Source organism: Dermacentor andersoni, chromosome 3 (genome assembly GCF_023375885.2).
Source record: "Dermacentor andersoni chromosome 3, qqDerAnde1_hic_scaffold, whole genome shotgun sequence".
Classification (NCBI taxonomy): Eukaryota; Metazoa; Arthropoda; class Arachnida; order Ixodida; family Ixodidae; genus Dermacentor; species Dermacentor andersoni.
Genome location: NC_092816.1, coordinates 133,190,805 through 133,256,784, shown reverse-complemented (window position 1 = coordinate 133,256,784; position 65,980 = coordinate 133,190,805). Strand labels below are relative to the sequence as shown.

At 45.9% G+C, this 65,980-nt stretch overlaps 1 long non-coding RNA gene across 1 annotated transcript; it reads left to right on the top strand.

Moving 5' to 3' along the window:
• Positions 1-19,381: 19,381 nt before the first annotated feature.
• Positions 19,382-63,532, top strand: LOC140216767 (uncharacterized). Its single transcript, XR_011893454.1, has 4 exons — positions 19,382-19,450; positions 32,576-32,612; positions 52,686-52,749; positions 62,947-63,532. It is a non-coding gene; the product is annotated as an uncharacterized lncRNA (long non-coding RNA).
• The last annotated feature ends 2,448 nt before the right edge of the window (positions 63,533-65,980 follow it).

Below are 65,980 nucleotides of genomic sequence, written 5' to 3'. Positions count from 1 at the left end.
TGCCAGGCATAGGTGAACTAAATCGCACGAATGTGACCAAGGAGAGTGCTCTACTTCCTCGATCGGTCGGTCAGGCCCACAAATAATTATACTCGCTTGCTGATGCTAAATACTCGAATGAGATGTCGACCAACTGTGACAGTGCCGTTCGGTCACTCAGGACATCAACCCAATTGGCGGGATTGATTATCCTGCATGTTGCAAAGCATGTAGAACTGTACTTAATCGTGTTGAAGATTGACGTAACTGTATAGCTTTAAGCAATCAATTATCAGGACACCGCGCACCAACATCCTTTGAATGCCATCGCGGCTGAGGAACAGTTTCATAATTAGCGATTTAGTCCTCGTAGTCGGCATAAAGTGGCGGTTTCGCTGTTCGGATTTGACGCCATACGCATGTTGTGTCCGAGGATGGTTAACAAAATGGAAATGCCATGATCGCAATACTCCAGACCAGCTCAAACGACAAATTGCACACCTTTATCAAGAACGTGCCGCGGCCGAATCCACGTATTTTTGCGGATGCGGGTTCGGCCACGCATTAAGCTTAACTTTCCCCTTATTCTTGCGATAGCAAAGATATGGACACTCCAACCCAATCTGCGCCGTCGTTCTCGGGGTCGTCGTGGTTTCGTATCAAGTCCAAGTGCGACCCGATCGCAGCCGCACAGCGCACGGTACGCGCAGGAAAGAAAATGTGTGATCGTCAGCCGGCAAGGACGGTGGCTTCACGCAGAGGCGTCTTGTCGCGCGCGCGAGGGGTGCGCGGAGCGGAGAGACGTGTACGCGGGAGGGGGTGGAAAGGAAGAAGATTACGTTAGTGCGCATGTCCCCTTCTACTGTGGCTGTGGCTGCACATGGCACGGTTGAGCGCGTCCGCGTGTTCGTTGTCTTGGAGGTAACCAAGCTCGAAGGCTGGGTGACCAGGGGTATCTGTCACTTTGCGTTTGCTGGCTTCTCGCGCGCCTAGTTCGCGTTTCCGCCAGAGGCAGCACGAAGGCAAGTTCTCTCGCCGCTGCTGCCACCCTTAATCACGCCCGCGCTCTGGCAGGGAGAGTCTGCGGTCATAGAGTGAGACACAGTGTTTGTTTGGCATACTTAATGTAGTTAGTAAGGCGAATGCTCAAAACAGCTTAGAAAGCTGATAAAACTACTAACCTTGTTTCGTGTAACTAATAGCTTGCTATCGCAATAAATGCTCCGCCTTTCGAGAGAAACTGCGACTTTTGTTTTACCTCATTTGATGTTTGTGTCTTAAACACATTGTATCAAACTCTCAGTATCATTGCACCAGGATGACACCTTCAAACTCTTGAAATAGAACATTTTTTTATTTTTGGAAAGGTATCATTGGATTCGCAGCCACCGTATCTTGTCTGAGAGGCATCGATAGCCACAACGTCGACGTTTGCCAATTTCAGCTGCTTCATTGTTGCCAAAATCTACTATGGCCGTATCTATTACAATGACGAGCCCGTCTTTAATTCGAGCTTGGTAATTCGACAACCATTTCGCACTGCTCGAGTTGCACAGCTGCTCGAGCAGTGTGAACTCTCGTCAGTTCAAATGACTCGACACGCAAACCACTAAGTCCGTACTCAGAAGTGTCCAGTCTTCAGGCACTGACTGCATTTAATCGGATTTTGAATCAATCGGCCTACTGCTTGTCGAATGTGGTCGAGCTCAATATCAGCGGGGATTAACTCTCCCTTAAAACAGATTTTCTCAATGCGCGGGTTCCCGAGGTGGCAAGTGTGCCCTAATACTTTCGAGCGTATAGTGAACAGCCCTGCGCTTACAAACACCGCTGAAACAGCATCGTAACGACCTGGTCACCACTGAGCATTATGCAAATATAAATCACAGCATGGCCTTGAAATCCGCAACTATCTACGCAGAAGTAATATCACCATCAATGAGCCCTATGCTCAAACCATTGCACCTTGCCCCGAAAGCCCACACGTTGAAACGGATGCGTGGCAACATGGTAGATGCACGCAGGTGAGCGCCAATTGTGGACTTCATCGTTTTCACTAGTACGTAATCATTATTGTCACATTTAATCTTCATCTTCTTTGGTTGTTCACGCGTTTCGAAATAATGCATTCGGTAGGCCTCAGGATCTCACGTGCTACTCTCAATACAGTCTTTATCTAAGCGCCATCGGTTGCAAGCTTGAAAGTTTGGCTTTCAGCCGTTGTTATTATTGGAAACAAGGGACAGATACAAATACTGAAATGGCTTTTTGAGAGCGGTTGCTGTTTATGCTTTATAAAGATTCACGGTAGCTCCAGACAATTTCTTTCCGCATGTGCGGTAACAAATACGAAACGTGTTCATTTTGTACACGCGTCATCGCGGAGAAACCGTGTTGGTCCCCAAGACTAGCTTGACCACATAAGTGACGTGTGCACGTACACACACAACAGAGCAAAGGGGGAAAATGGGAGATTTCCAAATCACTACAGGCTTTTAGGGCTTCTGTCGCAGCTCGCGCTCTTCATGATGTACGCCTACTAATATTTTGCCTAGAGGCCAAAGTGTTTGAACGTGCTCTAAAGTTTATATATTTTCACGGTCATATAAGGCAAGTTACGTTGCATAGCTTTAAGAACACAACCAGCCATTACAGACGCTCATACACAAGGTGTTGCGTATAGTTTAGTTTCCGCTACAGATTGTTTGTGTAGCCTTATCTTATTGATGTTTTATTAGAGTAACTTTTCTCGCATTGTGCTCTTTCTTCGCGAGCGACAGGCGCCTCGGTGGGCATTGGCGAAGGCACGGCGAAGCATTTTGCTTCGCTTGGCTGCTGGCTCTCCCTGACTGGGCGTAACACCGCGAATCTGGAGAGAGTGGCTGAAGCTTGCTGCGCACGGGGGCTTCCACGGGACAAGGCAAGTGGCAGGTTGTGGCGAACTGAAAATTTATTTACGCAGCTCACGAAACCGGCACTTGAAAAGCTGTCCAGATCGTATCCACATCAACCTCAACATTGGCTGATATTACCGCAACTGTGATTCTAGGCTTAAAATCAACAAAACAGAACCTCTGTAAATTTAAAGAGTAATGATGAGAGTTCCTTGTTTAAGCGTATCACAATTCTTCTATAGATCCACTATACCTACAAAAGTGCTAAAACAAGGAAACCGAGGAAATAGCAGGTAACAAGGACGTCAAGAAATTTTCTTCGTTGTTTTTTGCTTCGTGATTGCAAAGGATACTGAAGGTGCTAGTTTAGAAAAGATGCGGTGTAATATTTCGCGTGACGTCACAAAATATGGAGTTTGATGGTGATAGTGGTTTGTTGAGCAATACCGGATGTACCTTGTAAAACATGACTGAGTGCCTATAGAGGGAAAATCGGTATAAATTTACTAATCGTTAGAAACCTACGTAACCTCCAATAGCACGAGAAAAATACATTTTCGTAATGAAAAGTTAGTCTCTTGAAGAATCACAAGAGTATAATACTTATCCTAGACTAATCGCCACAGGGGCATTGGAGCGGGAGAAATATGTCTAAGTACGGCTAAATATAGGCCATATCATGAACCAGGGAAATTTCCAGGCATGGAATTCTGTCGCATATCCCGAGACAGGGATGACTGTAGGTCGTTGGGCAAGACCGTTGCTCTGTAATGTACAGTCCACGCCATTCTTGTGTAGAGCGCGGGAATGGCGGCCACCGGGCCGCCCCGTAGCCAGCCGGCGACGCCTAAACGTAGCTGCTGGGCTCGAGATAAGAAGTGTCTGGGCATGCACGGCCGGTGCATCTAATCTTGGGCCCGGCCACTACCGTTAGACGTCGCTGGCTGGCTGCGAAGAAGCCCGGCGGCAGCCATTCCCGCTGTCTACACAAGGGTGACGCGCACTGTACATAGCATAGGCTGATGGCAAAGTATCATGTCACTTACTTCGCATTACGGACATTCACTCGAAACAAATAGAATGGCGTTTGATTAACTTTTACGGCGCGTTTTGCATTCATAAATGTATCATCGCCTACTGTGAAGTCAGCCGGCGTGTTCTTCAATCTTTCACTTGCGATTAGCTCTCCCACACGGTCATATTTTTAAAATTCTTCTAGAAAGGAACCAAAGCCTGGAAAATGCCTTTTGCTTTTCGTCAGAATGACGAAACGGCGCATGAAGTAGCGCAATTTTTAGGAGGAATCTTTACTTCTTCTTAGCAGCACATTGCGCAGACATGAAAAAGAATGTGAAAGGCAGTTGGAGAAATATGAAGTTAGCATGACGGATAAAGTAATTTCCTATTCAAAATAAGAAGCGCACGACCTGCAGCTCTACTTGTAATCATGACTTGACTTTCTCGCTGAATGACCAGGTCTTCCTGCATGAGGTCGCAGGTCCTCTATCGGCCCAAGACGCCACGTTCCTATGGGGGCAACTAAATGACCCCTGTGTGCTCGGCGTTACATTACCATTAAAGAATCTCACTCGGTCAAAACTTGTTCGGCGCGCTTCATTATGGTGTTCATCACAGAGTTCCTTGTTTTTGGTGTTTTCTTTTTGACCGAAGACAGTGAATGTATTTCGGCGTTGATTATATTGCTGAAGAATTAGGTGCTTATCTGCGTTATTTCGTTATTTCCAAGTAGCCTAAATTGGGAGTTAGTTTTGTCTTTTGAATTGCCGCACGTGATAAATAGATACACCAACTACAGAAAGACGTATCCAGGGTGCCGAAAGTAACTTTATTAAGATGAAATATTCACAGTGATGGTAGATCAATACAAGCACGATGGTACCACGCGCGTTAGAACTAGTTGTAGTATTTAAAGGTACACTCAACAAGGTTCGTGTTAGTGATGCTAGCACGCTCCTTTCGAGTAATAACTCTTAGCATCAATGCGCCTTCCACATTGGCGCTGGGAACTGATAAAGCGAGCAGTGTGAGTGCGCAGCGGGATTTGATAGGTTTGATAGTGTGCACCATGCAGATTTCATTTTTTATGCAATCATCCATGAGGTACGGCCTGTAGTCCCTGCCAAGGCACCAGCTTCAATATGTACTCATGGTGCGCTAAGCAACTTCGAGGCTCTGCCTAGAGCTTACGATTATTGTACCTAGTCTGTACCGAGTATTCTTCAGAGTATCTGAACACTGAACCAAAAATATTCGATCGCACACTTCATTTGCTCAACAAGATCGCTTCCAACAGTCTGCGACTCTATTTAGTAATAGTGGCAGAGCACGTGTGCTGGCATCCCACCCCACCGTATTGGTGCAGTAATGATCGTCTGGCAAGTCTTTAAGACCCGAAACATCAGCAGTGAAGCTCATCACTGATTGATCGTGCCAATGACTGAGTAAAGCACAAAAACGAAATCCTACTTCATACACCACTGTACTGAAATATTGACAGCACAATGGATCAATTGGCCTTAAAGGGACTGACAACTGTCTAGGATGCGTCATGACATGTTGGTGCAAATGAAAAGACCAGAATTTATAGTGATATGATAGAGAATGCAGTTCACGGTATAAGCATGGATTTTGATTGTATATTAGCGCAGAAAATGGCGAAAATTAGCCATAAAACCTTGGTTCTGGAGGTGTAGTATATGAGATTACTGCCCCTAAATCAGCTGTTGTAGACTGCCGCACACTTATTGTTAAACATCGTCGTCTTAGTATCACGTGTCCGTTTGTGCTTTATGCAAAGCGTGTTACGAACTTAAAACAAAGTTCACGCTAATTAGCGGTGCTGCCTCACGCGGCATCCAATTACGCGGCAGGGCCGTAATATCCCTCAATTCATGGCGGCGCATATGCGTGGTTTTGTACAAGCAAGAATTTGCGAGTGAGTATCTCGAGTTCTGTGGTCTCCCATTAAGAAACGAAATGCCATGGATTAATTCTGTCGCAGAGGTGCAGCGCCCCGCAAATAGGTGTAGAACGTGCAAATACATTTCTATGAATCGAACAGACCTTAATAATAACACTACTTGCATAGCTTATGCCTTATCACGACGTGGCCAAAAATGAATGCTTCCCCTTTATATGAGCAGACTCGTTGCGTAAGAAACCACAAAAGCACGCAGCCAGTACTGTAGAAATCGATCAACAATTCGGAAAAGATGTGCCGCTTTAACATTGGTTTGATAAACGAAAAATATCGACAAAACCCATCTCATGTTTACTGTGGATGGCTATGCGTTTGGCAGTGCATCAATATATAGCCATACGATGAGTCGCCACCGTCTAAACGAGTTATGCGTGATGCCTATGCTGCAGCGGGACACCTCTTTCCCACTTTCCAAAGAACCCTCGGTGCCATCTAGCGTTGCTACACCGGAGCCTGCTTCTAGGCTCTGAAATGCATGGTGCGCGGGTGCGCAGAGAGAGAAACGCGTCATGCGGCAACCAGGCTCCTCTTTAGTGCTTTTTTTCTGAACACTCTGCACTATCTAGTGCTTCTGTTGAGAATTCCGCGTTCAGCGTCGCATTCGAGAAGCGCTGCTTTCGGGTGCCCGCAAAATCTGACAATACTTCCCTTCTTTGCTGCCCACTCTCTCACATGTGCACAGTGATCCATGTTGGCGAGAGGTTCATTGACTAGCGCCACATACGCAGTGCGTTCGTGGCTAAGTTCGATAAAGTGTTGGCGTGCCTGACGTTCATTGAAACGCGGCCTATACCCAGTGCGTTTGTGGCGCATCTTGCTAAAGGATTGGGTAGCTGTCCTTGAGGAGCTCTTGAGACGTGGTTTCGATTACGTTCGGCATCCCAGACATTTGAGGGTTCTTTGTCGTTATTGCAGAGACGCGCGTTCGCCGTGGCACATACTTAGTTGTCCAAGTTGGCGTCAAATACCTTCATTGAAGATGGGTACACGTCTACTGGCACATACCCAGTAACCTCCAAAAAATTACATCAGTGATGTTGTTGAACACCAGGAGAAACTGAGTTCCATATTCCCATTGCTTCGAGTCAGCGTCAAAGAGTTTCTTCCGACAGCGGGCGGAAGAACTGTAAGAGGAGTATGTAGGAGGCAGAATCGAAGGAAAGCACTGATACGATGGCTAAAGCCTTTCCAATTTATTGTAGAACTTCCCGTAGCAGCATGCCCATGGATATAACGTTATACTGATGAACTTCTTGCAATAAGTGCCATTCGGCCTGCAAGATCATCGTCGTGGAACTCAGCCAGTATTCCGACTGCTGGACAACCGTGGAGCTGAAACGTTTCGCCAACAATGATGACGACTGTGTGATCTTTGACAACTGCTTTGATAGCGTCAATGCCCTTTTCGTAGATCTTGTGCAATTATTTTTGGCACAGATGATCCCTGTTCGGCATTGTGCGTGTAGCGGACAGGTAATTCGAAATAGACTACCAACAGATCCGTCGGCTTGGTGCAGGTGATTGCTAACATGGCTGAGGGCACGGCAGAACGTGCGTAGAATATCTTCTGTTTCCTTCCACGAAATCATGCATAAGTGATGGATTCCTCAAATGAACTTTGCTACTGCGAATTACAAAAAATACAAAGCCGAAGTTAGAAATGTAGATGTAACACTGGATGCAGCTGTGTATAGGCGGGGTGAAAAAGCTTCACGCAAGAGACCGTACGAAAAATGGACTCCTGACATAGTTTCGAATTACCTCAATAAACGTGCGTGCACCTTGCAAGGACACAACCTGGGACCTTTGAGTCGCATATATCGCTGCAGTCATACGCAAAAAATATTTCTCTGAAAAATATTAGTCCTAAGGGGCTACGACAACGTAGTCCCTTAGGACTAATTAAAGTTTTTTGTCTGTCTGTCTGTCTGAAAATGGAAACATCACTAACCTCTTTTCAGGCGAGGTTTTTTTCTCTTGTAGGTGCTGTTGACATTGCAGATGATCTTCCATTCAAATAGCGCCTTTGCTATTCCTAAATTCCGGAACATTCGGCAAAACTTTCCAATGAGGGTTCCTTCGTTCGACGATTCATAAAGATCTGTAAACATCTTGATTTAACCACTAGGAAAATTTCGTTTCCTTCACATTTTCCAGGTTTTTTTGCGCTTGCAAATTTTTCCGACAAGTGCCCTAATTTCACGGCGCATTGGTTTATTATAAGGCTCCTTAAGAACTTCGTATTTCAACTTTTTTTGGGCCGGTGCTGCTTTCCCCCCGAAAACATAGGAGTCGGATTTTCTTTCTTTTTTTCCGTCTGTCATGGTGGACAAACAGGTGTTTTTCTCAGATCAAATCGAATCGTCAAGAAAATAACTTGTGGATGTTTTTGTTTTTGTTTCGCTTTAAAGAGGAAACGCATAACTCTAGTCATGACACCTGTGTTGCATTAGAATGTGAAAGCCCACAAATAAAACAGGAAAAGCCGACTCCTTCCCTGCGATAAACTCAGCTGTAAATGCTGCGTCATAAGTAACTTTATTATAGACATACCGGCTCGTCTGTCACCAGTGCGTAAAAAGTGTTCTTTTGGTAATAATTAGGAAATGTTTTATTGACCAGAATACGTGCAGACGCCTGTTGCCTATGGCGATTGACTAGAGGGAAAAAACATACAGTATTCTTTTGTGGCGCAATTGGCTATACCCGTTATGAACCCTTCGCTAACATTTGTAGAACAAGTTTTTCATGACAAATGTGCGACATCAGAACGTTTCATTTACTTGAGTGACCTCTCCGTACTAACGTATCACTCTTCTAAAATTTGGCACCAAATAAGAGGCTACAACGCTAAATTTCTGCCGCAGTGAAAGTTCATTTATTTAGTTCACTTGCGAAATTTACAGACTAAAGGATAATAAACTGTGCACCTTTTATATAACTGATTTTTCCACGACAACTCAGACAGCGAAAAAGTTTTAGTCCTCTTAATTATCAACAGTGGTTGAACAAAGGCTATCTCGAGAGCGAACTCTTCGACAAGGGAAATGCTTTCACAAGACCAACCACTGCTTTCCTTTTGAAGAAAGCAATTTCAACTGAAGCAACTGTTGCCAACCCGAAGACAAGGTTTCTTGTCGAAATAACAACTTTAGTTACACTCTTTGATCTACCAGTGCTGAAATACTTCAATTCTCTTATCTTCCTGTGAGCCGCTCTTTTCTTTCAATTACTCCTGGCCATGAATATTGCGAAGTCTAAAAAGGCAGCATTGAGCCGTGAAGAATATAAAATTGAGAGCATAATTCACATTTGGATCTAAGCACATGGCCGCATGTTGACTAAAAATCCCAACGCTCTATAAAATTTCCTGGTGTTGCATCGTCAAAGTGCTCCTTATTCTTAGCACGAAACTTTGTGTAGTGCGGAGGAGGAGTTCCGTGAGTTACTTTAGCTAAATAAATGTGTAATCATCTGTCTTTTTGAGCAAGTTACTAAAATCTATACCACCATATTACACAGAAATTACCATTAAATATGGACAGGGTACAAGCGATTAACGGTGGTTGCAAAATGCATGTCTAATGACTCGAGTCAACGTTTCGACAAGTCGGGTTATGATACGGGTCGCCTCGCGAATACATTGGCTCCAGCCTGAGGCACGTCGCTTTTTCGACTTCTCCTGATCAGATTAGACATGTACATGTTACTAAAGATTTTGTGCATAAGCTTCCGGAATTGTTCTTTCTATAATCCGCCACGTCATTTATATTGTGGTACTTGTCGGAGTAACACTATAACGCCAGAGCTCAGCTATTTAGCTCACTTCGTGTTACACCATGTGTACTTCCTTAGTACATTGCTGCCTAATTCTTTCCAGGTTCTTGTCGTGCCTGGTGACGTAGCGGTGCAAAAGGATGTCGAAGATGTGGTGCAGAAGACAGCGAAGCACTTCGGCAAAATTGATATTCTCGTAAGTTCAAAGCTCCGCAAACGGCTAATAAAGGCTTTAAAGCATGACGCCTTTAAGTAGCTAGTATCACCTCGGAAGAACAAGAAATACAAAAAAAGGTTGAACTGCTACGCTAAAGGCAAAGTTCTTTTGTATGAAGAATCTTCGGATGAACGTTTGATCAACTTTCGGAACAGAAGCAAGGGCCTACACAACATAAACCACGCAATCGGGGGTTAAAATACAGCGTTCAATTAGGATTTGACATTAAGGCTAAGCGGCAAAAACAGGACTGAAATTAAGCAGTCATCAATAATACTGAAAATCAAATGCCGATATTTTATTTAGCTTTAGTGCAACTTCTATCTAATAATGTCAACAGCGACCCCCAAGTCAGCAGTAAATTTTGCTACGAGAGCGAAGTTGACAAATGATTCGTTGCTACTACTAATTCCTTGATAATAGGAATGTGCGTATGTGATTTAGAAGTTCATGCGTACGTTGTTACATAATGTGACGCCTATTCTTTAACCGGCATACGTGAGTTCAGCCCTCGGCTATGTCTGCAACATCACACTCCGAAAAAAAGATTCCTCTGGCTTTATCAAGGATGTATTCGCAGTGTCGTACGTAAAGCGTCCTGTGCATCCTGCAGAATGTGTGAGAGCCCACTAGAGTACAAAAACGACGTAAGCAAGTACGTAAAAATGTGAACTAAATCGCGCATTAGTAAAACGTGCATGCCTAACTCATGTTACAGCTACTGAATATCTTACGGTGCCATTTAGCAGCGGTGTTCGCTTCCTATTAGTAGTGAACCCGTTGGTTTTGCAGAGGGTGAACGACCTCTAGAGCAAATAAAGGACCTTCCTACTAGAGGTTCCCGTGTCTAGCCTGCGTCGTTCCAGCCCGCTGCACGCGTAGATGGTTTGGGTTCCTGTGCTTCCCTGAATCTTCAACGCTTGCGCATAACCCTTTGGAAAAGACACGCTCCAGCTTAATTAAAGGGATTTCGTATCCCTCTCTCTTGCTTCCTGGGGAGTATGGCTGCGTATATATAAGCGATAATAGTATACTTTTCTTACAAGCGGTTTTAGCAAGCAATCCCCTCTTAGCGACTTGCAATACATTTCACGTCAAGAAGTAATTACGTTCGTTAACTATATCCATTGTAACACGGAACCCCACAGTTCTATCATGGGCGCTTTATCATTGCTTGACAGCGTAAAGTAGTATTGTGTGCGAGAAAACAAAACAAAAAGAAGAATCTTCCATTGTGACCGTACATTCCTAGATCATAGAATGGCTTTAATGCGTCACACTAACGTCAGCCTCAGCAGACTCTAAAATCCACTGTTTGTTATAGAAATAAAGTTGAACCAAACTTCGTCCGGCTGCCCTTGGGTACTTACTGCACTTAATGGTAATTTTAGTGCACTAAGCGGAGATTAGATAGAACAGCGAGTATCTCGGTAACACCGTGTACCATCATACTCGACCGCATCGCTAACGTAAATATAGTAAGAACAAAATCATCTCATTACTGGGGCGCAAGCCTAAGATTTTTGCTATCGTGATTAAAATAATGCCTTGAAGGTACTGTTGCAAGTACATAATCTGCTGATCCTTTAATATACGAGCTGCATGAATCGGAGCGTCCTGAACAGTTTTAGCATATTTCATAGCCAGCCACTCAGCACTAAACAGTGTTGTTCAAGCGAAGACCAGTCTTGAGCTTTTATTCGGCAAACAGTAATTTGTTCGTCTGTGGCTGGCAGTCATGCGAAGGATGCTCGCATAGGAGCTGATTCGCGGAGTCATTGACTTTCAACTGTGGTGTCCTTGTGAGGTTTTATAAAGTCCGCTTAGCGGTGAAACCAATTAGGAAACTATTATATACCAAACTAATTACGATAGCATATACGAGGTAATATATAGACCTTACAGAGGTTCTGTAGCTTGCGTGTGAGTGACAGAATAATTCTAATCCTTCAGATGGACGGTATGTAAGGAAGGACATTGTTTGCGCGAAAACTAGAGATGCATATTCGGCTAATAAACAAAATGACGCTAAATAAAATTTTATGCTGAGAAGAAACGGCACCTATTGCTATTTTCGAACTGTATCTAGTGAGTATGCAAGCATATCCACTTGGGACGACTAATAAGTGTTGCATCGGTTTTTATGTGTGCGCCGTCAAACTTACTGTAAATAACCACTTCTGCTCGAATTGCACTTAAACAAAGCGCTGCTTTATGCATTGAAGCGGGAAAAAAAAAAGAATGAAACGCCAGTGTATGTTTGCAGAATTTAAATTAAGTTCTAGAAACTAGTTTACCCTGAGAATCTCTTCCATGTGGATACGCATTGCAAGAACAAAGGCTACAATTAATAAATTACAATAGGGGCGGCAAGTAACTAATTAAAAACTTATTCAATGTCATCTTGTAAATAGCTGACTATGCTTTTTTTATTTATCGCTGAAGTATTGCACACCTCATTCAGCAATTCAGCAAAATGACCAAAATAGCGGTGTCTCCGACGGGCAATGCTACAAAAATGCGTATAGGCTAAAAATCACCCTAATAATCGATTGAGTAGGCGGCGAAAAACGGGCGAAGCAAAAAAAAACTTTCAGGTAACAGATTTGCCATATGGTCGTTCACAATTGGCGAGGACGTGTACGCAATCAAAGATAAGCATCCCAATGTCATTAGTTGCTTCTATTAGGTATCTGATAACCAGTCGTCTCTCGTGTGGACAACTGAATGTCCAACGCGACCAGAGGAATTAGGCTGTTTGCTTGCTGCAGCCGGACCTTGCCTTTCAACAACTGCCGGCTATTCATCTGCCGACACAGATGAGCAAAAATATCAGGTTTACAGTGTGCACTGTCCTGAGCATGGTGTCTAGCATCAGACGTTCTAACCGTGTATTTGTTTAGGTAATGAGATAAGTCCCAGGACTATTACGGCTTCACACAGTGGATGGAGAGCAAATCATACTCAAAGTGGCAGTCCTGAGTGAAGTAAAACTCGCGTTCCTGGCGATGGAGGCGGGGAGTTCATTCAATTGAGGTGACATCTTTGGCACGAACGAATGGGTACATGTTGGTCGGGTAGAATGACACGTGAACTTTTAAGCGATGGTCGACACGAGATGAAACCTAAAAAGGTTTAGTTAATAGTTGACGAATCACTCCGCGCTCGAACTTATTTACTTTTATTCCTTTCGGTTTCCATAGCAGTGAAGTCATTATAGCTCATTCCCCGGACTACCTTATTACCTTAATATGCTGCGTGCTTCATCTGGAATGGTTGTTTTGCCCATGACGAATAATCGGTATGCATGACCCGGAGAAATCGCTACCAGCCCGAAGTACAAGATACACAGGCTTTCACAGGACGATTTCAAGACAGGCTTCAAATGATCGACGGTGGTCCAAGAAATTACGTCTCTGGAGGGGAAGTTTCGACAAGTGCCTTACTCCTGGCATAAACAAGCCGTCTTATCAAACCAGTACCTCAAGTAAAATTTCTTATTCAACCCCTGTTTATCATACGGCTCACACGTGCTCGAAACTGCAATGAAAACTATGTGTTTTTTTCGGAGCTTTGTGCTACTTACTGTCGACTGATAGAAAATTTTCCCTTGCACTCGGTTTCATGTGCATTGCTGATTTCTGAAGTGATTTGTTTGGCAGCGTTCATGGCTATTCCTTGGAAGTGGCCGTTCACCTGCATGGTAAGGGCGTCAAATACCAAAAGCGTGCGTTTTGGATGGTCCCTTCATTTTTGGTTCCCAGTAACATCTGAGCGCCGGCTAGCTGAGTAATGTCCGAGTTGTGTGAACTTGTGACACTAACGTCACACGTTCACACAACTCACCCAACTAAAGGTAAATAACCGGCTCTATTACGCCTCTCGCCGCACAGGTTGTGAGACGTGCCCCGCCACCAGACGTGGATGGCGTCCAGAGCCTATACGTATGGGTAAAGAAAAGAGGAAGGTGTTAGTTTTGAAAAGAAAGGCAACAAAGCCTACATTACCTCTTTATTAACCTCAATGTCTAGCAACAAAATACGATAAACTGGCAAGGATGATGCAGTAGAAAGCTGCACAGCCAGATTACAGAATAAAGTTATTTGTTTCGGTACCGTGTCACCGACATTGTCGCTATAAACATTTTATTTTAGTGACCGTGTGGAAGGTATTTCCGAAGTACGTGTTACAATAATGGGTCGTTACGCCAATATTTTAAAGAATCAGGCGGGAGTATGATCACTTTGAAGTGAGATCTTATTCTCGCATGGGTGTATTTTAAAAGGGACAATAATACATAGCGACTGTGACGTTATATTGTTTCCATTTTGCTGCGTTCTTTCTGTTACAGGTTAACAATGCTGGAATCGCTGTGCCAGGATCCATTCAAAGTACCTCAGTGGAAGACTTCAACAGAGCATGGCAGACGAACTTCCTTGGTCCACTCTGCATGATTAAAAACGCTGTGCCCTACTTGCGTCAAACTAAAGGTGTCATTAGAATTATATTCCACCGGGCGCTATCGCTCTGCGACTTTGTTTGTTCGCTGTGCACAAGGCCATGTCCTAGGCACAAGAGTTTGCATTATAGTGGTAGCTTTTTGTTTCGTCAGCCTATTTTATTTATATAGTGCTTGATACCTACTACTGCAATACATGCTTTCTACGACTGCGAATACAATGCTTTGATTCGCACCACCAAAGCTGGTGCGAATGTGGCGCGGTAATTTCTCATTTGGCCCCAATCGTGTTTCTTGTTGTGAGCGGACCATGATGAACAGTAAAAGCAATGATGCACCCCAACAAAGACTCGCATTGTCTTTTAAGTTGTCAGTATTTGATGTATTTTTTATTTCTTTAAATATATTTCAGGTAGCATCGTCAACATTTCCAGCGTTATATCGTTGATAGCGGTGAGTGAAATATCAAATATTATTACACCATTGTGTTCATCGGCCTTTATAGGCCTTGTACCCTTCGTATCACGCTACTACAGCTTTAAGCAACATTGCCAGCCATGGCAGAGTCTATCAACCGTCTTTGAAGCGGACGGTGGTCGTGGGCTGTAGTGGAGGGTGTTCAGCGTGATAAGCGCGCTTCGCGAGTTTCTAGAGCGTTTAGGATTCTCAATCGAGCATTTATAACGTCAAGTGATAACAGGGCTACCACCCACATAACGCATTACGCATTGATGACAAAGAAGACGCCTTCAGATGCTTATTCGTTGTGACATTCGGAGCGCAACCACTCATTTCTCGTGTAATGTATTTTGCAGCTGACCAAGCGATGATACCGAACAATACAATATCTAAATAAACACATGCAATCATCTCATTCATTCTGAGCAGTTGCTGGGTGCCACGCCTCTGTTAAGTAAATAAATACGTATATCCGCGAGCGAATTAATCAGTTATTTAATGGATGATACCAGTTTTAACAGCGCAAAAGAGGACGTACAGAATATTTGGATCGATAGCCTAGGGTGACTAGTTTCCTCTCAAATACGATACGCAACCAAGACGCGCCAGTCAGCTACGAAAACGATATTGCCATCTGGTATCGTGAGGCAGCGCGTAACATACGAAAAAGAAACAGTGGTACGTTTTGTTTTCCGTGGGCCCAAGCGTCATCGCCAGGTGAGAACACCATTAAAAATGCATCATTTTTTCCATCTAATATATGGCACAAGATTGCCGGAGGTAAGGACGTAGTCCGCGCATCAAGCTCCGCCGAGCGGCCGGAACACCAACGCTGTGCCTCTGGATAGGCCAGTTCATCGGGCAAGTCGACGGCTACGACGCTTACCCTCGTGTCAATCCTTAATGCTGCGAAGTCATGTTGCAACACTGAGATGTTAACCAGTCTTAGCCGTAGGTTGTCGACCTCAGTAAAAGGGGATGGTATTACAAGTTAGGCAACAGTAAATTACAGGCAAACAAAAATAAACTATAGCGAGACCTTCAGCATACGTGACGTGAAGCATACGCGCAGTATGTGCCCTCGCTTCTAACATTGCTACTGCGTGTTCAAGTGCATTTCCGGCTCTTTCGTGGCTTCATATTTACAACACCTGTTAGCATCAAGACTGTCGTGTTCAGTCGTTGCTTTTTAGCAGAAGGCAAAGCAATATTTCGCTCGGTTCGCCAAAACAAAGTAACCGTACAATGACATTATGATTGATGATTTTATGTGTTGAAATATTCTTTGAAAGGATATGGCGCGCGCGACGTCAACATCTGATTCTTTCACGTAAAAGTTTGACACAGTGGCACTCTGTTTCATTGGCAAAATCAGGTTCTAACCTGTTCAGAAGCCTAACTGAAGGGCTAGTTCTTGTAGTGCCATTTTTCTTAGGTGGTAGGAGGAATTCTCTTTTTTCTAAATTATTCTTTGTATAATATTGTTTTGGAGCAGTAAGCTCCTGTTTATTTCCTCAGTTTTTTTAGTAAGAGGACTGTTGTGGCTTTAAACTTACTAATTTCCGCACTCACAGTGGCAAGTTTTTTTTTTCACTAATTTCCCAAGTGAATTTTTAAAGCTTTCATTAGCGAAGCTAACTGACTGCCTGAAAGTTGACACTTTACTTTCGACAACTCTGGTAATGTCGCTCTTTAATTCATCTTGTTTAGCAGCCATGCCACCTGTAAAATACGACAAAGTCTTTGCCAGTTCTTTTACAGTAGTGGGCGGTTTATCACATATCCATGTAGTCATTCACATATCGGTCGAGGAGGTGGGTTTTAAGTTTTGAGTAAATCGTACGCACACCTTCATGAAGCAGGGTCAATCACGAGCCATTGCTCATCCTCTTAGCTACTTGGGGTGCCTGCGAATGAACCCTATTGGGTTCCAAGAAAATTTTAGTTTTGGGATAGTTGATTGATTCCGTAAGTATAGGCACAGCAGTGTGCAATAACATGGACCAAACAATGTAAACCCAACGTACACGTTCAAATCTATGTGAAGTGAAACTTCACTGAAGCAGGTAATGAAATGCTGTGAATTTGCCCTGTTTATTTGTGCGTCTCTGGCACAAAAGAAACTGTCGAGTGCACGTACTATCGCACACCTATGCGACGGAATGTTAGAAATTTTATATGGGCTTGTAGTTATTCATGTATTCTTGCTTTTCATACACGTATGTCGCCCCCTTCTTGGCCGATTGCCCGTTATCGACATGTGCCATTGTTGAAAATTTCAATCATAATCAACACGCAGACGCGCTTCTTGGCCCATGACCCACGGTGAGATTTACCATAGTATGCAATTCACAATCATCAACACGCGGCAATAATCTCAAACAGCTAATTTGGCGTTGTTACGATATGCACCATCTGCTTCTTAAAAAGATTCCCGTCTCGAGTGTGTGCCATAGTATAAAACTCGTCACAATCAAATAGATTGTGGTGTCGAACCGAAAAAAAAAAAACACCTTTTTCGTTCGGCTTAAACGTGGCCCGGTTTCCTTGCGGTTCAGGCTACCAATTTACAAAGCTTCTCGTTCGTAAGTGATCTACACCATTGGCCAGCTATCTTCGCTAATATTATGTTCAGCATTGGGATTCGTTTCAATGTTTCGTTACAATCAATTTTAGGGTAAGATACTTTTGTGAATGAAGGCCCAGTTCCGGCTCGGATAAATAAAAGTTTATAACGGTTCGCCAAGCTGTTCGCAACCCTGAACCTGTTCACGAACTGATTCAGCACAGTAAACTTTATCCTGTGGTATATGGTGATATGCTGTACAGATTTATGGACTTGTACACAAGGCGCATGCGCACGTTTCGTCACAGTGGGAAGAAACGCACTCCTTGGCAAATGGAAGAGAGAAACCAATTCATTTTAGATGAATACGAATCAAGTTTAGGCGAGCACAGCTACAGCGCCTGCACACATAAAGGCGCTCATCTTAAGTAGTGCTAACGCTAGAGTGCGCTACGGGTGGCGGCGATTCGATGCACCTATTCCTGCAATCGCTCGCTTCCGCGTTTTATTTCGGCGATCCATACTCAGTAAGGACTGAACTCTAGAATAAATAAAACTTTCCGAAAGCAAGATTTCCGAATTGAGTTGCATACGAGCACTCAAGAAGAATGACCGTTGAATATGGAATGTTTGAAATATCTAAGAAAGAAACACGAAAAGTACCGTGGAGTTAGGCAACAAAAGGCTTGTTTACATAATTTGATACATGTACACAGTGAGGCATGATCCCGTCTGGTGCACACTGACTATGAAAGTAATGCGAAAAAAAAACATAACAGGCCAAATGCGTGTAGTAGAGTGCAGTGCTTGTTGAAAGTGCTGTGGCCCCTAGCGATATCTGACCTTCGTCACAAGGGTAAAATGTTAAACTTGCACCGTATATGCACTGCAGGCGTGTGCTGAATTGGGCTGGCTGGTTCATGACGAACGCGGTAAAAACAGCGCGAGAGACAGGAAGAATCCAGAGGCGGCGTGTGCAGCGCTGTGAAGTGCGTCTATGTTTTCTTCCTCTCATTCGCGCTGCCTTTAAGCTCCATGGCATGCACTACTCATCTAGCACCAATTATTCGCGCTCTCAAGCCAAGCTTCCCTCTCTCCCCTTCTCCTCTTTTTCCCCCAAATACCCACCATTGTTCGGCAGAAGCGCGAAAAGTGCACGCGGTGGAAACGTTGTTACTAATAGGTGTTCTCGACCGTAGCGCCATACATATATGCTGAGCGGTGTCTACTTGCGTTTTTGCCACTGCGATATGGGATCGGGTATTCGGGTTGGCGCTACAGGGTTGTATGTAAAGCTGGAATGTGTATAGCTGTGTAGGTGGGATATGGGCGTTAGGGAGGGGGATCGCATTGCCCCTAAGAATGCTGCATAGATTCGGAAGTTGAGATGCCGGGTAGGAGGCCACGCTAGTTGGTATTCCATGAACGTTGCACTTGTCGTTGTCGCCCTTTCGTGCCCCATGTCCACTCCTGTGCTAGTCACCTCAGAAGCTGTGAGGCTGACAATCTGAGCAGCGGTTGTGCGGTTCTGTGCCCTGTCGTTCCTTTAGCACACGCGTTCAAAGCGCCATGCACGTCGTTTAGATAGACATTTACTGCGGGCGCCACCGCCGCGATTTTAGTGATGATGTATTAAAGAAGGATCTATCAGAAAGGCGGCGACATATCTTCATGAATGTAAGTAAAGAATTTTTTTTCTCCATAGCGTGCAGTCTACCATTGCAATGCGTAGATACGGAGAAACATGTGTACCTGCCACTGACTTCAAGCAGCATACAAGTCCTCCATTTCATAAGTCAGCGCTGACCTCGGTTTGATGACTACCTTTGACAAAAAGGTGGTCAGCGTCTGAAAAAGATGAGTGGACGTAGCTGCGACTTTCTTTGCAGTCTTTTTTAATGGTAAAGGTAACAGCACACCTGTTGTTTCTAGTATTCCGCCAAGTAAAAATTATTAATACGGCGGCTGCAGCTAACAATCATCATCGTGACTTTGAGCAAACGACATATCTCTCACTTCTGCTGGCAGGTCTCCAACGCCGTTCCTTACGCTGTCTCCAAAGTAGCCCTGGACCACCTGACGCGATGTGCTGCACTAGGTGAGTGCGCTGTAGCTGCTGTGACAAGCACACCAAATCACGTGTAGTGAGCGAGAGGGCAAAAATTCTGCGAACTAGTGGTGAAAACGTTGAGTATCCGCGAGGGACTATTTCTATACTCCGTCTCACATACTGCATACTGCCCAGCGAAGGCTGCGGGCCGCGTCAGCCTGTCAGAGGTGAAAAACATTCAGATGGTGCGAGTCCACGCCGTGACGTGCGTCATCAATGTGCGTCTCTGTATATTATGTTCTACATGCTGTAGAATTCAAAATAAATGCACACAATTTAGGGCTCTTGAACTCGCCATATCTTAGCGTGCTCAATTTGTTTACTGTACATTTATAGAACGATTATTTAGGGGGGCTGGGTAGCACGTGTCCCCGTTTGTGCTCCGGCCGCGGGGCGCATGACGCGGTTGTGCCCGGCCACGCCTGTCCTATGTTGTAGGTAATCTGTGGAGGAGTCGATTGCCTGGCCTTGCGTGCCTAGTTCGGGTTGAAACGAGAGGCCGTGCAAAGGTGAAATCACTCAAAGCTGCTGCAGTTCTTGACCATGCCAGCATTCTGACAGCGACTGTCAGCGGTCAGGGGCACAGATGGGGGGGGGGGGGGAGGGGCGGTGCCTATGGGGCGTAAGGCCCCCCTCGCCGAAATTTTTTCGCGCTGTCATGCACCGTCGGCAAAAACAGCCCCCATCGCCGGAAAGCATTCCGGATTTCGTGTAGAATCTCTCTTCTACGCTCGAAAGGACATACTTGCGCGATCATTGCGAACTCTGGCTGGATTTCGTGGCAATAACCATGCACCAGGAATCACATAACCCAAGGCGCCCCATCCAAGCACAAAGTTTCAAGAGCGTTTCGATGGCGAGCGGAATCGTCGTGGGATTTCGCGTGTCCCACGGAATCTGAGGAGCGCATGGTTTTCGATTCCGAAAATTTAAGGGTATACACTTCCCATAAACTTCTGATACGGAAGGTGAATTGTCATTTCGAAAGTCGTGCTTTACATTTTTAATTCGAGAACTGTGGTTTTAATGCTCTTATAAACATATGACTCCAAAGGTGCCTTTACATTTGTAAAGTCGTACATCAGACCATATAACGAGATAAGCCAGTTCAACATACTATCAGACAAGTTGACAAAGCACACAGCGAGGTCGGGTGAGACGAAGCGTTGTGGTGGTTCATTTGTGCACAGAAAAGAATATCAACCTTTTTGTTTTTCACCTGCGCCAAAGCATCTATGCGAAGACATTAAAGCCAGCAAAGGTAGCTACGTTCTTATTTATTTTTCGACTTTTACTTTTATTCACGACGACACATTGAACCTGTTCAATTCTCTTGTCGTTACCTGCGGGCTGCGAGAGCCAGCCAGTGGGCATGCAATTTTCTCGTGTTGCCCGGACCACCGCGCGGCGCACTTCGGTGCGCGTTCGTTTTAATCTGGCCGAGTGGATTTTCGCATGGCAGAGTTTTGGACACTGTCTGGCTACCAGATGAGTAAAAGAAACAATGGTCGCTCATCGCCATTACAGTGGGCACTCGACGGATCGAAACGCGTTCGCTTGAGCTCAACCTCTCTGGCAAGTCTAGTCTCGCCGGTGTAGGATACCGAGCAGTATGCGTACGGTTCTCTGTGAACCAAGCGTACCACGTTTTCTTTGATATTCCAGTGTTAGGTGCCCAAAGTAGGCATTTGGCTGAGGTCAACATGCTTTCCCTCACATTTTTTCGTTTCGGTGCTACCGCTTAAGAAAACAAAAAGTGAAGACATTGTTGCGGCGCAGCGAATTGTGGCATGGTGAAAGTTCTATTTTCTTACTCCTTCTTCTTTTGCGGTAAGTAATGGGCCACGCAACGCTCGCTTCAGTTGCCGAATGCTCTTATTATATTACTGCGATAGGATCTATGGGGACACTCCAAGCACATTGCTGCCGTCTCCGTCGCCGTCTCCGTCATCTTCCGTGTAAAGTCCAAGGGCGATAACATCGTGAACGCACGCGGCATGCTCCATGTGCGAGTGAAAGCGTAGGGGGGTGGGGAGGTGGAACGGCTGAGCCGATGGTGGTGGCTCAGTCTTCTGTGCGCAGGGGAGAAAAGCGGGGAGGAAGCGCGCCGCTTTCGGTCGCGCGTGATTATCAGGGGGAGTTGAGGGAGTAGGGGGAGCTGGCCTTAGGATTCTGTGATCTGTGTATCTCTGATTCCACAACATGATTACTTGCCTTTTTGACTCAGTATATATTGTGACTTTTTCTTAGAGACCTAGATCTATTTTTTGTTGCGAGGTTTTGTGTATACGTGCAATGAACTTTGTTTCCAGTGACACTCTTTTGCCCTTTATCAAGCTTCACCTTTGCCTTTGTACATTTCATTCTAACTTCGCATTTCTAATGTACGAAGGCGAGTCAAAAGAATGTGAGCCACCTCACCCGCGCAATAATGGTTCGGTTGATTATCTACAAGGCATGCGCGTAGCACACAGGCATCTCTCATTTACAAAAGTGACACGCAGATGGGAAGTTAGATGTTTTTCAATCCTCTCATACACTGCGTTTACCATGGTTGCGTGACATAATGGACGCTCAAAAAGTTTTACAGAACGGTGTCGTGAGGTTTTTGACAGCTGAAGGTGTTTCCCGAAAAGAAATTAGTAGCCATATGGCTTCCTTTTACACTGAACATTGCATTTCATTGGCCACTAGGAATCCTTTCATCAAACGGCTCAAAAAACGACGCGAAAGTTGCAAAGACGACGCAAGACTGGGCCAAAGCCACCGTGCAATCACCCCCAACACGATTGCAAAGGTTGATGAGCTGATTAGACAAGAACGGAGGATAAGCATCGAAAAACTGGCAGAGCGTGTGAACATCAGTCATGGTTCGGTTCACACCATCAATCATGAATATCTCGGTTATCGGCTCTTGTGTGCGCAATATATGCCCAACGTTTTCAACCACCACCAGAAGACGAAGCGATTCGGCGCTGCCTTGGGTCATCTCATCCGGTATCACCATCAATGTGACGACTGCTTTTCTGAAATTGTGACCGGGGACGAATCATGGTAACACTATTACCAGCATGAAACAGCTTACAGTGGAAACGTTTGAATTCACTAACCCCAAAGAAAGCAAAGGTCGTCATTTCCGCCGGAAAAGTGTTGACTTTTTTTCCGATCGTCAGGCGCCATTACTGATCGAATTGATAAACCTACAGTGACTTTCAACCGTTTCCGATATCGTGAAATGCCGGATCGGCTGCGTGTCAGAATGAAGAACAACTGACGTGGAAGATTGACGAAACGGTTCATCTTGCTCCACGAAAATGCCCGTCCCCACGTCGCTGAAGTGCTTAACGAAAAACTGGCAAAGTTCAAGTGGGAAATGCGGCAACATCCGCCATACAGCCCAGACTTGTCGCCTTGGGACTTCTACATCTTGGGGCATTTGAAAAAGAACAGCTCACAGGAACCTGAATTTGTGTCGGACGATTACGTCAGAGATTCAGTTACAGACTTTTTGAAGCAGCAAACCAAGGAGTTTTATAAGACGGAAATCACGCGACTCGGTAGTCTGTGGGGCAGATGTCTAAGTGCTCACGGAGGCTACTTTTAAATAAAGTACCCCGCTTGTCATATATTCGCATTCGCTCACTTTCATTTGCCTCGCCCTCTTATAAGTTGCAGAACTTTTGCGTTTTATATATTCTCTCTGTTGAGACTATAAGCTCGGTGCAATAACTCAGAATGCACGACCGGTGACAGCTTCTCTTGCGCAATACTTTGGAACAAAGGAAGGCATCATTGAAATTTTTTCCTGGCCATTTGATATGTACAAAAATGTAAACCAAATTCTTGAATGACAATGTTTCATCAAAATATTCGTCCGCAATTTGTACATTTCATGGCCTTTACATTTTTCATACCAGCAAGATGCACTGCTTTGCCTACATCATGCACTGCCTACATCAGACGTTTTCTGCTTATCTATCTATCTATCTATCTATCTATCTATCTATCTATCTATCTATCTATCTATCTATCTATCTATCTATCTATCTATCTATCTATCTATCTATCTATCTATCTATCTATCTATCTATCTATCTATCTATCTATCTATCTATCTATCTATCTATCTAGATCTATCTATCTATCTAGCTATCTACCTCTATCTATCTATCTATCTATATTGTAGTGGACAGTACTGACAGAACCCCCTCGGTGGAAGAAGAGACTGGACTACCGCCATCAGGCACATAGGCTCGACAATGGTATCCGCGACATCAATGCAGCCACGTAATAAATAAATGGCAATTCTTTGTGGGCCTTCTGTTCCTACAAGTTGTGTCACGTGGCGAATCAGCTCAGTCGGTTTTCTTTCACCAAGTTCCTCCGATGAGAGGAGCTGGTGAATCCGTCGCGACTGAGGTGGTGCGCGGCAGTAATTGCCGCTTAAGGTTATCGTACTGATCATAGGCGTAGAATCTAGCAAAATGTAGCGGACCAAAGCTGCAGTGGTTGGCTTGAGCGCACTCATCACATGGTCGTACTTGGCCGCCTGAAATCTCACTCGGTGATGGTGAAACTGAGCCTCAATGAGGCCTAGCCATAGTTCACAGTCTGAGGGCCAGAAATTGGGAGGTTTTAGTGTGGCGACGGAAGACGTTTCGTTTTCTTTGAGACGTCGTTGTTGGGCGGCCGGTTTCATGGCGTAGAGAAGAAACTTAGTAGACGTATACAGCTGTGATGTGGTGTCACGTCCGGGTCACCAACTTATACGAACAGAATGCCCACAGAAAATTTCCGCTTGTTTATCAGGTGACTGTCTTGATGCCGCGGCTACCATTGTCGAACCTATATGCCTGATGGTACTAGTCCAGTCTCTTCTTCTTCCACCGAGGGGGCTGTATGAGTACTGTTCACTACAATATATATCCTCTCAAGCCGGCACAGTGGCCAAAGTTGCCTACCCGCTTGGATCAATAGGTTAGTGCTCATGGTTGGGATGCCTTCGCCGTGGTTCCATCATAGTCATTGCAGTTTTGCCATCTGATTCTGGTCATGCCGTCGTTATCACGCCTTCGTCGTCGTGCATTCGTTGTCACACCGCCGTCGCGATGCCTTCCTAGCCATTCAGTTGTCGTCATTCCATCTTTGTGGTCTCGCCCTTTTAATGCCGTGGTCTTCATTCTTTCTACTTCGACCCGGTGGTGCAAGTTGTGCAATAGCTTGGGCTCCTCAGTACATTCTCGTGGTCGTAATTCCATCGTGGTCGTTGTATCGTCATCATTCCAGCTTTATCAACCGACTCTCTCCGTGCCATCATCGGAACGTCATCGTCGTGATAGAGTAGTCATACATTCTTTCTCACGCCACCGTCGTAGTGCCATTATCGCCGTGCCATTGTCGTAATTGTAAGTTTGCTATCCGACTCTCATCCTGCCGCCACCGTCACGGCATCGCCATCACACAGTCATCGCTGCACCATACCGCTGTCATGTTATTGTCGTCAGACAGTCGTCGTCATTCAGTCATGGTACATCGTCGGATGCCATCGCGGTCCCGCCATCCTCGTTATTTGCATTTCGGCACCTTACTCTCACCACGCAGTCATCAGCCATCGTCGTCGCACAGTCGTTGCCATATCATTGTCGTCATGCCGTCATGACATCTCTTTTGTACCTCATTCTTTCGAAATCATGATGCCGTCATTGAATCCTGTCGTGCCGTCGTTTTCATGCCATCGTGAACCTACAGTCGCTATCACCATCGCGTTGCCTTACCCTTGTCATCATGCTGTCGTGGTTGTGCTATCCTCTTTTTTCCAGCTTCAACATGCAGTTCCCTTTATATTATTACCGTCACACCATCATCGGCATGCACTAGTCGTCATCTCCTGCACCTCAAGTCATCACCCCGCTGTCATTGTTATACCACAGCCATCATTTAGGAATTGACATACCATTGATGGCATGCCGTCGCTGTTACACTCCATTTCTTCGTCCATCGATGTTATTACTTATTTTTCATTCGATCGTAGTCACTGCGCTGGCGTAATACAGTCGTTGTGATGCCGCCATGCTCATGGGCGACCTTGGCCAGCAAGTGCAAAAGCAAAGCTGGGCGATGTCGGAGAATGACGCGTATAGCCGAAGCAACGAATGTTTTATAATGACCACTATACATGTTAAACAGACGTGACTTCAGGAATACGGTGCCTCACTGCATTGAGCGAATGCTAGGTGCATTATCGTCAACTGTAATCTAGGTTGCCTGTGAAAACATGCTTGCTTTCATTGCTTTATAATGTGTAATTATCAACCTCTTCAAATAACTGTTATAGCTGATGTGTTTCCCTAGGCACTTTTTAACCAGTCGTACGATTTTGTGACCTCAGTTCATATCTGTGATAATGCAAGATTCCCTTTATCGAATTCTGATAATAGGCCCTCCCGCAGTTTTAACTTCCGGAGCTCCTCCTGAAAATGCAGAACCTTTGATTTAGGTGTTGTGAGTGCGAGTGTGTTAATACAGTTGAGACTCGATTTTACGAAGTCATGAACATGCTAGAATTATATCGTTAAATGGGGAAGGTTGGAAAATCGAGTAAGGGATTTTTCGGTCCTTTGAAATCTAAAATTAGTAATGAAGGAAAAATGAGTCATCCACCCATTCGTAGCAATTGCTACAAAGGAAGCCCATACGGGTTCCACGAAAAGAAAGCCCCACAGTTCAAGAAAAATTCGTCCTGGTCCCGGACCAGGACGAATGTTTCTTGAACTCCAAGGCTTTTGCTTCGTCGAAACCGTGTGGGCTTCCTTTGTAGCAATTGCTACGAAAGGGTGGATGTCTGATTTCCCCATTATTACTTACTTCTCTCCACCTTGCGGGTTTCCGCAGATCTATTACGTCAAACACAAATCTATGATTGTCACGTAGCGACATCCAAAAGGTACCGCACCATTGCAATTGACGCTACACCACGCCTGCACGTGTAAAAGACAGCGAGGGTCTAGTAAATATCGACCTCTTCAAATAACTGTTATAGTTGATGTGTTTGCCTACGTACTTTTTAACCGTTCGTACAATTTTGTGACCTCAGTTCATACCTGTGGTAATTAAAAATTCCCTTCATCAAATTCTGATAAGAGGCCCTGCCGCAGTTTAAAATTTCTTAGGTCCTCCTGAAAATGCATCGCTTTTCATATAGGGGACACAGAGCTGTTCTTCCTTGCTCCAGTTTATTTCTGTGAAAATCTAAGTTCATCCGCTGGTCCTCGCTCCCTGCTCGGTCGTGATGGAAGTGGACGACCCCGCACGTCTGCCGGCGACGGCGGCGTCAGCGGCGGCCGCCTCCAGGAAGCGGAACGGTCAGCAGAGCGACAGCGACAGCGAGGACACCCATGTCTACTCTCTCAGCAGTGAGGACACTTCCGATGACGACTTCCAGCTGGTGCAGAGCCGCAGAGCGAAGAGAAGAAACACCAGGACGTCCTCATCGTCAAGCACGCAAACAGTAAGACACACGCAGAGGCCGGACGCCAATACCATCATATTTGTGCCCTTGCTTCCCACCGTCAACATGAAGCTACTCAACAGGCAATCTGTGTCGATGTCACTGCAAGCCCTGGTGCCAAATGAAATATCGGACATTCGAGTCAACACTCGGAAAAATCTACTGGCGGTTGATGTCCAACATGCGGCTGGTCTGAACACTCTACGCAGCGTAACGGACATCGATGGCATTCAGGTGCGCTCGTACATCCCTCTGGGATCTGATGTAGTCAGTGGCGTTATCTACGACGTAGACGTCGCCATCCTTAATAACGACTTGCCGATTCTTATCAAGCCAGCCAATGATGAGGTCATTGTTGATGTTAAGCGGCTAGGCAGTTCACGCTGCGTGAAGATTGCATTCAAGGGTAAATATATACCCTCGCATGTTAAGGTGGGACACTTCAGACATGCAGTGCGGCCTTTCATTGCGAAACCTCTTCAATGCCGCAAATGCATGAGACTGGGACACGTGAGCAGCGTCTGCGAAAATCAGGCAGCATGCCCCCGTTGGGCCGAGCCCCACGCTGCAGATAAATGTGGCGCGACTGTAATGAAATGTTCAAACTGCAGAGGGTCACACGAAGCTTCCTCGAGGAAATGCCCGCATATTAAGAAGGAAATGGCTATCTTGAAAGAGATGGCGAGAGATCATTCATCTCATCGCGAAGCCGCCGAAAAAGTCAGGAAGCGACGTTCCCGTCGCCGGCGCCCCTCAAGGAAGGCTGTTGTCTCTGCGACGCGCATGACACTTCCTACAACACCTCCTCCTCCTCTGCCGCCCGGGCCAGTCACTGTTGAAAGGACCGCGAAGAACAAGGCAACTGAGAAGACCACACCTGCAGAATCTTGGCCGGCTCTACCGAAACGACAGCATCCACCGATAGAATCACAGCAAAATTTTGCTGGACAACCCCCGAAGTCTACTGTCAGTGAATTGTGCGAACAAGACAAGCAGGTGGCTCATATGCTGCAATCGCTAATTAATACAATGCGCATCATATTGAACAAGCTGCAAACCCCAGCAGCTCGAAGTGCTCTGCAAATACTGGATGCACTAAATCCAGTGCTTGCTAGCATCGTTTAAGCATCATGGCTCGACCAATAATCCCCTTCCGCACTGAAGTTAAAAGTGCGTCGATCTTTCAGTGGAATGCTAGGGGTCTAAGGAGCCGCATAGCAGACTTTCGCCAATTCATTTTTACAAATCGCTTTCCCATACTGGTCATTTGCGAGCCAAATACATCAACTCCACTCAGACTGTCCGGTTACGAATCTTTCGTCTCGTCCACATGCGGAGCGAGCGCGAAAGTAATCATCTACATCCGCACGGACTTTACATATGTCGCTAAGGCGGTAGAGCCTCACGACGACAACCAATATGTCTGCCTGAATATTCAAAAGAAAGATGTGTCATTCACACTAATTGGAGCCTACATATCCCCAGCGGGTCACTTTGACGGCGAACGACTCAAGAAAATATTACTGATGAACAATGGCCCCTGGGTTATCACAGGTGACTTCAACGCGCATCACCAGCTATGGGGAAGCACGAAAATTGATTCCAAAGGCAGGAGTCTCGCCTCCTATGCTGCCGACCATGATTTGTGCTGTGTGAATGATGGCAGCCCTACGTTTTTGCGAGGCACCACCTATAGTAGCTGCTTGGACTTAACTTTGGTGTCACGCCGTTTTGCCTCGAGCATCCACTGGTTTACGGACATTGAAACACATGGAAGTGACCATATTCCAACATACATAAAGATCAGAGGAGTTGAGCAACGCTCCTCTACTGTCTTGCGTACAGTTGATTGGAGAAAATTTAAGAAGGATATGGATGACGCATGTCGAGAAGGCCTTTCACACACTATCGAAGATACAATCGCAGATACATTGAAAACATCCATCTGCTCGCTCACAAGGTCAGCAAGGCGAACAGACTTGGATATGGAACTGGAGAGGCTTCGTGCGGAACGCCGACGGGCGGAGAGGAGGTATCGGCGCACGAAGTCCGTCTTGGATCTGAGGGCTTCACGACGCATACAGAAGAAAGTACAGCGTCGTATAGATAAACTGGATGACAAGCGATGGAAAACTTTCTGTCAGCCGCTTGATCCCCGAAAACCGCTCTCACACATATGGAGAACTGTTAGGGGACTTCGCTCATCTCCGCATCAAAGGAAGCCCTTTGCTGCTCTGGCCCTATACCAACTCCGCTCGGAACTTCAAGTGGCTGAAGAGTTCTGTGCACGGGTTGCTGGGTCCGCGGCCACCATTACTGACGCACCATTGAATGACATCCCTGAGGCACGTGTACCAGAAATGAACGTGCTCTTTTCACTCGAAGAGCTCCATGCTGCGTTGGCGACCTGCAGGCGTTCGTCGTCACCAGGACCTGATGGCATCACGTATGCTGCCCTATGCCACCTTGGACATGACGCACGTGATGCGCTGCTAAGCTACTACAATGAGTCTTGGCCGAACGGCGCCGTTCCTAGACAATAGAAATCAAGCCGCTTGATCCCCATTCTGAAACCTGGAAAGTCTCCGCTTGAGCTCTCATCATACCGTCCGATTGCGCTTTCGAGCTGCGTCGGTAAAGTGATGGAAAGAATGATTCTTGCTCGCTTGGAATGGTACCTAGAGCGATTTAACATCTATCCGGACGCCATGACGGGCTTTCGTCGAGGTCGCTCGTCCATCGACAACGTCATTGACATCGTAACGTGGGTGCAAAATCAAAAAAGCCTCAAGCGCCTATCAGTGGCACTTTTTCTAGATATTAAAGGAGCATACGACAACGTCGCCCATGAGGCCATACTGAACTCGCTTGAGGCCGTTGGAGTTGGTGGCCGGATGTATCAATGGATTCGGGACTATTTAACTGAGAGGTGCTTTTTCTTACAGACTGAAGACGGCCCAACTTCGGAACATTACATCAGGCGTGGTGTGCCGCAAGGTGGAGTTTTGAGCCCCATTCTGTTCAACCTTAGTCTTGGTAGGACTAGCGGAGTACCTACCGCGGTCAGTTCACGTCTCAATATACGTCGACGACATTTGCATCTGGGCTTCTGCGGTGACAAGACCTCAGGTACGAGCCAGGCTTCAACGGGCGGCAACCATGACGGCGTCTTATCTACGAGAACAAGGCCTCAGCGTGTCTACTGAAAAGTGTGCATTGGTTGGCTTTACGCGCAAACAAATGTCATCGTATCCTGTTTCAATCAATGGTCAAGCGGTATCCTATTCTAAGACTCATCGCTTTCTGGGTGTAATCATTGACCGCAACCTCTCGTGGAGTCCTCACTGCGTCTATCTAAAGAAGAAATTGGTTGCCATTGCTCAGGTCTTTAAATTTCTCTGCGGCAAAAACTGGGGTACACCAGTCCGTTCTATGATGCAGCTCTACAGGGTACTGTTTCTCGGACTCCTACGTTACAGTCTACCAGTGTTGTCAAATGCATGCAAGACGAACTTTCGCGCCTTGGAGAGCATACAAGGTCAAGCCCTACGCACGTGTTTAGGGCTGCCTCAGTGCACGTCAACAGCAGCAACAATTGCCATCGCTGGGGACCATATGATCCAGACACACGTAGTGTTCGACTCTCTCAGGGCGCACATTCGCCATCTGTCAAGGATCCCCGACCATCATTTGACCTCCCTACCAGCCGAAAGACCTCAAGCGACCTTTTCACGAGCGATTAGCGCTCATCAAGAGTGCATACCGTCATCTTTTACACCGGCGACAGAGCCTTCATCTCCCCTGTGGTGCCTACGACAGCCTCAAGTGAATTTTAATATTCCTGGAATTACAAAAAAGTCCAATCATCCATCGCCGGCTCTGAAGCAACTTACGCTCCTATTACTACACCAGACGTATCATGACCGCATACATATATATACCGATGGTTCGACCTCACGTGCCAGCTCAACTGCCGCATTCGTCGCTCCAGCCAAGAAGGTTACAGTTAAATACAAATTGTCGCACACGACTACATCGACATCGGCAGAACTTGCAGCTCTCCATGCCGCTATGATGTACGTCACCGAAGAGCCAACAGAGAAATGGGTCGTATTTTGTGACTCTAAGGCAGCCCTTCACAGCATCAAGTCTGCATTACGTCACAGAATATACGAGCAGATGATATCTGAGATCAGGGAAGTGCACCACCATGCTCTGGAAAGAGGGCACACCATTACATTTCAATGGATTCCTGCTCACTGTGGCATTGTCGGCAACAACCTAGCAGACAAGGCTGCCCGGTCTGCCGACGAAGATACCCAGACGCGTTCAATACCTTTGGCGAGGTCGGACGCTGCCAGGGAACTTCGCCTACACGCATGCAAAAAGTCGTAAGATCTATGGAGTTCAGGTGCCTTCAACTGCCGATTATATAAACTGGACCCCACGCTACGGCTACAAGTGCCATCTAGCCTTTCCCGCGGTGAAGCAACCTTGCTGTACCGCTTGTGGCTGGGAGTAGCGTTCACAAATTCATATTCCTTTCGTTTGGGAATGGCCGAGAGCCCGATGTGCGATTCCTGTGGGTGCGAGGAGACCATCGAGCACCTATTGTGTACCTGCCCCCGCTACGATGTACAACGCCTCCCTCTACAGGAAACTTTGCACCGACTAGACTTACGACCTTTCACCGAGTCAAAGATACTCGGACCGTGGCCCCACCCGTCACTGGCGCGAAAAGCGAATGGTGCATTACTGCAATACTTGAGATACACCGGTTTAAGAGACCGTTTATAGTGTCCCGCCCACACGTACTCAGTGCTCACTCTCTCCCTTTCTCCTTTTTCTATTCCCCTTTCCCCCACCCCCAGTGTAGGGTAGCAAACCGGATACCCTTCTGGTTGACCTCCCTGCCTTTCCTGTCCTCGCTTTCTCTCTCTCGCTTTTCATATAGGTGTGCGTGCGATTGTATTTACACAGTTGAAACTCGATTGAACGAAGTAATGTACGCGCTCCAATTATTTTATTAAATCGGGAAGTTCGGAAAATCAAGTAAGGGATTTTTTGGTCATTCGAAATCTAAAACTGTAACTTAGCGGCATCAAAAGGGTACCGCAACATTGTATTTGCCTCTAACCTGCGCGTGTAAAAAGACCGCGAGGGCGGCCCAACTGCCACCACCCCTAGCGCCATCCGGTACGTTAGAGTGCTAGTGACTGCTGAGTCCGTTGTTTCGTGCGTAGGTGCGGCGTGTAGCTTCGTCAAAATAAAGCTAGGGCCGTGACTAGGGTGTCCAGATGTTTAAACGCGATAGCGTTAGAGAGCATGCGCAATGAAAAGCTCGTATGCGTCAGAGTGAGAAAGAAAGAAGTTTTTATTACTGATTATTTCAAAAAATGTTTGTTAAGTTGGGTTTAATGCAAGCTAGTTTCGTCATTCCGGTTGGTGACAACATTGAACTTTATGGGTACTTACCGGGTAATGGAAATTTCTTTGTTAGATCGGGAACTTCGTGAAATCAGGTTTCGTTAAATGGAGTTTTGATTGTATAAAAATAATTCATTGTGATTTGAGTTCTGTCACCATTCCCCCTTATTTCATTTCAGAGAATGCTCCGTATGGTGTACGTGTCAACGCGATCAAGTAAGAGCACTATACAGTTTGTCGCAGCTTTAGCGTATTCAACTGTTTCCTGTTTCAACGTTTTCCTAGAGACAATGACTAACACAGTTACTATAGAAGCTTTGCTGATCGTGCTGCACTGTGGGAAATAATCTCATACCAAGCAATTGACAGGTAGCTTGTGATCCTGGTGTGACGCGAGCGTGTGAATGATTAGTTTTTTCATTTATTTACCCTACAAGCTTAGCTTGGGCATTACATAGGAGGGGGGAATAGCAATTGATATACAAAGGTATAAGGCAACGTGCATGTAAGTCGAATATCCTTATATGAAGCCGTACATGCTATGCAACCTTTGCATCTCTTCTCATTCGACATCATAGGTCAATAATTCTTGCATTATACAACAATAATCTTACATCCTCTGACATCTGAAGAAATGTAAGAAGAAATGCTAATGTTTCTAATTTCCGAACGTTTCTTTAAGTGTTTGAATATATTATGGTCAGTTATTTCGGCTCTATTACTTGGGAGATGATTCCATTCCGAAATGGCTAAGTGCAGACATGAAAATAGCAATAGTTTAGTGCATGAAAATGGTTGTTCGACCTTAAATTAGTGATCAATTCTTGCGAATTTCCTTTTGACAGGTAAGATCTGTGCCTGAGAGGAGATATTTAGGTGATGAAAAAGCTGATGGAAGAAATTTAACCGAGATATCTTTCTTCTAGGCTGCAATGGGACGAGTCCTAGGTCGTGCTTTATTTTAGTGATGCTTGAATGTTGTGAATAGTTGCCTGCAATAAGTCGCGCTGCCTTGTTCTGAAGAGATTCACATTTGGTAATAAGGTGCGTTTGGTGCGGGTTCCATATGAATGAGGCATACGCAAGCTTTGAACGAAGTACGGTAGTATATGCAAGAAGCTTGGGACTATTAGCCTTACGAAGCGTACGACGAATGAAGCCAAGAGATTCAGATGCAGCGGAAACAATACAAACCACATGATTATGCCAAGACAAAGCCGAAGAAAGATAAACACCCAGATATTTAAATGATTCTGCAGTTTCTAGAGTTTCACCATTAAGGAAGTATGTGTGCTTCGTAGTTTCACTGCAAGTAGTAAATCTCATAACTTTAGTTTTTGAGGTATTTACGCTCATTTGCCAGTCTGAGCACCATCTTTCAATCCTGTTCAAGTCATTTTGTAATTTAACAGAGTCAGCCTTACATTTTAACGGCCGATACAAAACGCCGTCGCGGCATATAGCCGGATTTGCGAGTCTACACACTGAAGAATATTATTTATATTAATTAAAAATAAATTGGGACCCAAAAGGGAACCTTGAGGCACACCGAACTGAACAGGTTGAAATGACGAATGTACATTATCAATTACGACGGCTTGTCGTCTGTTACTTAAATATTCTTTAACCCAGTTTATTTCTTGTTTGTCAACTTTAATCAGCTTCATTTTATGTAGCACGCAGTTATGCGCCACACGGTCAACGGCTTTAGCAAAATGTATAAATGTGGCGTGACATTGTGTAAGTTCGTGAAGGTTGCGGTGAATGTCTGTACATCAAGAAGCAGGGATTCACATGACCGACCTCGCTGAAAACTATGCTGGTTTGCAAATAGAATGTGGTTGCTAGCCATGTACTGCATGATTTGAGCAGATAACACGTGTTCAAGTACTTCGCATACAACAGACGTAAGGTATATAGGCCTACAGTTTGTTAGGTTGTTTTTGTCGCCGGTTTTATATACTGCTATCACATGTGACAATTTCCAGTCGTCTGGAATTGCGGCGGTGTCGAGAGGCTGTTGAAACAATAGTGGAAGTATAAAAGCAGAATTGTGCTTTGTCATCTTTAGTAACTAAGTACAAATGCCGTCAGGACCAGGACTAGAAAGCGATGGCAAACACTCAATAGCTTTCACACTACCGTCACTTGCCACGGTAATACGTTCCATAAATGGAGAACTATAAGAAGACTGTGCTGACATATAAAGAGGCTTTTCGTCATTAAATACACTACAAAAGAATAAATTAAACCGATCAGAAACATCCATGACATCAATTGCAGCACCAGACTCAGTGTAAAAAACAGGGAACTCTTTTGTAGGTGCTGAAGAAATGACCTTCCAAATTTTTTTGGATCTGTTTCTGGAAATTGCGAAATATGCGGGTGGAAAATCTTATATTTGGAAGCCTCAATATCTAATGCACATTCTTTAGAAAACGATAAATATTCTGACGTAGCTTCAACAGATTTTGCGCTTGTTGCTTTTCGAAACATACGTTCTCTTTTATTCAAATATCGCTTAATCTGTCAGGTACACCATGACATCAGCAACACGACGACGACAATAAAAGGGATGGAATAGCGACGATGGCACGAATGATTTTTAGTATGCCACCGAAGAAACATAATGATGCTGCACTGAACAGGACTGTAATCTCCGGCGATGTTTATCTTTCTGCTGTACATCGCTCACAAGCGACGCCTAAATTTAAACACCACATTAGGCACACCCACCGTATGAAACGCCGACACAGCGATGTTAAAGGCTATCTGTGATGCTCGTGGTGGTAACAATGATGGTGAAAGGCGTATGCCATATACATGCTATAACCTATTATGTAACAAAAGAGCAAAATCATCCTAGATGAGTGGCTAACGATAGGAGTACGTACAGTGGCCCAAGATGAGGTAGGTTAAATATTACAAACTAAGAAAACGAAGGAAACATATATGAATATCATCATCCTCATTATCATCAGCCCATTTTTATATCTGGTGCAGGACGAAGGTCTCTTCCAGCAATATCCAAATGAGCGTCTGTTGCGCTGATTCGAAGGTGCGCCTTGCACATTTTCTAATTTCCGCACACCACAAAACTTTCTGCCGTCTTCGACTGCGCGTCCCTTCTCTTGGAACCCATTCTGTAACTCAAATTTTCGGCCGCTCGTTCGCCTCACGGTTTACATTACCTACCTCGCTTCATTTCTTTCTTCTAATATCAGCCTATCGGCTCTCAGTTTCGTCTCTGGTCCACACGTCTGTGTAATTATCTCTTAGCACTACGCCTTACAATTTTAGTGGCAAGCTTCCTTGTTAACATCTTAGTTTCGCTCCATGTGTTAATAAAATAGGTCCTTCTACCGAAACGTTGGCTAGCTTTTCTGAGGAACCTATTGATCACGGTCTTCTCAGCCCTTCACCTGAATAAATGTACTCCTGCAGATATTCTAGAGGCTGACTAGCAATTATTAACTATTTTTTGCTCGCCAGGCCATTGAAGATTACCTTTGTCATCTGTTTATTAATCTTCTACTTTAATCTTACATATTCTTCGTTAGGGTCGTCAATAATTTCTTAAAATTCGTCTGCAACCAACCGAACGATGTTTGCCATTTATCCATTAGATAGTTAACGTTTATCTGCAAAGCAAATAGACTGATTATTTATTCTAACCGTGCAGTGAAAAGCATAGGGCAAATGGAGTCTTCCTAGCTGACCTGTTGTTTTTTATATGTGTTTTCCCACTGGCCTTGTGGGGAATGTGGGTCGCTGCGAAATCTGCAGCTATTTAGGAAGATATCCACGTATGCTTCCTGTACTCCTTGATTACGCAATGGGTCCTTGACTGGTGCTATCTCTACTGGACCAAACACCTTTTTTATAATCTATGAAAATCGTTTCAGAGGTTGCTTGAGCTGCCCAGATTCCCAATTTAGCTGAATAATGGTGGACGTGATTCATTGTAGAATGCATCTATTTGAAGCCAGCATGCTCTCTTGGTTGATTGGTCAAGTGTTGCTTTGATAATCTTGGGAATTACCTTATTGAATATTTTCTACTGTACTGAAAGCAAGCTAATTGGCTTGCATTTCTTCAATTCTATAAGGCTCCCTTCTTATGGATTATTATAATGTTTGAATTCTTTAAGGCCTCTGGTAAGCTGAAGTCACGATGCAATTGCGCATGAAGGGTTGCGAGCTTTTCAAGCGCAATATCTTGTCCATATTTGATTAAATCGACTGTTATTTGATGTTCTCCTGGCCCTTTTCGTCGCGACATGTTTCGAAAAGCCCTTCTAAATTCCTCGCTAGTTACACAAACTGCCTTTCTGTCCAGTTCGTCACCACTTCCAGTGAAGGCTAGGTGGCCGTTTCAAGTACTGTACACCTCAGTATAGAAAACTTCTGCTGCCTTTATTATGCCATGGAAATTGCTGATGGCATCATCCTGCTGATTTTTTAATAAATGCACCTTGGCCTGCCCAGTAGCACGTTTTCTTCTCACTGATACAGGCTTTGTCCATTTTTACTGCTTCCTTAATCATTCTGACCATTCTAGTTTCGCGTGTCACTTCGTTTCTGCTCGTTTATCAACTTTGGTACTTCAGCAAATTCTATGCGATCTCTTGAGCTAGACACTTTCATAGATTTATCGTTTCTTTATTAAGTCGTTTGTTACTTTGTGAGGGTTTATCTGGTGCCTTACCTCCAACTTCAATCGCTGCCTCTCAAATCGACCTACTTAGGGTTTCACAAATTACGTAAATATTATTTTCATGCTAGTGTTCTAAAGCTACAGATTTGTTTACGAGCACAAGCATGCATTTATTGACTGCGTCTAGCTTTATCTGTTGCTTCTTGACTAATATTGCTCTTTCTTATTCTGATCTCTCTCTTGCTCTAACCTGTGATCACTGCCGTTTACCATACCATACACATCTACAAGCTGTACTATGCTGAGATCGGCGCAGTGTGTGAAATCGGCATCCTGTTTTTCTCTCCGTTACGACTTGCGCGGCTCCAGTTTCTTTTAATGCGGTTCCCGAAGAAGAAATTCATTATTCGAGGTCGATTCTTTACCGCTAAATTTGCCAGCATCTCTCCCCTACTATTTCTAGAGCCGATGCGGTAGTTGCCGATCACGTGTTCTCAGCTGAGTTTCTTCCAACTTTCGCGTTAAAGTCAGCAACGCCTACAGTGGATTGAGTTACTGAGTATTATTGGATTCGTCGGACAATCCTACCGCTGTCAATCAGATGTAGGAGTCGTCGGACGACCTTGCCGCTGCCACCATTTGAAGGAGTTGAAGGTCGTAGAGAGGATCTCGGTGAACAGGATTTATTTACATATTAACATTTTAAGCAAGATACATTGGCAGTCTAGCGCGACTCCCATATGGAGCCCGCAAGACTAACATACAGCAAACAGCTTACGAGCACACAGCTCACTACTACATTTCGAGCATCACAACGAGCACTCAGCTCCCGACGACGAGCACACCCTAGCAGCCGACAAACGCTGCTTATAAGCTCTCCGCTCGACGTCATAGTTCGACGTCATCGCTCAACGTCACCGTTCGAAGTCCCCGTGGACGGATTCCCCGTGGACGGATTCCCCGTGGACGGAGTCCCAGTGGACGGAAACGTTCGTCCAGTCATTGTAAACTAGCCGCCCCCCCCGCAGGACGGCCCACACACACAAGGGCACACACGTTCGAGCCCACACACACAAAGGCTCACGCGTTCGAATGTCCGGAGCCAACGTCAGAGGGCTTCGTAGAAGTCTCGGTGCCGCATAGCTCTCGGTGCCGACGTCAGAGGGCTTCGGAGAACTCTGCTTTGTCCCGGGTGGCGCGGCGGAGTACCACATTCCTGAGCTGACCGCGCGCCACGTGGCTGCCGGCCATTCGCAGTTCTCCGAAGTGCGCCCCGTCTGGTGGGATTGGAACACGTGCAGCGGGCTGAAAGCTGGCACGTTCCCACCCCGTACGGCCATTCCTAACAGCTCCTCCATGGCCAGGAAAATCTCGCCTGGCCAGTGCTGGCAACCGCTGGGCAGGAAGAGAATGGCTGGCGAGCAAGACGATGGCTTTGCTCTCTGCAACCCCTGCGTACTTGGAATGCCTTCAACCATCTTACAACAACTGGCACAGAAGAGTCGACCCGGCAACACAACACCGCTCAGCGTTCAAAAGCCCGGAATTAGCTGTTAACCTACCAGGCTTCCTATCACAATTTCAATGCAAGTCACTCAACTGGGAATCCCAAATTTTGCCCCAAAATTTTGTGCCGCCAAAGCGAGTGTTCACGTTCTTCCTGAGTTCGACCAAACCCGACCGTCGCGCTGCACAAGAGTAAAGGTTTACGCAGAATTAAACCGAAGGCTTTCAAACACCAATACCCAAACATAACTTAAGCAGCATAACTTCGCGAACAGCGTTTTCTTATCTTATCACAGTGGCGTACTTATCTCATGTACTGTTGCCACTGAACAGTCTGGCCAACTCCACAGGTACGTAAATACAATCGCGCTAGCTTTGTGGTCCCTATTCCGAACACGTGCTTGCATCATACAAAGTTTTCATCACGCTGACTCACATTTGTTCCTTTAGTCCACACAGGACACGTTCCTTAACCGATCAACCAAACTTGCGTAACTTACGCAATACAGAGGAACCTTCGAACAAATGTGTCTTCTAATAACTAGCTCTACGCACGCTTACTAGAGAAGTCAGAATACGGCTGCCCTCGACACACATGAGCACAACCAAGTCATAAACCGTCTGCTTCCCTCCGTCCGCACAGGACACGCGCTAATGGACCTATGAGCTCTTCTCAGTGCAAATCACGCACTTACTGAAAATCTACGCGCTTAACCTTACAAAATTCAAAAACAGTTAAAAAAAAGAAGGTTAAATAACACACACGCGCGTTACGATAGGCCTCTCAACGATAACCTTGACCTTCATGTTACTCACGCACACACAAAGAGAAGAAAGCCTATCTACTCATTAATGAACATCTCTCGATACTACATGTTTACAAAAAGCGCGTCTTTCAAATCTCGAGCTTCTCTAACAAAACCCAAACAAAGCTCATACTTTTACCTAGTGAAAGAAAGTTAAATCGCGAAAATTTGCAAATGTTCAAAAATAAAACAAAACAACACGTTTCACTTCTACCGAATTTGCCTTCGCCTCCCGTTTCAAATGTTTACGACCGACTCATACTTTGAGCCGTACCCGAGGTGGTCGCGGTTTGAAAGCTACTCTGGCTACCGAGGAACAACAAAAGGGCTGACTCACTATCAGCTCCCCCAAGACGTTACAGTCTCCTGCCAATTTGCGTCCTGGCGCCCCTCTTTCCTCACAAACTTGAGTGACCGCGTCGCTACTCCCCGCCTGGTCTCGTCTTGCCACCTTGCGCTTCTTCGTACTGCACGCTGAGCTTCGAAAAGAACTACGGAACGGCGAGGAATATAACTGCCCCGTGCCCTTTGTCCGCGTCCGTGCAGAACATGCTTCTCGGTCCCCCTTTGACCGGTGGCTCGAACCTGTTTGATGCGTCAACATCGTCCGTCACGACCGCACCTGTCTTTTCTCCGCGCCCTGCCTTTTCGCGCCTGTCGCCGTCTTTGGCTCCGCTACATTAGCCACCGCATTCCGATCTTTAGGGCGCTTCTTTCTGCGGCGCTTTCTCTTGGAATTCTTTTTCATGTCGCCTTCTGGCGCCTCGTGCTGGCCGTTACACATCTCATCGGCCCGGATCGGTCTCTTACCCGCACAGTCTGAGTGATTCTCATTTAATTCGACTCTCTCTTTGCCTCGACTGGCGGATAGCTCAACCGACTCTGGCACAATGCAGCAGTCTTTACTCAAGCTATGCAACTCGCACTCCTGCGAACTGCCCTCTACTGCATTACCCAGTTCATGCTGTGCATCGCCACACAGCCCGTCGGTCTCGAGCGCTGTCTCACGCGCACAGTCCGAATGATTCCTAATTAAATCATCCATCTCTAGGCTACCTAGACTGGCTCGACTCGACATGGGTGCCCGCGTCTGTCAAGTCCGTAGTATTCTGTACCTCGCTAACGACCTCGCTACCATGAGATGCGACGCACACGCGCGGTAACTGTGCCAATTTGTTCGCAGCTGGCCTAGCTGTCTCTACAGTCCTCTGTTGGCACAGCACCTCGTCGCTCTCACTCTGGCCTTTAACGGCCTCTGTTGCCACTAAGGCATCGTTAGCTGCTAGCACTACGAGTTCACCTGTGAACGTGCTGCTACTCTCACAGGTACTACTACTTCTCTCGGCTTGCGACTGAAATCTGCTGTCGACTTCCTGCCGTATTCGCTGCGTCCAGCCTACATATTTTTCAAGCCGCTGTTGACTTTGCTCGATTAACTGCTCTAAACCTTGAATCTCTCCGTTCAATGCATCAATGTACTGCCTCGTTACTTCTGTACTTACTTCGTTACTTCTATCAATGTACTGCTTCGTTACTTCTTCCTGAGAAATTATTTTCAGTTCCTGCCTAGCTTTTTCCTGTTCTTGCTTAGATTCTTCCTGTTCTTACCTAATTGCTTCCTGTTGCCGTTTTTTGTTTAGAATTCGTTTACCCATTTGTTCTATGAATTTCGAATCCTTGTTACTTTCTAGAATTGCCTTACGAATTTCTGCTTCCGTCAAGTCCTCCTCTAAGTTTACCTCGATCTCTTCACACAACCACAACAGGTCAGCTCCCGTCAAACACATTAGGACCATGGTCGCTACGTTAAGCTTTGGCTCTGCTGTCACACAATACTTGCTGCGATGCCCACGCAAATCAGAATACAAGTAAAAGATCCCAGCGAATCAAATCCAAAAACACAGAGAAATTGAAGCCTGGTAAATCTTACAGCCAAAACCAAACGCTTACCCACTGAAGCAGCACCATATCACCAGTCCTTCCCCGCCGTATCCAGTCAGTTGCAAGAGGTGGTCAATCTCAAGTCGCCTCCAACTTGATCAGGATACCGGTCGGTCACCATGTGCCAACGTCCGTCAGCTGCCGTTGCTGTCTCCGAGTCGTAGGCCGATTTACGAGCCGTAGGCCGATCTCACCGCTGCCATTCAGTTATTAGATTTGGAGCGGTCGTAGATGTAGGGATGATCTTGATTCTTCGCCGGGACTTAGGCGAGCAGGGTTTATTAGCATATTAACATTTAAAACAGGACATACATTGGCAGTCTAGCGCGACTCCCATATTGAGCCCGCAAGACTAACATACAGCAAACAGCTTACGAGCACACAGCTCACTACTACATTTCGAGCATGACAACGAGCACTCAGCTCCCGACGACGAGCACACCCTAGCAGCCGACAAACGCTGCTTATAAGCTCTCCGCTCGACGTCATAGTTCGACGTCATCGTTCGACGTCACCGTTCGAAGTCCCCGTGGACGGATTCACCGTGGACGGATTCCCCGTGGACGGATTCCCCGTGGACGGAGTCCCAGTGGACGGAAACGTTCGTCCAGTCATTGGAAACTAGCCGCCCCCCCGCCCGCAGGACGGCCCACACACACAAAGGCACACACGTTCGAGCCCACACACACAAAGGCTCACGCGTTCGAATGTTCGGAGCCGACGTCAGAGGGCTTCGTAGAAGTCTCGGTGCCGCATAGCTCTCGGTGCCGACGTCAGAGGGCTTCGGAGAACTCTGCTTTGTCCCGGGTGGCGCGGCGGAGTACCACATTCGTGAGCTGACCGCGCGCCACGTAGCTGCCGGCCATTCGCAGTTCTCCGAAGTGCGCCCCGTCTGGTGGGATTGGAACACGTGCAGCGGGCTGATAGCTGGCACGTTGCCACCCCGTACGGCCATTCCTAACAGTATGCCTCACTGCTTAACAACACATTCAGAAAACTACTCTATTTCTTCATTTCATGACTGGAGGTTGGCGTGTAGGCTTGTAATACATTTAGTTCATATATCCTATTTAGCTTTATTACGACGGCGGCCACGCTCTCGATCACGCTGTAGATTTCCTCAATCTTGCCCGCTATGTCCATATGATTTAGGAACCCTACCCCGTATTTCATCTTATCTGGAAAACCTCTGTCACAGAGGACGCACGGGGCCGTTATTCAGCACTGTGTAAACCTCGCCAGTTCTAACCTCACGAGGGAATCTAGGGCCCCCTAAAAATGAAGTATGATGCGCTATTTTTTTAAGGGGCCTTTGTCTTTTAGAGGTTCTTGGTCGGGGAAAATTCTGTGCTATATAAACCGGACTGTCAAGTTTCACAGGACGGAACTGTGCAATCTAATGTGCTAAATAGAAGGCGTTGTACATCCCGCGCTTTTCGAATAAGCCGTTTGTGTGCCTTGGAAATATACATACTGTTGCATATTCAGCGTGTATTATACGTACAAGTTTAACTTGTGATGTATTGTCACATAACACAGAACAGATTCGAGCTCATTCGCACTAGCTTGGTGGTCACATCACACCCCGCTAAATGGCTTGGCGTACGGAGAAGCTCCAGCATTTAATCAGGGGCCAGATAACATAAAACTATTCCGATATGTTTTTATTCCTATCTCCTGACGTCAATGTTGCGTAACCGCCGATGTAAGCATCGGGCAGTCACCCGCAGAACAATCAAACTAAACAGCTGAACAGCTGAACAGAACAATCAAACGCTCTGCTCTTTCATACGAGGTCACTTTTGTTTGCTTGAAAAACGAATAACATTGCTTACGCTGAGCGGCTTGTCTTACCTAATTGGCTTACACACTCTAAAAACAAAGAGAGTTCCGGGCACTCTCTTTGAGGGAGTATCTGCTTGTCCCATATTTCACTCTCTTTCAGAGAGTAGATCGACCCTCTTTGAGAGAGAGTAGGACAACTTTTCCTGACAGAGTTTTATTACTCCACCGCAAGGGAGTGCTAGTACTCTTCCGGAGTGCTAATACTCTCCCCGCAGGTGTAATAGTACTCCCCCCGACCGAGTGCTTCTACCCCTCCAAACTCAGTACTTCTACTCCTCGAAGCCGCGTGTTTCTGCTCCCCCATACAGAGTGCTTGCACTCCTTCAGAACAAAGTGCTAGTACTCTTCCCAATAGTGTGAAAGCACGATGTAGATCCATGATCACGTTAGAATGAATACGCAATACTTACATGAGGGGAATATTTGATTGCTTCATAAGCAGCTCCTGCACTTGTGCTTGGTGAATGGGATGTAACCTGTAGTAGCTGGGTTACTCAAATGAAACATTTTCTCTTAAAAGGTCAAAATCTTTATTGCTCAGTCACAAGACAAACTCAATAATAATTTGAGTAACATACAGACAAACATAACATCAGATTACAATGATGCCCATGAACTTCAGAACACATCTTGTAATAAAACATAAGTATATTTTTTTAAGTTTCATCAGTATTAGTGTAGAAATATTCTTTAATTTCAATTGGCTCCTTGTTTTCAGAAATAAAGTAGAGAATGGAAAGTTAAACATAGAACAAAGGTGTGCAAACTTACAAAGTATTGACACTATGACCGAAGTGAAATGTGCGCCACATTACTGGCACAAAACGCGTTTACTTAGAAGGCATAGGTTACCAGATGAGCCGGTAAGCTTGGGGCTGGTAATGTAGATAAATTGTGCGAGAAACTTTTTTGTGTGCCATATTCCAAGACAGCAGCTCAACGTCCTGTTCAGTGTATGGATGTTCCTGACTGAGATTACAGTGCATTTAGAAATGTGTTGTACATTCTCATGTGAGGCCGCAGGTCTAGCTAGGTTTACTTATGTTTCAGATAGTTATTCATGTATGCGCTGCACCCCATTGTTTCTAATTGTGGCTTGTCGTGGTTCTGTAGCAATATCCTGCCCTGTCTCAAGGCGGTACAGAGGCGTATCATCTTCCCTGTTCAGTCGGCCTCCTCATGAGAGCAGCTTCCTGGTGCAGTTGGCATTGATCCGTTACACTTTCATAAAAATCATATTAAATTTACAATATTATCTGGCGTGTAGCAAATGAGTAGAAAACCAAACTGCAAGCAGCATTGGTGTTAGAATCTTGCGCATCAAATTTCTTGTCATGTATGGTAGCTTTTCATTCCGACTATGGTAAGAATGCTATATTTCTGAGGAGCAGCTTGCATAATTACGTGATCAATTATTGTTACTAATTGAATATGCAATCTAACTAAAATATAGCATGGTTTCAGATGTGAACCATAGAGATGTGATGAATATGCGTCAATTGTGACATAAACATAAGTTCAGGCAGGGAAGATCACGAAAAAGACAAAAAAGAAGCAAAGCATAAATTTATAATGGCACCAATCTGTTTCAAATATCCCTTCCATGCACGTGGATTTTGCATGCGACTATGCATATATTTTCACAATGAAGCAACTATCTGAAACCAAAGCTTTTTTCCTACTGAAGTGGTTAAGATGCGCTAAAGTAAGAAAGATTATCGCACTACACAGATTGTTCGTCTCAAAACAAGTACATATATGTCTGGCAAGATTAATACATCGCCTCACTCTGCACTCTATCTTAAGTCCAGAAATTCACCATGTGCAAAAATGCTTTAATTTTATTTTGCCTTACAAAAATTATGTCTACAGAAGCCATCAAAGTAAGGAGCTTTTGCCTAACACTGTATGTTCGCATCCGCCAATTGATGAACAAGTGTTCTACACAGATGCTCTCAGTTGTTTGCATTGAACGCATCTCTACCTCCACTAGCATACTTGGTTGGCGAGTAGATTGAGTCACCCTAATGCAAATATCAAATACGTGCCAGAAGCTTTCATATGACTATTTCACAGATGGAGAAACCACAATTTTACATTTTAAAAATAATTTTCAATTCCAAGCGACTCTCTGGTTTCTAAGACGTAAGGTGTGCACCACGGTGTACAGTTAAAGGCCTTAATTGCTCCTTGCTTTCACTTCGGGAGGCACGAGTGGTTCTAATGAACTGGTTTCCTGAGCATTCACATAAACGATAATGACTGTTTAAACATGGGATTCTCTTCAACCAAAGCTTCCTCTTTCTGGGACCTAAAAGGAAGCCATACTTCTAAAATTAGGTGTAAAAAGTAGTTAAAAGGGAAGACATGAAAATCTGTCTGATTCATGTCAGTATTTAAAATACAGAATGACAGTGGTTTGTATTTGCACCCTTGCAATCACGTGCTGTTCAATGTATGTAAGCAACTAACCATGCATGAGCTGTTGCTTTTTATAGTAAACACGGGCACCGTACTCATTGCATGTATCATGTCACGAAGCAAATATGCAATTTCATTGTACCCCTATTTTTTATCACATGGATTTATCTGTTGAGAGGCAAGACAAAAAACACTCACTTCTCACAAAACTAATCAGCTTTTTTTAAAACAAATTTCCTAATTTTCAGTGACACTTGCTCCCATGTGTTTGTCTCCAGGGAGCATACTTGATTTTAACTTTCCCATCAGAGACATTACCTAAGTATACCATGTTAAGATGACTACCTAGAGCACGTGAGAATTTTCATCTTGGTGTGACACTGTATTTCGATTTTGTTGACATTCAGTCAAATGGTACGCACAGTATACCCACATTCTAGTCTTCTTGTCCAAATCGCATGGCAATGTATTTTGATTCTTTGGCGTGCGCTGCTCTGCACAACATGGAGACGAGCTGGGCTGGCTCTTTGACATGCTTGTGTCCTTGTAGCTGCCTTCTTGCGTTATCTAAATCGGGTGCCTGAAAAATATCGTGTGCAAGACTCAACACGAGGACATGGTGTAAAACAGCATCAAGACAGTCAAGGTGATGGCTCTAAAAGAAAGTCTTAGCTCTTAGTCTTCCAACTGAACTGCATGCGAAACATCTAAATGACTGCAACAGTCAACTACTGAACTAACATCAATTTTTAGATTTAAACAAAAAAGAAAAACCAAAATTTCGTCCTTGTTCAGCACCAATGGTAACATAATCCTGCTAATATATAGAATACTGGTAATTGTCAGATGTCATAAGTCTGTCATTAGCCTTGTGTGTCGCAAACAGCACTTGAGACACATCCTAAGCACGTGCCCAGTGTGCCCCACGCACCATCTCTGGTTGTGCCACTGCTCAAGCCATATCATAGCTGCAAACATAATGCTCAGTAAGGATGAAAATATTGTCCTCAAGTTCAATGGATATGACTGCATATGCCTATAAAAAAAGGGCTACAAGGCTTGTTATGGCAAGCTTACCCACATTTCAATGATGACAAGAAAGTTCACTGCGGCCTGCATCTAAGTTTACTAAAAGGCCTGAAAGTATTTTCATTTATGAGGTGCGCAATGGCATTCATATTTGGCAGACTCAACTAGTGCTGCAATTTAATGTCTAGCATTTTACATTCTTGAAGGCATGTATAAGTTGCAGCTAGACCGCAGTTATTAGTTTATTAGAGTAAGTTTTTGTTTTGTTTACGACAGACGATGATAACACGGAATAAAGCAAGGTTTTATTTTGATACTTTATTTCCTCACTAAGAATATTAAAGCGATAAGCACATTTTTGTTACACATTAAGCTTGACACCCCCAGTGGAAGGGTGATTTAGCTCTTCATAGGACATACCTCTGAAACGCCAAGTCATATTAGCAAATCCGCAGGAGTGTCCAAAAAATTAAGCATATGCAAAGCGTCCGTGCCATTGTAATTCGACACGGCATCAGTAATATTCGATGCCGATGCATAACTCGCTGTTTGACAGTTCGCCGACTTCGTTGACATACGCACCCCTTCAGATTCACATCGTGTTCAAAAACCACAATAGGAGATATCAAATTAGACATATAATCCCACCATTTCAATACATAAGCAAAAACAGTTCAGTCTTAGGGCGAAACCCCGTGAGAGCGATTTAGTGCGCGACGGCGACGAGCTACGTATGGCTTCGAGCGGCAAAACGAGCCGTCGCTTGAACAGATCGCTCGGTTATGGAAATCTAGAAACCGTCGCTCGTCTCCCGGAAGTAATATGAGCGACTAGTCAATAGCGCGAAGACGGAGCTGGATGTGCATCAGTCAAATACTACCGATTGTCACACGGAATGAGAAAACGATTGGATGTTTATACGTGCATCGATAAGTGCCTACTGCAACACCTTCCGTAATATTTTATTCTGGTTTTTACAGTAAAATATATCAACTTAAGTTACTAAAGCACGCGTGCCGCTAGTTTTGACGCGTATTTGAAGCCCTCATGCCGGCAACACCGGGGAGACGTAGCTCGAGGTCGTCGCTCGCACGGAGTAGGACTTGTGGGCGACGAGCAAACGCGACAGCCATCTCCATCACATCACTTATAGCTGTCGGGCGCAAGACTGCTTATATGGGGTTTATACTTTATTCAGCATAAAACATGAATTCCTCATGCGTTTTCAGTAAGTTCAAGATAACGCGCCCAATGGACACTGGCGCTGCACGTAACTTCAGTGGTTGCAGATTACCATGGGCGAGACACCGTCAAGTGCGCGGCTTATTTATAACGAAAGCATGCCGCCAGCAAAATGATGCTTTCTGTTATGTGCCTCATTTCAAAAGCGTTTCGCACACATTAGACAGTCAAACTGCATAAATTTAATCACCCAAAATGCACCCTAAGCACGCTCCGCATGGGCTCGGAATTATGGGCTGGTGAAGAAACCATTTTAAGCGTCCTCTCGCCTCACGTCTTATTCAAAATATAAGGGTTCTGGCAGCGTTTGCTATTTTCAAAGCTCTTGCAGATAGCGGCAAGTGATAAAATCACATTCAGTTATCGCGACGACTGGCTTTTTCGATTGACATCGAGAGACACAGCGCGCTTGCCTAGTTCGTTGTCAATCGCGTTAACTAGGCGCCGCGACGACTTCTTGGCGATAGCATGTCATATAAACAGAATTACAACCTAAGTTAGAAATCACTTACCGTGGAGGATTTGTTGTTATACCCAATGAATGACGAACGACTGTCGTCTTTTCGCGGCGACGCGAGATGGCTGGCACACGACATCCCTTCGGATGGCCTTCGTAGCTGCTCACTGGACTGATCACCTTTCTCCGGTGCTGTGCTGCTCCGTGATGTTGAGCGCGCGAGCACGGTGGAGCAACTCCGAGTGAAAAAGTAGAGCGCTCGCTCAGCGTTCCTGCTAGAAGCAAAACCGTGTGTTCTTTGCTCAGCGTATGTGAGTGATACATTGCTATTTTCGGGGCCAGCCTCCTACAGTTCAAGCAGAAGATTACGTTACGTTTTGTTCTCTATTGCCGCAAGAGTAGAACGGGCATTCTACTCTCTCTTTGAAGGGCAGAGTAGAAAGCACATTTCACTCTCTCATTGGTGACGGAGTGAACCACGCATTTCACTCCACTCGATATTTTGTGAGAGTAAAACAACGCTTTGAAGAGTAAATCGGTCGCTTTACTCCTGCGATACACTCCCTAGTTTTTAGAGTGCAGGAGGCGAGGAGCACGCCCAAGTGGAGAGAAATTTGATGGAGCCGAGCCACTGCACTGAAAATCGATAACCGGATAAAGGGGCTGGCGCCTGCGTCTGCAATTGTTCCTCTTTCCCTTATTTAACTTGTGGTAGCTGGTCGAAAATCGCGGCGGCGTGCAACGGAAGCTTAAAAATGACGCTAAAATGGATCCTCAGCAAAGAAGAGTAGGCAGCACAAGGGCTTAAACGTGCCGAAAGTGCTCGAAAAGGTTACGCGGCCACGCAAGAAGTTTTATTATACGCAAATAAACACATGCTTTCCGGCTGGTGCGGGTAGCCAGTGCATGAGCGATCGGCGGCAGCCATCCTTTATTCCTTTCGGAACAGGGAGCCTGCGGCTATTCAGAAAACTCAGTTTTGTTCGGCATATTAGTGCATCTTTAACACGGTTTTGTTTTTGCGGCTTTGTGACGTCCCGTGACAGGCAGGTGAAGTGGGTGCAGCCCGAAAGCTTTTGGCCAACAGCGGAGGGTTGGTGGAGAAAATACGTCAAATCTGAAATAACTATTTTGCTTTTGTGTGGTCAAATAATGCATAATCAATGTGTACACGTCATATCAGGTGGGGAGCTATTGCGGTTTTCATGACGTCACGCCACAGCCAGGTGATGTCGGGGCGGTCCAAGAAAGTTTTTGACCAATCGCGTAGGGCTGATTGCAGAATTGGAATAGAACTGAATTATGGGGTTTTACGTGCCAAAACCACTTTCTGATTATGAGGCACGCCGTAGTGGGGGACTCCGGAAATTTCGACCACCTGGGGTTCTTTAACGGGCACCTAAATCTAAGTACACGGGTGTTTCCGCATTTCGCCCCCATCTAAATGCAGCCTCCGTGGCCGGGATTCAATCCCGCGACCTCGTGCTCAGCAGCCCAACACCATAGCCACTGAGCAACCACGGCGGGTCAGAATTGGAATAGAAAAGTTGGGAATAGTTTTACGTTATAGCGACTCCGGTAGCGCTTTCGTTTAAAATATTGGGTGCTTAATACGTGTTCTTTCGCCATATTTTATAAGATTGTCCGGGCTGAATAAAGATTGTAGTACATGTGTACGCAAATGCACTAGCGTCATGTGCGGCTAGTATTTGTGTGGCTAGCCACATGGGTGCTTAGCGATTGCGCACATGTACATTTCAGTTACTTTGTCCTTTTGAGTGAATAGCACAGTGCAGTCAACAGAGCGTTGTCAAGGCTATGCTCTCTTTCCTAATTACATCATGCCACGAGGTTAAGTGCAGGTCGAGCTGGTGTGTGATCGATCAATAGAATTAAAAAAGCAGCTCAGAAAATGCACGCACGCACACGCACACGCACGCACACACACACACACACACACACACACACACACACACACACACACACACACACACACACACACACACACACATGCACGCACACGCACGCACACACACGCTCACACACGCACACACACACGCACGCACGCGTGCACGCACCCACAAAACAAGCGGCGCACTGGACGAATGCAAGAGCTCTTTGGTTCAGCATTTCGTTCTCTGTAGTTTTTGTTTCTTGTTCGCGCGTTTACTTCCATGCTTTTCTCTTTACGCAAAAATACCTGGACGCCGGAACAACATAGTCTGTGTTGTGGTTCAGCTGAGCAGTAAGCATTCGACAGTGGCGGTACTTAGTACCTCCCATGAGATACTTTGTCACCCTTATTTCTCCCTATCCACCCAATCGCAGTAATTGCTAGAAAGGACTTCGCCCTGTCATCTGCTAGCCGACTGGTTAGCCCAGACGGTAGAGCGACTGCCCCGGAACGGTGGTGGTTCCGGGTTCGAGTCCCAAACTAGGACGAGCTTTTCTTTAACTGCGAGGCTTTTCATTAAAGGAACCCGTATGGGTTTCCTTTGCAGCAACTGGTACGATTGGGTGGATGTCTGATTTTCCCTTTATTAATTACTTCTCTCCACCTTGCGGGTTTGCGCAGAACTATTACGTTAAAACTGAACAAGTTCGAATGCTTTTTCATATGGAAACTTTGTTACATCTTTCAGGGTAGCCAACTTCACCAATCTCAGAATTACGGTAAAGCGTCCAGTGAGAATGTTGTAGTCCGGTAGAGCACGTTCGAGAAAACATATAGGATTGAGCGGGTCTACCTTAGAACCTTTAGTAAAATAATTAATATGCCACATAACAAAGAATGTGACATGGAGAAATATGAATGAAACACACGAGACGATTCACAGGCATGGTCCGATTGCAGTGCTGTGTATGGACGAATTGTTACATTAACATAGTGCGCTGACCATGGAAATGAGAGAACCGCGATGACGCAGGTGTCGTCAGCAAAACTCACGCCAGCGCTGTCTAGAAGAAACCTTTGCAGCGTCCATAGTAAAGCACTGCGTAGTTTAAGAATGCTATACATTACAATTTAACAAATGAAGTATTTACGCAGTTAAAAAAAAGACAGAATGCTACCTTTGCTTGATTGTACATTTACTTCACACCTTCGTTACTTCATTACCACGGCTGCCGTAATTCTTCTCATTGTATAGTGAGGGTAACCACTCCCGCAGCCTCGGTGTGTTGAGGCAGCATGCCAGAGCAATAGTGGCCAGCTGCCTGCTTTAGGGCCACGCAATACTTCACATCTGCAGTTTAACGAGCGCTTGTGGTGACGCGGGTGGAGTGGATTCAAAGTGCTTCATGGTGCGCGTAGTAGTCATTTTGTATGCTAGTAGTGTTTACGTGTTGACGCTAACTAGCGCCACCAGGGAGCGCTGGCCAGACAGTGTTCACTGTAGCAGAGACGGCTCTCTGTGTAAGACCCCAGGGTGCAACTTCTTCTCCTCGTTGCTGTTCCGCCATTTCGAGCAGTATCAATGAATGGAAAATACAGCGATATGATTGGGCGTCAGCAGCATCTGCAATGCTTCGATAACTTGGCGAATTAAAGATGCGCAAGTACACATTTGTGCGTGAAACTTGACAAGCCACAAACTCGCCCGCCCTCCTCCCTAAAAGAAATGAATTGTTTCCCATGCATGAGAAAATTTGGAACGCCAAGTATGGACGGCTGTCCTCAATTTCCAGTTACATTCATAGGCATAAGAGAAAATGGGCACTAACATGGAAACGCTGATATGTACAAGCCATAGCACCAAACAATCTCCCAGCATTTTAAGTAGGGCTGCGCCTGGTTGTTCGCATCCCTTGTATCGCCATGCCTCTCGAGAAGGAGCGAACAATAACTGGGCACATCTTCTGGCGGATCCCCGCACTTACATTATTTTTATCTATAGTCGTTATTACGTAGCACAGTACTACGGTGACCACATAGCAAGACCGTCGGCAATCGCATCGAGACCGTGATACGGGCCGCATAGGCTATAACTGGGTGCCTCAATCGCAGACAGGCGCGAAGCTATCCAGGAACCCAAGGCTTCGTAAGCCCGGAGTGCGATTCTGATCAGGCGTGCCACTGCGCAAGTCAACGTGCTTTCAATGACGAAATCAGAAAACAAACCAGCGGATGCAAAGAATGAACTATTTTCGAGAAAGGTGTTACAAGGGGTTGGTAAAGAGCGAATGAATTATGAGGCTGACATAGTTGATAACGGCGAAATGGAGATAAATGAGGGGGAATTTCATCTTGAAGCTTGCCTTATTAGCCAATGGTGTTCATGGCTTTTGTGCAGGGCATCGCCTCTCGCGCAAGTAGGAAGGGGACGCGCGAAATAGGCGAAAATGACAGGCAAAGTGACATAAAAATTGTGTGCTTTTTCTTTGCAGCCCGGGTCGTATCAAGACGTTGATTGGGAAAAGGCCTGAGCTCAGCGTAGAGGAACACATGGAGGTACGTGCCATAAATAGTAATATAATGATTCTAATAATGAGAAAGAACTCGGCAGAATTCGTGAATCGTGCATGATTGTCTGATGTGCTCCAGATGTATTCGTACTAAGTATTTTCTTGAGTGTAGAGTAGCATTTAATGTCAGAAGCCGCATTATGTCTGTGTTTAAAATAATGGGGTTTTATGTGCGAAAACGTGCGTCTGTGATTAAAGGCGCTCCAGGACTGCACGGCAGCACTGACATGCGAAACATTAATTTAGGAAATATCAGTTTGCTTGAAATAGTGTTTAGTGCTTCAATTTTTGCATATTTAGTTTCCTCTTGAAGCCCCTTTAACCATGGGCACCCTGTCGAAGCTGATATTGAATGTGACTGTCTATGCGCAAGGTTAAATTTTCTAACTGCAACTGATTTGCTTCTTTCTAATGTAACTTCTTTTATATTTTATTTATTCGTCATACTCTCAGGGTTGCAGGCATTATACAAGGGAGTGGTATAAAGTGTGATACATAGTAAACAAGAAACGCTGTAAGAGAGAAAAAAAAGTCGGATAGAAGAGTTTCCTGTGATACGATATTGGCTACGGTCATAAAAGAAAACAAAAAATGTGAAAATTCTTGGTAATACGTTGTCAGGCAAAGTTTTAAGAAGAAATCGCCGACGATTACGATACTCTCTAATGCAAAATTTCAGCGCAGCTCTATACGTGTTTTCATCTCGCGATATATTGGCTGGTGTGGACAATGCGTCTCGTGCGGCACGCTGCAAACGGAGAGAAGTTTGGCGCCAGTGCCTCGCTAATCTGGGGATCGCGAGAGCCGCGGGGGCAGCGCGTGGGTGACGCGTGGGCGCGATACGCAGAAGCCGCCGGCGAAGAAACGTCCAAGACAAGGCGCGCTACTCTGGCGCCATCTTGTAGCCGCCGTTCTCGCACTTATCTTTTCTTCTCACGCTTTCGTCGTGCCTTCCCCCGCTTTCCTACTCGCGCCACTGCTCTCTCACCGCATTTTAACGCGACAGCGTTAAGGAGCTCGTGTCGCAGAAAAGCCGGTGTCGTCGGCGTCGGCGGCGTTGGCCATGAGAGAAAAATGCCGGAAGGCAATTCATAAATAAAAACAACTTTCAAGATAGGCTGGGTGGGAATCGAACCGGGGTCTCTGGAGTGTGAGGCGGAGACGCTACCACTCAGCCTTGAGCTCGATCGTTCAAAGTGGGACAAAAACGCCTCTAGTGAATGCGGTGTTGACTTACAAGCGTGCCGTAGAAAGTTATGCTGCTGCGTATATCGGTAATTATGAGCATGTAAATTACAGAAGTCGTAGTTAAACGCGTAGCGAAATACGTTTCCGCTACATTTCTTCTGCGCTTTCCGCACACGCAGAGCCATCTTGCGGCAAACACAGAAGACCCCCTCCTCGCAATGTACGGCGCGGCCCCGACAGGTGGCGCACCACGCGCGCATTGGGACTCTGCGGGGACCGGCGCGAGGCGCGTCGCCGCCCGGTTGTCCGTGCCGATCACGACGTTCCGAGACGCCGAGTTCTTTGGTTCGTTCCGCTTGCTCAGGCGCACGTTTCGCTGCCGCGCTGAACGCTGCGTCGACGAGGGTGACGCCCGCGGTGTTGGCATAAGCTTTGATTAGGGAGGTAGCTCGTGCCTTCCTGCGTTCTTTGTGGTGGTCTGGCTACATGTTTTTGGGAATAGGGTCGGCTTGTATCCATTGCTGAATGTCGCGTGGTATTGACTGTTTGTCTCCATGTTGACGGTGGTAAGCGATATGAAGCTTGGTTAGAATGCTGCGGCCCGTTTCCGTGAGGGTAAGCCGCTCTAGTTGAGAGTTACGTTGGGCTTCGATTAACTCGTCTAGCGTGTTGTGGATACCTAATTATAGTAGAAGTTCCGTACTGGTGTGGTTGGGTAGTCCTAAGGCCTGCTTATAGGCTCCTCTGATGATGATGTCCAGTTTAGTCTATTCAGCTTTGTACCAGTTGAGAAAGGGCGCAACGTAAGTAATGTGACAGATGATAAAAGATTGGGCAAGGCGGATGAGGCTTTCCTTCTTCATACCCCCTCGTCTGTTGGTCGCTCATTTCAGCAGTCTGGATGTATTGGCGGTCTGTCGAAGGATCTTGGATATAGCCGTAGAGTTAGCTCCGTTGGCTTCTATGGTCATACCAAGGATGCGGATGCTAGGGACCACGGTTATGAGTCTGCCATCCCTCAGATGGACTTCGATTTCCTCGTATTCGCGTTTCTTCGTGGAACCCCGTGGGGGGCGTCCACGGAGTGTTGGGCGGTATAGTAGAAGCTCCGACTTTTCAGGGGAACAGCAGAGTCCCGTGCCTTCAAGATAATCTTCTACGACGTCAATGGCGTTTTGTAGGGCAGCCTCGATTTGGCCGTCACTGCCCTTTGCAGCCCAGATTGTAATGCCGTCGGCGTATATGGTGTGTTCAAAGCCGTCGAGTTTTTGTAGTTCTTGTGCTAATCCGAGCATAACCAGATTAAACAGTATTGGGGAAATTACAGAACCTTGCGGTGTGCCCGTGCTGCCGAGGGTGAGTTCCTCCGATCGAATGTCTCCGACTGACAGGAAGGCCTTCCGATTGAATAGAAAGTCTCTTACGTAGTTGTAAGTGCGTTCTCCAAGGTTGAGCAAGGAGATGCGTTCGAAGATGGTGGAGTGCCTTATGTTATCGAAGGCGCGCTCGAGGTCGAGGCCCAAGATCGCCTTCGTCTGACGGGATTTGCCATCTAGAATTTGATGCTGAAGTTGGAGCATAGCGTCTTCGGTGGAAAGATGCTGTCTAAAGCCAATTATCGTGTGGGGGTAAACAGATGTGTCCTCGAGGTGAGTGTTTACCCGGGTTAGGGGAGCGTGCTCCATGACCTTGCCTACGCATGAAGTTAGCGATATGGGCCGGAGATTGGCGAGGCTAGATGGCTTACCGGGTTTGGGGATGAGAATTACTTTGGCCGTTTTCCATGTCGGAGGATTGGATCCTTGGCGCCAGCAGTTGTTGATGTATTCGGTGAGTTATTGCACCGAGGGGTCACCTAGATTTCTTAGTGTTTTATTCGTAACACCATCTGGGCCTGGCGCCGAACGGCTGTTCAGCTTGCGCAGGGCAGCATGAATCTCTGTCACGCTGAAATCTTAATCAAGGGCAGGGTTGGAGGTCCCTGTGTATGGCCCGTGAGGTTGAGTGAGCCCAGATGGGATGTACTTTTGACATAAGCTATTCTTAAAGTGGTCCTGGCCATGTGTCTTGCTTTCTGTGAATAAAAGCTTGGTGAGACGATCTTGTTGATAAGAGCGGGTGGTGGTGCTATCAATCAAATGTTTGAGGATTTTCCACGAGCGGGGGTGGTGGAGTTGCCTGTCTAGAGAGTGACAGAGCTCTGTCCATTGCTGTTGACTTTTAACGCGGCAGTGTGCTTCACTTTCCTTGTTGAGAAGTGCGACCTTCCGTCTGAGTCTTCTATTGAGCAGTTGTCCCTTCCATCTAGAGAGGATGGATGATTTGGCCTCGATAAGGTGGGTGAGTCTGCTGTCCATGCGCTCAGTCGGGGCATCTGTTGTGATAATGGGGGTGGCCGATTTAGTATCAGACAGTAGATCGCATGGTCATGATTCTATGTCGGTAATGGGAGTGTCCGTCGTTGCTGTTACACGGCGTTTACGGAACGCATCCCAGTCCGTCCAAGTAAAGTCCCTTGTTCTTCACATAACGGCTGTTAGGTGTGGGAGAGTAATTTCGATGATAGAGTGATCCCTCCCGAGGTCGTGTTGGGTGTTGCGCCAATGGACGTTGTGTGCGTTTTTGGTGAAAGTGAGGTCTGGTGTCGTGTCTCGTTAAGTAGAAGTGCCGAGGCAAGTGGAGAAAGCTGGGTCAGTAATGGGTGTAAGCCCGAGATCATGGTAGTCTTGCCATAAATTACGACCTGCAACAGAGCTGTGTCTGTAATCCCATCCTGTGTGCGGGAGATTGAAGTCACCTCCGATGATAAGGGGGCTGCTGCCTGCGATGTTAAGGGCCTTCTTGAAGAGGGTCAGAAATCTGCTATGGCGTTGAGATGGAGTATGGTAGATAGTATGGTAGATATTGAAGTTGAATATTCCTTCCTTTCGTTTTCTGTGTGGGATGAGCTCAATGAAGAGGTGTTCGATACGCCGATCGTGGAGATCGTGTTCGATTGCAGTAATTCTTTTTCGAACGAGTGTGGAGACTCAGTGTGGAGCGTTGTTCGCGGTGAAAGGTTGATATCCTGTAAGGTTGACGGGAATGTCGTGCGTTTCCTGGAGTAAGATTACGTCGGGTTGACATGAACTACTACGGAGGTGTTGACGGAGAATGGGTTGTTTATGGAGGTAGCCACGCCAGTTCCACTGCCAGAATGTTGTGTCAGTGTTAGTGTGGGCCATGATGAAGGATAGGGGATGCCACAGGTGGCGGGGTGGCGGCGACGGTTCCTGTGGTGTCCATGGCTACGGCTTGAGCGGTGGAAGCGATTTGTGTGAAAAGGGTCTGAATATTAGCTTCCATGGCGGTGACTCCGTGCATAAGGGCGATTAGAGAATTCTGTAAAGTTTCCACCGTGCTTTGGAGTGTTACAAGCATATCCTTGACTTCCGAGTGTACTTGGCCCTGAGCTCCTTCTTGGAGGGCTCGCTTTTTTGGGGCTGTTCTTGAGAGTTCTTCGAGTTGGCTGTTGGTAGCGGGTTCTGGAGTGTTGGGTGTGGGTGGGGTTTTGGGCTGTTTGAGGCTGTGAACCTCCTGGGTAAGCTTTTGAATTAAATCACGCATAACTGCGTTTTCTTTCTTAAGCTCTTCGATATCGGTGTTGTCTGTGTTGGGTTTAGGCAGTGGGGGGGCTATTACGTGACCCTCTCGCGAGAGCCCCGTCAGGGCCTCTGCGAAGCTCAGCTTTGCTGAGGTATATCTGGCTCCTGGAGTCGACGTGGATCTTGACCTGGAATGGCCCGACCTCGGTCTGTAGAGGGAGGGGGACCGAGACCGGTGCTTGGTCTGCATGGAGGGAAAATCTTCTGATTGAAGGGCTGGATGCTGTGCTACTCGTTGTTTTCCGAGGCGTCTTCGTATAATGTACGGCGTTTTGTATCTGGCAGTACAAGCTTTGTCCGCTGTGGGGTGGGGCCCACCACACAACGTGCACTTGGGTGTACACTGGTGATCTTGATCTTGGTTGCGAGCTCCGTAGCCCCGGTAGATCTTGTTATTAGGGAACGGGCAAACGTCCATGCGGTGCCCGAGCCGGCCGCAGTGGTAACAGATATTGATCTGCTTGCGGTACAGGGAGCACGGGATTAGTGTTGCGTCATACCGAACCATGTATGGTACGTTAGGTCCGTCGAAGGCAATGACGATGGTCGTGGTGGAACTGATTCGCTTTGCGGCCAGGGTTAGAGGATTACGATCATTTATGATGTTAGCGTCGACTTGTCTGGTGTTATCGGTGAGAGGGATGCCTCTGATGACTCCTTTGGTAGTATTATCTGGGGCGGCTTCGTACGCGCAGACCTCGTGGGTCATTCCGTTGACTTGGATGGACTTGATTCTTACATACCGGTCCGCATTTTGCCGGCTGGGCGTGCTGATCACCATGATGTTTTGCTGGTTGTTCGAGCAGATTGTGTCGTTTTGACTGTCTTCTGGGCAAAGTTGCGTTGCTTGAAGAATAGCGGCAGTCACTGTAGGGCTGCCGACCTTGGAAATATTGAGTGCTCCTTTGGGTCTGACGATGATCTTGATCTCATTTGCTGGTAGAGGGAGCATGCGCCCGGCCTTGAGAACCTGAGTCCTAACATGCTGCCTGGGTATATAGCGAGAGAGAGAGTCTCGCGTCCTAGGTTGTTGTTCTTGGGATAGTTTTCGGCCCCATTGCTCGTCTGGGCGACGGGCGGTACACCGACGGGAACGGCCGGTACACCAGCCCATCTCGGTGGTTAACTCTTCTGGAAAAATATGTTTGCCACATACTTGGACTTCCATGCTTCGCTGATTTGGCCAGGGGCTTGTGCGTCATAGCAGAGCTCGCACGGACACGCGCGGGAACGTTTCAGGTAGCCCGGTAGGCCGAGCACCTAGCGCACGCGCTTAGCCTTAGCGCGGCGACGGCGTGCTCGTAACACAAAAGTGGTCGCAGTCCCGGAAAAATAAATGTCCAACCTGATAACTCGGTATCTACAGAGTCCTGGTGGTCTCACGGTTCGAATGGTCTTTCCGCGTAAGGAAAAATAAATTAAGAGACAACCACTCTTCAAACCATTTCCCTGTTACCGAAGTTTGCTAAGGCAGTATTACAACTGTCGATACTAGTATATTATTTTAGCGCTATCGTAAGAGGTATCTCTATCTACGTGTGCTTATATTTTAGGCTGTATGTTCGTGAATTTACCTCTTTGTAGGTATACACATTTACATTCAAATTCTAAATGACCTCATAGGACCAAGTCGTACGATCAAGGTACTGACACGTGTAAATGTTGATCTTTCTCGGGTGACCACGTTTCACCGCTCAACAAATGTTATCGCACTGTGCACGACGCGCCTGCATGTATATGAAGTTTCTGGAATGTTACCGATGCTTCTATCCGCTATCTGTTGTTGCCGATCCTTGTGGTATCTGATTTCATCGCGTGACGCGAATGGTGTAGAACATTGTGGAAGACACGCGGGTCCCAGCGATTTGTCTGGAACAGTCGACGACTGCGGTGTAAATGCCGACGCTTTTGACCCGCTGATCAGAGTTTCGACGATCGCCGACTGCGTTCGCCGTTGTCGTTGTGCTTTAAGTGTGGCCGGTTTTGTCGGCACAGGTTCGCCCAATAAAAGCGAGTTTAGTCGTTCACAGTATTTCTACTATGTTCTTTAACGTCACTACCAGGTGACAGTATATATATATATATATATATAGAAGTCGGGCCTGGTCATGCATACATAGGCCCTGGCTAAGCTTGGTAACGAAAGTCCGGGCGGGGCACGGGCGGGGCACGGGCTGTGCTCAGTCATATACGCCCACGCACGGTGTGAGCTCTCGCTTCATAAAGCGGGCCCGGGCCCGGGAAGAGCACTTAGGCCCGTGCTGTGCTCTACAATGCCTAGCGGGCAGAGTAGGCAGAGTGGTCAGACAAGCAGAGTGGGCAATGCCTAGTGGGCAGAGTTTCGAGCCGCACTTCCTTACAGATCGAAAATTTCCGCAAAGCTTTTCGGCAACAATTTCGAGCATGAGAAAAATATATGGATTACTGTTTCATGCTGAAGTAAAAAAAAAACGGCCAAGAAAGCTCCCTGCAAGTAACTTTTCTTTTTCAAATAATATCGCAAGGTGTTGAAAAATTGTCTGTATAATTACCAGCTTTTCCTTTTCATCACAGTTTCCTATTATCTATGGCAACTTTCATATAATGCCCATGAAACGTCCCGTTTTGCTAGGTTAGAAATAGGTGGCTGCCAGACTGGCTGTATTTAAGCGGTACTTTAGTGTTGCGGGGAAGTTACTGCTGTTCAATTACCTTAGTACGTGGTCATTTATACGTTGCCAAATGGCTATGGTAAAAGCTGCGCCAAACGCGCCAAGCGCGCCAAACGTGCGGATATGTTTTTTGTAAACCTACGATGTTTTGGCAAACAAGCAGCATTAGCCGTTCCTTTCCCGACAACCGCTGCGAACAAGTTCAGAATGACAGATTATTTATTGAAAGCTACCTACATTCATTGGGTCCATAACATGTCCGTCATGTAAAAAAACTTCGGCCTCCGGTTGTGGGGTCCTGACAGTAGCTCCTCAGGATCAAATAAAGTTTATTGTTTGTCTGTCGGCGACACTTTTCGGCAGTACGTATGTGTGACATCACCAATTTCATAGCACCTTCTCGTACTTCAACAGCTCGCTGTAGTAAAAATCTCAATTTATTATGGCGAGCATTTAATGGCAGCATTATTCTCAATGTCAACATAACGTTTTTGCTTTTTTTTCCCCTAACCTCTCATGACAAAGAAGTTTCCGGTTCACTTTTACTGATGCTGAAGACATATTAACGCCTAGTACATTTCTTTAGCGTACATTTATGATAGTCAAATTGTCTACCTCACATCGTCTATTGAATGAAATTGTCTTTCTGAAACATCTTCACACAACTCTCATTCTATAAACGCACCAGATCAGGTTCAGGAGTCAGACAACCTGCCACCATCTGACGACAGCATGAAGGCCTGCAGAGAAATTCCGAAATTTTATGAGAATTCAAGCAATGCTAACATGGCTTCCCTTGATATATTGAGACTGGCGGCAAAGAAAAGGGGAGCCATTTCCTTGCCCGCTACTAGTCACTGAGTTACATTTATGAAAATAATTTGGTGGAGGTTGGGCGGACGGGGGAGGAGATACTACGGCAAGAACTCAGACAAAACTATAGGACGCGCTTACTTTGATGGTAAGAAATGCAGCCGCAGTGCAGCTGGTACTGAATACTGCACAGAACTGCCAATATCGTTTCTCAGATATGAGCGACCTTTCAGAGAGGCAACTTCGCACTCGATGAAGACGCTAGCAATGTTTGTGCCAGACATCTGTGCAGCGGCTGGGCAGTGCATCTTACGCAGGACATAGTGACAACTTTCATGGCCTCCCCCCTGCATGAGACCATTACCGAGACAATTTTTGCTGTAGCTTTTAATTCGTAAAAGGCCGGACCACTTATCCCGCTGCAAGTGACGCATATGTGGACCATTCCTCTCCGCACAAAACAAAATTACGCTATCTGACATAAAAGCCGTTACAAAATTTCATGGCACATTGAGCAGTATCAGTGTTTTGCTCGCAGAGTGAATGAATATGAAGTTCCTAATTGTTAACTTCAACGAGCTCATTTTTCTTGCGCAACTTCGGTTATATTGTACCTCTCTGTTCCTTTTTTTTGTGCTTCGGGGAAAGAATGTAGAATATTTTTCTCGGAATTATCGGTTTGTTTCCGAGCCCTCACTTCGGTGGCATGTCGCGATACTGCGTGACAAGTTCGCCACTCGTCTTGGAGGGCTTGTGCGCAGCAGACCGGAAACGCGCGTTCAGGACCCAAGAAGTGCATGTATACGCCTCGCAACATCCATAGCCACGGACAGAGTCACGGACCGGGCTGAAGTAAACGTTAATACAAGCGCGGCTGTCATCGTCCAAGTGAGGTATTAAGCAGGAAGTACTTTTAGCGACCGTTGTCGGCGACTTTCCAGTGGCCTTAAGCCAAAAGCCACCGCCGTTATCCGGCCATCGTTGCGAAAACAAAACGAGATCATCCGGGCAACCTGCAAAAACATAACAAAATGCAGTCGCTAGCCTCCAGGCCTTTGTATACGGCCGCACTGCATACGCTAGTCACTTTGGATAAAAGTTTTAAGAAATCTTGCCCCTTGTTTATCTCAATGTATGTTCACAATCTCACTCAAAGTGTGACTTCTAGTACGCTGAAGCTTTATGTGTATATTAAGCTTTATATGTAATTTAAGATACAGCGCACCATACACTTGATACAGCGTACACCGTACACCGTGCACTTTTGGTGCAGAGAAAGAGTTGCCTGTGCTCTTTTCAACGCCACCAGTCCGTGAGTTCCGCGGCGCAAGTGTTGTGCGGCCTCCTTCAAGAGATGGCGCCACGTTGCGTGACGAGGCCGTCAGCGTCCGGCGCGCTGCAGATAGTTGTGAGGTGGTTGTGTGCAATCGTCGTAATTACTCCAACCAACCTGCTTTGCCGGCAGCCATTTCAAGCTTACATCTATGCTGTCGATTATGGAAGAGCCAGCATTTTTTTACCAAAGAATATCTCGCTGCGCGATTCTTCGCCACCCAGCATTCTTTGCATGGTGAACTTGGGCCCGAAATGAAATTGCAAAATGGTGAATGAGTTGAAAAATGTTTGTCCAAAGGTGTACGAGTGCCAGTATGAACCATACCAGGGGGTACCGGACAAGTCAGTTGGAGTGGAAATGGGCATGATTTGTTTCTTCAGATGGTGTTTCCCAATTATTGTGATTTTGAGGTCCGGAGGGCCGCTCTGTTTCTTCTATTTTATGTGCAATGCATGCAATGACTGTAAGGCTCGCCTAATTTGCTGGATAAAATTTGCAGTAAATTATTACATTCCCGTGCTGTTTGCTGTCTGACCTCTTTGTTCGTGCAGCTGATTGACAAAATGGCTGGTCCTCTGCATGCTCTGGGACGAACGGGCACAACGGATGAAGTTGCCGACTGCATCGCTTTCCTGGCATCTGATGATGCCGCGTTTGTCACGGGGACCATTACGCCCGTCGAGGGAGGCTGGATCCTTCTCTCCAGCATCTCGGGTCCCGCCCTAGTGTCGGATACGCACAAGACTGCGTGAGAAGCGAAGGACATAGTCTTGTCATGCTATACAATGCAAGATCTAAGTACAGGCTACACTTTAAATAACCCCCTGTGTTGTAAATCAATAAATGTTTGGCGACTCAAGCTCCTCAGCGAAACAATTTCGCTTCTTCTGAGCTTTGTGAGGCTAAAGAGGAACGCATACAAGGCCCTGCAATACAGTAAATATTGGACGAAGCGTTACGCGTGCTAAAGCGAATTGCTTACAAGGTGCAGGTTTCATTATGAAGGACGCACGTCGAACGTGCTGCCTTCTTTAAGCACTTCGCACCTAAGGGCAAAATAACGTTATCTGCAGAGTGCCATGCGGCCCCTTCATGACCGTGGCTAAAAATATTGAATAAAGTTCTTGCTTTTCTTTCTTTGCGTTTCTTTTGCAAAAATACATTGTGTCCCTACAGAGTGACCCCCGTTGTGGTTGTATGTTATTGTGATGAAGGCACTCTGATAAATACTTAATCAAGCGGCAATGTGAAAGAAGCTAGCAAAACAAGCTGCACACTACTTGGCATAATAAAACGAACTTTTGTTCAGAACACAGTTTCTTTATTAACATTCTTTGTCGCCACTACATGTTGTGCAGAATGTCGGCTCCAAAAAGACCGCTGAAAAAGTTGATTAAAGCTCACTGAAAAATTCATGGCAATGAAGATGTACGGTTTCTTGGGCATGTAAAAGGCAATGTCATTGCAAAAATAAAAGGAATAAGTGAATGGGAAGTGGAAAATAAGTGAATCGAAGCGTACAGGACGCAGCCACCAAACTTCCAATCTGTTAGTCGCATTTCTTTAAGTATTATTTGGCTTTCTCAAAATCAAAAGGAGAAAATAAGCAGTTATAGCCTCATGCCACTTGGAGATGGTGCACTTATCACCCTAATGTACTTAAGCGGCTGCTTCCAAATCCAGCATTGGCTACTTTTAAGCGGCTTGGAACACTATTCTATCAAATCAAACAATGGCCCAACTATTCAAGGACGTCTTCTCGCGAATATGATGCCGCAAAAAAATTTTCGAATCCTTCAACTAGAAGCCAAGTTAGTCGTATCGATACCTTGCTTTCCCTTTTATTTCGTTCCCGCAAGCGCGTTAGGAGCTACACAGTGGAGCAACCAAGGACAAAGCCCCAGCCAAAGATTGAGTGTTGCGGAGGCGACGGAGCTCGTCGCTGCAACATGTGGCAACAGCAGCAGACTGCGCCACTTAGTGTGCCGCTACGATCGCGGATGCCACGCGCAGCAGACGCAGCTACGCGCAGTGCAAACGCGAAATTAACTTCCTGTCTTTTTTAGATGGCAGACATATATCCGTTTCACTCGTTTAACTAAAATTAGCAATTGTGTAATAGGCTCTCGTTATAACAAAACTAGACAATAGCATCGGTGGACGACCTGCTTTCGATGACGCTGTACGGTGGCGCTGCGGAAGCGAGAGCAAGCGATCTTTCGCTGTTGTTTGACAGTAGTTCAAAGATAGAGAGAAAGAAATATGAAGAGGAAATGCAGGGAGGTTAATTAGATATTAGTCTCTGGTTAGCTATTCTACACAGGGGTTCGAAGATGGGGGTTAGAAAGAGGACAGATGGGAAAGCTTTAAAAAAAAATCAAACAGTAGATCAAGAATTCACTGCTGAAGGCAGTGGAGCAATATCTGGCTCACATGTTCACAGCAACTTCAGAAAGCAGTTCACCACTATCCAATATGTTACTCAAGCTAGATAATATAATATGTCGCCTGAAGGCTTATAATCACAAAGTGATAGTGCTCTAACTTTCGCATAAGTTACAATAATGCATTCCATGTTATTCAGTGGATTTCGACCCTTTAGTTTGCTTTTGTTTTTCGCTTTCGTGCCCTGGGAAAAAGCGAGAACAAGCGGGCTTTTCCAAAATTATCTGAGTTTTTCTTTTTGTCTGAGCCCGGGCATTTTTACTCAGAACAGCACGTTATTCAAGAAAAAAAGAAATATATTTCATCGAGTGCTTCAAATAAATTGCTTGCTTCCTGCCGAACTCAGGTAGCGAGAGGAACATTGTTAAAGAACAGATGCATACTGTTGTGTAAAAATTGAGAAAGCAATATAAAGCAGGAAGCTTTCACTCCTGAAAAAATAGCGTTTCGCACGTTGCCCTACGGCAATATTTCAGTGAAGTTCGAGATCAGTATAAGTGCACTGTGTAATAAACTCAATTGTTTTATTGGGACTAAACTTTAAGTAAGTTCAGCCGCAACATAGGCAACATTGAGACTCTGCAGCCAACTTAGGAACTGAGATAAGGGCTCGCGCTCACGACAGCATACACACCCACATGTCCCGTACCTTCACGTAATAATAATAATAATAATAATAATAATAATAATAATAATAATAATAATAATAATAATAATAAGAATAATAATAATAATGTAAGCGCAACATATGCCGCACTTTCATCGTCCGTTTGAAGTACCTGCAGTACTATGGTGATGGTGATTCAAAGAGCTATGCCACTGTAAAGGACATGTATAAAGAAAACAGCGTGCAGAAACATGAATGCATTGGGCATGTCCAGAAGCGTGTCAGCTGCCGCCTGAGGAAACTCAAGAAAGCAGTGCAGGGGCTTGGTGGTAAAGGAAATTTGATTGATGCCCTTGCTGACCAGCTGCAAAACTACTATGGGTTCGCTATAGGAGCTAATGTGGGAAACCTTTCAGAGATGAATTGCCACCCTGGTGAGCCTCTTCCCATGCAGCTCTACAGATGCGCAACCACGACACGACGTGTGCCCAGTAGGACCTAACAGCTGGTGCGGGTACAAAAGGGTAGAATCA